Source organism: Urocitellus parryii, chromosome 8 (assembly GCF_045843805.1).
Source record: "Urocitellus parryii isolate mUroPar1 chromosome 8, mUroPar1.hap1, whole genome shotgun sequence".
NCBI classification, from domain to species: Eukaryota; Metazoa; Chordata; class Mammalia; order Rodentia; family Sciuridae; genus Urocitellus; species Urocitellus parryii.
In genome coordinates this window covers 138,269,171-138,341,259 of record NC_135538.1, presented here as the reverse complement: position 1 = coordinate 138,341,259, position 72,089 = coordinate 138,269,171, and the positions used below count along the sequence as shown (strand labels likewise).

Below are 72,089 nucleotides of genomic sequence, written 5' to 3'. Positions count from 1 at the left end.
GTGTCCATCAAAGGATAAATGGATAAAGAAGATGTAGTATATATACACAATGGAGTTTTACTGAGCCATAAAGAAACATAAAATTATGTCATTTGCAGGAAAACAAATAGAACCAGAGACCATTATATTAAACGAAATAAGCCAAACTCAAAAAGTCAAGGGTCATGTGTTTTCTTTCATAGGTGGAAGCCACAGAGGAAAAAGGAAAAGAACACAGGAGAGGGGGATCTCATGAATATCAAAAGGAGACCAGCAGAGTAGAGGAAAGGCAAACAGGAGGAGGGAGGAGGAAAGGGAAACACAGGGAATGATACTGGCCAAATTATGTTGCTGTATTGTGTGCATGCATGGATATGTTACAACAAATGCCACCATTATGTACGACAGTAATACACCAGTAAAAATGAGGTCAGATTATAGGTCTCTGTAAAGAAGAATTCTTTAAATAATTAAGAATAATAAAGAACTTAGGGTTTCATGAGGAAAATATTTGTAGAGTCTGGGCAACGCAATTCATGTACCCAAAATATTCATAAACTCTACTCATTTCATGACATCTGAAAATAAATCTAGATACACACCAGACTGATTCATTAAATTATACCAAGACACTCTAAAACCCATATATTTAATAAAGTATGTAAAAGCACATTAAGATTTGTTTTAAAAAAAAGATAACAGCTAATATTGAGAAATTTGTGTTCTTGTGCATCATCTCAATTCTCATAACCCTGCAAAGTTTGTACTATTACAAAATGAAAGAAAATTGAATCTAAAAAGCTCAAATAACTTGTACAACTCACAAAGTCAATAATAAACAGCAGAATCAAAACTGAAGTCAAGGTCCGTGAAATACCAAAATTCCTTCTCTTATCATGTTATAATACTACTTTCTCAAATGCAGCTACTTTTTGAGATTACACCACCTCTTTATTTGTTTACATATCTATTTATTTACTTAGGTATCCTGAAAAGCCTTTGCCTGGTAAAGGGTGGGTCTGAAATTAACAGGGCAAATACACATTAATCGTGGTCACCCAGAAGATACTTTCTTTCAGAAAACCTCCAAGAAATTGAGGAAATCCATAGAACAGATTTAGAAAACCATTCAAAAGAAGTTTTTCTTCTCAACAAAGCTTTCTATATTATATGAAACTTACCTCAGTATATGATTTCTTGGTTATGTGAACATTCTTAGCTCTATAGGACTGGCGTCTTCTTTTATAATCTCTCACTTCTGCCAGGATTTCAAGGTAAGATTTTGGACTTTTTCGACTATTATCTAATGAAAGCATAAAATAAAATTATTATATCATTAAGCGCTTTTAAATTTGTAAGAATTAGCAGGTAGAAACACCACAATCCCATCCATTCATATGTGTGTGTGTGTGTGTGTGTGTATATATAATATATATATATACACACACATGGATGAATATGTGTATTTTTTTTTTAATTACTGGGATCAAACTCAGGGCCTCATACATGCTTAGGCAAGTGATCTACCACTAGCTACATTTCCACATCTCCACCCCTTTTTTTGTTTGTTTTGAGATACGATCTAAGTTATCCAGGCTGGTCTCAATTCATGGTACTCCTGCCTCAGATTCCCAATTAGCTGAGATGCACCACTGTGCCCATCATTATCTTATATTTCATCATGTTTCAAGGTAGAGCACAAAACCCCTATAAATTCTGCAATGTATAGATACATGGGCTGTTTTATATCATTCCTCTTTTCTAACCTTTAATTGAACATAAGAGTGCTTAGATCCAGAGATTAAAGTAAGAGAACAGTGCTCTTACTTTGCTTAAGTTACTGTGCTTAAGTAACTTACAGAAGGAAGATATGCTTAATATCTTCAGTCACAGGAAAACTTTATCTACTAAGTAAATATATTTATTGACATTTTCCAATACCACATGATAAAAAACCACCTTGCTCCAACTCAAAGTGGCATGATAATAAATCAGATTAATAACAATCATAGGATTTATAGGAGGGGGTGGCAAACTGAAATGTAAAGTATGATATTCATCTCAAACCTTGATTAACTTTGGCAGCCAAGTCTACAAAGAGATCACTATCATTTTCAATGATTTGAGAATCAGAGCGCTTTTTCTTTGTCTCTTCGACGACAAAATCATAAAGGGCAAGACGATCAGCTTGGGTTAGATCACAAACAAATCGTTTATGATTCAGAGGAACTTCAACAGGCAATGAAGAATACATTCCTAAAGTAAAAATAAAACCACAAGAATAAACAATACATGAAGCATTATGGACTTAAAATCTACTACTTTTTAATAGATTAAAAATGTGCTATAACAATGCAATATTAATACAAATTATTTTTATATAGCAATCCCTAATTACACAAAATATCAATTTATATGATAAGTAGTAAACAATGACTATCCTAAATGCTACTCCCACAGAAAATATGTATCACAGATGTTTGCTATTCTCTCCAAGGATGTTAAGATAAATCCCATGAAGGCCTGCAGTAATAATCACATACACACACATACACACACATACAAAATTAGTTCATAAGAAAACCTTCTTCTTTCATGTTTATGTGTATGCCTGTGTGTGTTTGTATGTGTGTGAGGTGGGTCTTGCTATGTTGCTAGGCCTCAAACTCCTAGGCGTAAGGGATGCTCCTGCCTTGGCTTCTCAAGTAGTTGAGCCCACAGGTATACACTACCACACCCAGCTAAAAACATCTTTTGCGTAACCATTTCTGAAAGACCACCCATATTACAAAAGAAGATATTACTTTATGTGTACATGATTTTCCTCAGAGAAGTTGAAAAAAAAATGTTTTCAATGGGTAATACACATTGTAGACCCTCTGAAAATAAACTACAGATATGAAAATATGTAAAAATAAAATGTCTTATTTGTTTAAGACATCAAGCTAGATGTTCAATATTCTAAACCCATCCCACTGTGCAATGACTTAGAGCTAGGGATCAAAAAACAATTAAGCAGTAGAAATCCCAAACTTGCTCAGACCAAAGAAAGATCTATTAAACTAACACTAAACTACTTTTAATTTCCTGAGGAGGAAGCATAATGGCTTAACCAAATTAACTGAAATAAGGTAACAGCAGTGCCCCCTGACAATTACAGATCTCTCTCAAATCTGCTCATTAATGAAAAAAGTAAATACAATACCTGGATGTGATGTATTAAAACACTGAAGAAATTTTTTGTTTTGAGATTCAAATGTTCTCAAAGAAATAAAATTATTGTAACTGTAAATAAAGCAATTTAAAACAATTCTTTCTAGACTTCATTATTCACTAATGCAAACAAAGAACAAGTACTACCAAAGGAATACTTCCCGTTGTTTGCTAGGTTAGCTTACTAGGTTATCTTAAAGTGGTAACTCTGACTCAAAGACAATGTCAAATAAATAGCTCTTCCCAGATATGTTAGATAAAATCTAACTTCATTAACTTCTTAGGTTAACAGGTGAAAGAAGGACTCAAGAGCATACTATGAGCTAATAGGCATTATAACAAAAGAAGAGATGCTTTTCCTTTGTCCACAAATTATGCAGAGCTGCATGGAATCTGAGGCTGGGTTTAACAGCTATGGATGATACAAGGCCATTTTTACTAGCCAAGGGATTCGGGTTAACCAGGAAGGTTAACTTTACAAAGTTAATCAATTTTGTTCTAATGTTGGCAGGCACTAGGAAATGCCCCTTTAGGTAGCCAGTTATTAAGACATTTAATTTTATAATATAAAATTGGCTTTGATAAGCCAAATTTCTTTGAATATGGACCATAAAAATCTAGGAGATCAGAAAACAATGATATATTACAAACAAGCTCCTCATAAACTTTTGCCTGTTATCTTTTTAACCAAAAAAAAGTACATAATTTTCTCCTTAAAACATTTTGGAGTTTTCTTTGATTTATTCATCTTAAATTTCTTTACAGTAAAGACTGAAAACTTCTTGAAATTCAACCAAGATTTCAAATTAAAGACTACAATATTGTGACAGCTATGAAGATAAAGTTGAGAAGTTTGATACTTTTAAAAGGATATCATTTGCAAAAAGGATACTGCATATCTTTAAATAAGGAGTATATTCAGGTTTCTAATTCCTCTTTATACTCACCCCAATTACTGAAAAAGAAAAAGTACAGGAAAAGTTAAGCAACAAACTGCATTCAAATCTTTTAGAACACAGATATTTGTGACAAAAGAAAAAAGAATAAACACTTATATACTCTTGGCATGTACATAAAATGTAAATTTTCAAAATGTTAAGCTTCAATATGATTTGTAATTGTCATAATTCTTTTTTTGTAGTTTTTAAAAAATGTGATAAAATAACATAAAATTCCCCTTTTAACCATTTTCAAGTATACATTTCAGAGACACAAGGTACAATCACACTTTTGTGCAACCATCAACTCTATCTTTTTCATCATCATAAAATGAAACTCTACTTCTTATGTAACTATTCTCATTCTTCCTTGTTAAATACTATTGCCATCACAGGGCATCTTAAATATATGACATTAAATATTAGTAAGAGATATTGCTTCAACATTACAAACTTGGAATTTTACAAAAACAATTCCCTAACAATAAAGACAAAAAAAATTAAGGCCCACAGAAGTCAAATGACTTGCCCAAAGTGTCACAGCTGGAAAAGATCTAGTCTAAAGCCATTCTATCTTATCTCTTTAAGGTTCTTTTATACACTGATCTTTGAATCACGGTCATTCTCGCACTTCGTGAAGTATAGCAATTTCAACATTTAATATTATAGAAAAAAGTGAAGAACTAAATATAGAAATATTATTTATGACAGAAATTGATATCTTGGTTATAAAATTAACCACTATAATTACATCTGAAAGTAAGTATGCAGATCTAAAGCCTGTTCAAGCTTGCACAAAGGTTAACGGATTAAAAATTCTGTATCCTGAGTTCAAGCCTGACATAACCAGAGAAATGAAAGTACAGGTGCAACCTTGCAAAAAACTTAGTTTAGTGTATATTAAAATAAAATAATATTTACATAGGGAAGTGCAAAATGTTTCATGTTAGTCATTCTCTCTTCAAAGTATATAAATCAGTAAGAAGATATTTCAAGACTTTTTTTTTGTCTTGTGGAAAAAGGTTTTAAAATATCTAAGACTTCAGTGGGCCACAAAAATAATGTGTTGAGAAATTATAGAACAAAACACAGGATATTAAAAAAAGGTTTAAAAACAGGGGCTAGGGATGTGGCTCAAGCGGTATCATGCTCGCCTGGCATGCATGGGGCGCTGGGTTCAATCTTCAGCACCACATAAAAATAATAAATATAAAGATATTGTGTCCACTGAAAACTGAAAAATAAATATTTAAAAAAATTCTTTAAAAAAAACAGGGTTACAGATCATATAAAAATAGTTCTTCTAATAAAAAAAATCTTAATTTAACATAGTGTTAACAGGCCAGGTAAGGTGCTTCACCCCTATAATCCCAGTAATTTTGGAGGCTGAGACAGGAGAATTACGAGTTTGCAGTCAGCTTAAGCAACTCAGCAAAACCCTGCCTCAAAACAAAAACATAAAAAGGGCTGGGGGTATATAGCTCAGTGGTAGAGTGCCCCTAGGTTCAAACCCCCAAACCATCAAAAGCAATTACAATAAATAAATAGAAGGAGTTCAAACAACTGAAAGTTCTTAATTATGTAATGAAAAAATTCAAAGTAATTCTTCGCTTTTGTGATTTAACTAAACACAATGTCTACTAAATTTGTCTTACTATTCAGTTATTTAAATTTATAAACATGGGACATTTTATAAATTATTCATCCATTTCATTATACTAATATTGCTTTCTCTACATTAATTTTCACTTAGAAAATAACAGCTACCAATGATTTTAACTAGGGCTAGTTTAGCATTTATCATCTCTGTCCCTCTAAACGAACCTATAATTTTATACTATAGATAAGAAATAAAAAAAATTCAAAAGAAGTTGTCATTTGTATAACACTAAGCAGTTAGCTTAAATTCTTTAAACTGGGCTTTCACAAAATAGAATAAATAGTGAAAAGCACTGTTATGAGTATATTAATTTGAAGTTTGTGATATTCTTCCATAATTGGTATTGAAGACCTTTAGAAAGAGCTTGTTTCCTATCTATAACATGCAAACACTGGGGTAGATGAACACCAAGTGCTCTTTCAACTCTAAAATAAATTCAATAAACCTATTAACCAGTTAAGAGTCATATAAAATCTTTTAAAAGTTAACCCCCCCCCTTAAAAAAAAACAAAAAACCTATGCTTTCTTATAGGTCTATTAACTAAGCAAGGACTACAGGTAGAATCAACAACAGAGGCCAAGAAAGGTTTGATGGTCATAGCTCAGTAGTAAGCTGTCCAAGTAAGATGAGAGTCAAATGTCTCCCTCAAAGGTTTTTTAAAAAAAAAAAAAAAAAAAAAAACACCTGGAATTAAGCTTACAGACATGAAAGTGGGATATTCAAAGCAAGAATTTTTAAAAAATATGTTTCTGGCTGTTGGCAGGAACTAATTTAAGATAAATAGGCTAAGGGCAAGATGGTCTCCCTCCTGAAGCTACAGTGCAACTCAGAGCACAATGTTTGGTAGATACCCTGAACACTTCAACTTCAACCAAGACTATGGCCTGGTAAGAAAGAAGAAAAACACAGAGCAAGTAATCTAGAGGATGTTCAAAGACTATAGCTTAGAAATCCTTATAAGAAAAACCAGTCATCCTTTGGTTAGATGTTCATATACCTCAGTCCAAAAATCTAAATTCTTTGCTAGCTTTACTTCTGATAGATAAAATTTTCTTTGATTTCCTAAAAATGTAGGCTTAAAATTTTAGTCTTGTAATCTATTAAAGTCCTAGGCAGAAACTCTTTAATCCAACTCCAAAGCTGGCATGAAAAGATACACAAAACCTCCAAGATTACATGTAAAACATTGTTGGTGCTTTTTTCTGAGGAGGGGATCCCTAGCACTCACCATTTCAAAGGAGTCCAAGATCTAAAAAGACTATAAAATTATACTTAACAGGGTAATGCTAAGGGCAGCTGTATGTGGAGGCTAATCTCTTTTAGCCTAAGCCTTTCCCTTTATACAACATTTTAACAGTCTCCAATGAGGAACTCTCAGGGGCCACAAAAATAAGGGCAAAACCCAATAGAATTTATTTACTAAATAATGACTTTAAAAAAAAATTATCCATAAGGTAATCTCACCTATTAAGTAAATGGGAAATATGTAATAAATGATGTTGAAACAAGGCAGATTAGCTGAACATTAAATGTAAAACTTAACCTTTTCCATGTAACTATTTCACAAGGCTTTTCATGAAGAAAATTAGTAATGTGCTTGTGAGAGAAAAATAATTTGATCCATTAGTTAGCTCAAACTGTGAGGTCACTTACTTTGATTGTAACAATCACCATCTTTTCCAACTGCATTTCTAGCTTGTTTAATTATCTGGAATTGTGAGTCCTTATCTGTCCAAAAAAAAGAAAATCCACACATTACAAATCATCAGTGTTCACAATTAAGAGATTACCTGGTTTCTAGTCTAAGTACTTTGGGCATACTGACAAACCTTCCAGAATCATAATGGATGAAACATCCATATTACTGCCTCCATAATCTGAATACAGAATTCTTTCAGATCTTTCTAGGGGCCAGGAAGTGACCAGACTTCAAGCAATTTAGAAAACACTATAATCAGGCATACAGGAATAGCAGCTACAAGTTTGAGCACCCAATGATATCTAACATTTTTGAAGCTCAGTTAAGTGCCAGGTACTATTTTTACTATATTCACATATAATTTAATCCTCAAAGTGCTTTTGTCATCATCCCTGATTTATAAAGAAATTTAGAAAACAGACGAGTGAATTACCTTACTAAAAGACACACATAAATTAGTGACAAAACCAAGAGTTGAATCAGAGCATTCTATTTATCTTGAGTCCAAGACTTTACATATGCTAAGAGTACCTGGGAGACATTTCCATTTTCACTCTTTTCAATTTGTGTTGTGTACTTAGATTTTTGTTATAACCAAGAAAGATCTATGCCACTGTATAAAGTTTTTCAGAGTTTTTCACTGCCTATTAACATAAACCTGATCTTTAAATTTTAGATTACATGAATGTTTCACTGTTTAACTAATGTAAATTAGTTACTGGGGATTAAACCCAGGGGCACTCTACCACGAATCCATCTTCAGCCCCTTTATTTTTATTCTGAGAAGGGTATCTCATTAAGTGGCCCAGGTTAGCCTTGAACTTTCAATCCTCCTGCCTCAATCTCCTAAGTAGCTGGTATTATAAGTGTGCAGCACCACCCATGATCAATTCTACATTCTCTTAATGTATTAAATGTCCTTCTCAATCATAAGCATGTTCATAAAATTCATCCTTTTGATAATTCAAAAATGAAAATTTAATAACTAGATTTTTTAAGTTATCATCTAATAATTTAATACTTACTCAAAGTAATTGAAGGAATTTTCAGATTCTCATAGAAAAAATCAGGATTATACATTTCATCCTAAACAGTAAAAAACAAAAAACTTAGTGTTCTTGAGGATCAGATAATTGATTATATTAAGATTTGACAAAAACTTATAGTACCATTTAAATATTTCTCACAATAATTTGTAATCTTCCTATCCACAAATAGGCAAATAAGGGCTGATATTTTATATACCTTCTAAATACTACGAATTTATTAATGCACAATTTACATTATGTGTGTGTGTGTATGAGAAAGAGAGAGAGAAATGACTAAATATATTGGTACCTCTTCTTCCTTGGTATAACCCAGTTTCCTCAATCTACAAGATTCCATGTGCTTTGCTAAAGATGATTTTGGCATGTGATGATTGGAATCATAAGGACATATCACAACTTCATCCTATAAAAGGCAAATGAAGAAAAAGGTACATAATATTTTTAAATATTTATATCATTAAATATTTACTACTTGATTAAGTGGTACTACAACTTCTGAACTTCTATACATGCTGGTCATACTTCCTCTGTGCTTCACCTAAACTAATTCTGCTCGTTTTATTTATCAGCTTAGAATTTGCTTTGTTCAGGAAACCTTTGCTGACCCACTGCAGCCCCAAATAACCTGTACTATAGCAATTACATCATAATGCAATAACTGATTTCTCCGTATTCCTCCTCACCACCACCAAACAAGTGTCAGTGTTGTTCACTGAACCGCAGTGTTAAAACATCACAGAAAAGTAGAGCTTAAGTATCCGGAATGCATCTATTCTAAGAGTTACTCTCTTGAATAAGATATTCGATTTGCAAAAGTTAAATGCACACCCACAGCTTACTGTCAGAATATGGGAATTTTACAAAGAAGTTTTAAAAATACAACATAACAATTAAGAATACACACTTCAGAGTCAAAAAACCTGAGTTCAAATCCTAACTGTTGTTTCATACCAATGTATCCTTGAACAAATTACCACCTCTGTTCCTCATTTATAAAATGTTACCAATGAACACTTATGATTAGTAAACAAGGTAACTATATAATAAATAGCATATACAAAGTGCTATTTAAGTATTAACATAAGGAACTCAATTTTACTGCACTGCTGAGTAAACAATGGTATAGAAAGCTTTGGCAGACCCCACTTGATGGTTTCAAATATCTCCCCACATGAACAATGAAGTTTAAAATACTTCCACTGCGTTTTTAACACAATAAACAGTGACTGGTTTATATATAAATCAAATATACTTTAAATGCTTCTGGGGAATCAGACATGTGACTTACACCGCCCCCCCACAAGAGACATCATTATAACATAGTAAAACCCAGAAATTCCTCCACTATGGACCACAACCCTTCATTCTAATCCACCAAAAACAAAGACAAAACAAAGCTGCCTACATTTAAAAAACCAATTCTACCGTTCAAGTGAGTTTGCTAGTTATCATCTCTTAATGACATCCTTTAATAATCCCAGAACCGATGCTGTCCCAAACAGAAGGGTCCAGTTTTAAGGGAGAAAAAGGTGAACAGGTGAACTTCTAGCTCTTCTTTTGGTGCAACTGCAGAATCCTATGACAGATGACAAAGCAAATCTCCAAACCTCCGCAGGCATCACTGAGGCCCATTGGCTTATTTCCTAAGCTCGAGATTTCCCTCCTTCAACCCACAGTTACGCTGGAGAAGAGCCGCAGCGGGGGGGCGCAATGGAGCGCTCAGGTGGCCCTGGTGCGCCCCAGTCCGGCACCCGGGGGCGTCAGGGCAGCTCCGGGCCTGGGCGCCCCCTACGGCTCTGCAAACCAAGGGGCCTCCTACGCCCTTCCCTTCGCAACACCCAGCGCGTTATCTCCCACGGCCAGAGCGGACCGCGCGGGCGGACAGTCCCCGGAAAGGCCCGGCGACCGCGCCCCTCACCTCCGCCGCCTTCTCTTCCCCGGGGTCCAGCTGATCAAGGCTCCAGCCCAGGGACGCCGTCACCTCCTCCAGCGTCCTGCAGCAGCTCTCCACAAACTCGCTCAGCTCCTCCTGCAGCCTCCGTCTCTCCTCCAGGGGAGGAGGTTCGTCCTCCATGGCGTGGCCCACCCGCAAGGAGGAAGTGACCGAATAGTCCGCCGCGCGCGCGGGCCTCTGGGAACAGTGGGCGGGGCTGTGCGCCACGTGACTCAAATGGCCTATAGAGAAGCGCCCCGGGGAAGGCGGGATCTGTCACTTGGAAAGACTGCTCCTGGATGCATGTGCCTCTGGCTTTCCCAGAATAGCATTGCTCCTCTTAAACTTTTTTAGAAAAAAAAAAATTACTTAAACCGACAGAAAAGTTTAAATAGTACAAGGAGTGTTAATATCATATTCCTCCAGCTCATTAATTGTTATTAGCAGTCTACCACGTTTGATTTCTCTAGGTCTCGTTTCTCCACACTCCAAGCCCCACACACTTATTTTTTGCTCATTTCTTTGAAAGTCAGTTGCAGATTTTTCTTCCCCCACCAAAAAAAAAAAAAAAATGTTAATATGCATGTTCTCAGAACATTTTCCTTGTAATCATAATGCATGACTGAATCTGAGAAAATTAATTTTATAAAGTAGTTCTATGCATAGCTTAAATTTCCCGAGTGGCCCGTCTCCCAAATTCCTTTACAGCAGTTTCATTATTTCAACCCAATGAGCTCCTTTTTAAATTACGACATTGAATTTTGTGATGAGCCTGGGCCGGTTGTCCTACAGGATATCCCTCATTCTGGATTTGTCAAATCTGCCCTCCCTCCACACCCCGCTATGGATTAATTGAAGCATTTTTGCAAGAATACTACATAGGACATGCATACCTTTTGCTACGTCCCATGGGGACATATACTTAGATACTTAGATTTTCTTATTAGTAAAGTTAAATTTTACTACTTGGTAAAGATGGTGGCTAATTTTTTTCTTTTTGGGAGTGTGTGGGTGTGTGTGTGGGTGTGTGTGTGCACGCATGCACACACAGGCCAGAGATTAAACCCAGGGGCACTTTTCCACTGAATATGTCCCCAGCCCTTTATATTTTGAAACAGGGTCTTGCTAAGTTGTTTAGAGCCTTAATAAGTGGCTGAGGCTGGCTTTGAACTTTCAATCCTCTTGCCTCAGCCTCCCTAGTTGCTGGAATTACAGGCTAAATCTTTCCATTTTGATGGTGCTTTTTCCTCTTGGTAATGCAAAGTAGTCTGTGGTCATACCTGGACATATCTTGAGACCATGAAAATATCATGTTCCCCAACTACCTTGTATAATCCTTCATTGAATCTATTGCTACATATTATAAATGATAATTCCCTTACAGTGTCATGTCCTCTACATTTATTAGGTGGCATTATTTATACACTTCCATTTTATGGTTTATTTCACCATGGAATCAAGGGATTTCAAATGTATAAGGTTTTCAAATTTAGTGTAATATACTCTATCACCAGAAAATCCTTGTTGATACTCAAATTGTCCTAAATTTGGCCAGTGGAAACCACATTAAGCCACCCCTTGTGCATCTTTGACATATCCCCTTTAGTCTGGGTGCTTTGCCTTGATCGCCTATGCTTTGTAGTTTTCCTTCTCAAGATCTGGAATCAGCTTTTAGTTTTTCTATGTGGTTTTAACATCCAGAACCTAATATTTTTTACATTTTTTTCAAGCCTGATCTATGCTTCCCTTTGCACTGTTTACCTTCGATAAAGGAACGATGAAGGAGACTTTTGAACAATTATTATTTCCAAAGGCAAATAACATAGTTCTGACATTTTAAAAAGTGGTAATAATATTATTGATAGCACCATAAAATGCAGTAGGCCAGTAGCTATAAGCAGATATGGAATAAGAGTTGAGTTCTAGAAGTAATTTTTTTCATACTCTGCCCACACCATCTTTACTTTTTATTTGCATTTCCATAGTTAGCCAAATGATCTGGGAAATGTGTACACTAATTTTGGGTGTGCCGTGATGATTCTAATTGAAAGTGGATGTACTGTGTATGTGAAACAAGTCAAAACAGTCCAGGTCAGGTATTTCCTCTTTTTAGTACACTACTGGTTTTATCTCAAAGCTTAGTGACAGCAGATTAGAAGGAGTGGGAAAGATTTGTCAGCTCTCTGTATTCCTCTCTAGTTACTGTGTTAACCTGGGGAATCGCTGTACATTGATGCTGTTAAGCCATTTAATCACTTTCCTGGAGAGGTCTCTAGACCTGTTCTGGGATAGGCTTGTTATGGACCCAATTTATTGGGTCCTCCTGGCCAAAATCATCTATTGAAGCCCTAATTCACAATGTGACTATATATGGAGATAGGGACTTTCAGGGGGTAAACAAGGTCAAGATGAGCTCTTAATCTAATAAAGAAGAGATACCAGAGCTCTCCTTCTCCTTCCTCTGCCCCTGCCCAGTCCTCTCTCCACATGTGCATAAAGAAAAATCCATGTGGCCACATGTCAAGAAAGTGACCATGCACAAGCCAGGAGAAGAGGTCTCATGAGAAACCAACCCTGACAACACCTTAACTTGGACTTCCGGCCTCCAGAATTATAAGAAAATATAGTTGGTTAAGCCACTCAATCTGAAGTACCTTGGTATGGCAGCCTGAAGTGACTAAGAGAGACTCCTAGCTCTAGCATAAGGAATTTCCTCTTCCACACCCCACAGCATTTACTCTTTTTCCTGTTTGATGACAAGGGCTGTTTTTGTACCATCTGTTCCTAGCGTGCGACCCATGGCTTCTGGCACCATTCAGGATACACAGAACTCAATATCCAGTGAATAAATTCATTTCAATTCCTCCAAATTAGGAGAAGAGATTAAGGGGAGGAAAAAGAAAAGTAAAATAAAAAGAAATGAAAGATGTGAAGGAAAAACAGTCCATTTGTTGAGAATGGAAATAATTTCACCCTAAGTACCAAAAGCCCCAATAACTTAAGTGGAGCTGACTTTAATGATTTTTATCATTCTCCAATTTTAGAACCTCATTTGCTCCCTATTTTTTATCTGTATTACAAGGTTTGTTTAATTTTACTGATATACATTGCTGACATTTAAAAGTTCTGCCGCCGATTGTTTTGTGTGTCTCCTGTCCCCACCCAGACTGCAAATGCCTTGTAGTCGGAGGACCTGTAAATTCTACTGAATCTTCATAGCACCAGACATAGGTATTAAGTCAAGTCATATTAATTTAATGACAAATGCTGGATCATAGATAGTTTCTTCTTGATCCGAAGGAATATGCCTTTATTTCATGGTACTTCAACCAAAGACTAGAACTCTTCAGGAATCATTTTTATAGATTCAGGGGCAATTCTTTCCTCTTGGGGAACAAAATAAAACACTGTCTTTTGTTTTGTTGTTGTTACTTGGGATTGAACCCAGGAGTGCTCAACCACTTACCCACACCCCCAACCTCCCCCCCCCCCCGTTTTTTTGTTTTGTTTTGTTTTGTTGAGATAGGGACTCACTAAGTTGCTTAGGGCCTCACTAAATTGCTGAGGCTGGCTTTGAACTTGTGATCCTCCTGCCTCAGCCTCCCAAGCTGCTGGGAAACACTATCTGTTTTGAAGTTATCCCCAAAAGTCATCTTAGCCACTTAGTGATTTTTCATTTTTATGACAGTGACTTTTGCCAATGCTTCTTGGTACCCACTGTCCAGAATAAGCCAGGGCAGGTTTTTAACTTTTGAAGTGACCTATTTCCACTGGCTTCCTTCCAAAGATTCCACCTGATACACAGCAGGTAAAACGTGTAGAAAGAACTATCTTCAGAAGACCACTTTCTAACAAGAATTGCAAAGAGACATAGAATTGTAATGTCCTTCTTCTATTAGGTTATTTAGTAAACAATCAATTTAGACCTGTTTTATGATAAATATAACGCTGCTGCTAAATGCCCTTCTGTGTACATACTATTGACCGTACTATGAAATCAACACACAAAACTTCCATAGTCTAAATGTTTATTGCCAGATCAGCAAACTTCATAGAGACACCTTTTAAAAGTACATAGAAAACGACCAGCAAAATAAACAGGAAACTCCAACCAAAGAAAAGCAAAGATGGCTGCTATGATGCCCATAGTCAAAGTAATACCAAACCAAACAGGTGCATTAAAGGGTATATGGATTACAAAATCCACATTCTTAAACTAAAGGAAACTGACTCCAAAATGCTTGGGGTGGGTGGTTGGGTGGGGAACGGTGGGAGTGGGAGTAATTTTCTCCTAATACAGAAAATGGAACTATGTAGAGGAGAAACAGAATGATAATTAGCACATCAGAGATGAATTTAAGTATTGTCTCCAAGAATATAAATCTGCCTTAGAGGCCAAAAAAAAAAAAAAAAAAATTCAAGAACTGATCAAAAAGCTAAACACAGAAGAGAAGGAACAAATGCTAAATTCAATTTGTGCTATCCTTACAAGTGATCACCACTCCATATACACTACCATTGAAGTGTACTACGTTAGTTAAGAAGAACTCAAAAGATAAGAAGCCAGCACAGCCTTTATTCCTTGATTTCAACCATGGCTATCTTAAAGCACAGAAAGTTCTATCGCTATACTGCAAGCACCCGGTCTTCTTCTTTCTATCTTTCTTTTTATTATTATTTTTTTTTGGTTTGTTACTTAATAAAATAGACATTCATTTAAATGGATCCAAGGTAGAGCAACCATTTCCCACTGACCACTAGTGCCCAATAGAGCTACTGCTAAATGTGTAGGAATAAGAGTAGGAAGAATTTCCTGTGGCATCAAAGCTTCCCCTCCGGGAGCCACTGCGGGAGCCAGAGCGGGACCCACTTCGGGACCCACTGCGGGAGCCAGAGCGGGAGCCTGGGGCTGAGGACATGTTATAAGGGCTGGGTAAGCCCTTGGACGACACGGAGGCCGCTTCCAGAAGGCGTAACCCTGTGATATCCTCTACCATCGAGCGATTCATGGCATCCTTATAGGATATTTTTAACTTGGTTTTGGGGCAGGTGAGGATTTTGGTGTAGCTGCTGGTGTCTTGCAGCCTCTGAGCCGCTCGGCCGTCGATGAACCCCTTTCTGATGGCTTCTTCGGTGCTTATCCTTCCATGCACCTCGGGGTCCACGAGGCCGCCAGTGAGGTACTGGAACTCCAGGAAGCGCTGACCTGCCTCATAGGGGAGCCATTTTTCTTTCACTGCTTCTGCGGCCGACATCTTCTTCTTCCCCTTCACACCTTCAAAGCCAATGAAGGCCTTCTGGGCAGGCTTCAGCCGGGTGGCCATATCTTGGTCAATTAGACCCTGGGAGACCGCATCCTGAAGAGACAGCTTCTGGCCGGTGGTCGGGTGGATGATGCCCCCAGTGCAGGCCTGAGCTTCCAGAAGCCTCTGCCCGGTGATGCTATCCACAATGCCTCGCTCTATACCTTCTGTGATGGAGATCTTCTCCAGGTTTTCTGTGTCAAAGATGGCCGCAATGGGGCTGGATTCTTCCAGGGAGTCGGAAAAGGAGCTGCTCCTGATGGTTAAATTCCTGACGCTGGAGATGGTGGAAATCTTACTCACCGACTCGTGTCGGGAGCTGCTGAAAACATCATCGTTGACACTGGTGCCCATGCCGCTGCCGCCGTTGCCGATGCCGTTTTTCAAGGAGATCATATCGGCAAACTGGGTGAGGCTCAGGCTGCCCGATCGGTACTGATCAAAGAACTTCCTGTCGACGAGGCCCTTGTCAATAGCATCCTGAATGTCATACTGACTGCCTGTCTTCCTGTCCACCAGGACCACCCTGGTGGAGCCATCTGATCCCGTGATGGTTATTTCTTCCCACTCACATTCCTGCTCGCACAGTTCTTTGAAGGTTTCATAATCGATCAGGCCCTTCTTGTAGGCCTCCTGGACAGACATCTCCTTATTGGTTTCTGGGTCAACGATGACCACTCTGCGCTTCCTGAGGGTATTCTTTTGTGAGGTCTGCACCTGTTTCTTCTTTTCTTTCAGGGGCAGAAGACAGAGCCCCGTCTCTTCATCCTTAATGCATCTTTCTTTGAGTTGCAGGTAGGTAAGGTTTTCTTCAGTGTTGGGATCAAAGAATCCTTTGGTGTCATCACTGGGATCTGAAAGAATCTCACTGAGCTCCTCATTAAAGTAGCCCCTCTTGTACGCCATGTCAACGGGTAAACGATGGCTCTCCTTCGGGTCAATGATCCCTCCAGTGGCGATCTGGGCTTCCAGTAAGCGGATGCCGTGGCCCTTTTCGATGAGTTCCTTGTTCATGGCTTGGAACAGAGAGATGATGTTTCCAGTTTCAGGGTCGTTATAACCAGTGACGGCCCTTTCTGCAGACAGGAGCTTCTCTTTGAACTCTATGCCCACCAGACCTCTTTTGTAGGCTTCCTCCACAGGTAACCTCAAGTTGCTAACAGGATCCACGATAAAGCCGGTGGCAGCTTGGGCTTCCAGCAACTCCAGAGCAGTACCGGGCCGCACCAAGCCGATTTTCATGGCCTCGTAAATGCCAAGCTTCTGTTTTGTGGTCTCATTGTATATTCCTGCTATGCAGCTGGAACCCTGGAGGAAGTCCTTAATCCTCTCACCAACCTCATCATAAGAAATCTGACCTGATTCCAGTTCATTGACAGTGGACGGTCTCAATATACCAGAATCGACCAATTCGGTGACGGTCACGGGCTGTCTGATTCCCTGGAAGGACATGCTTCTCTTCTGTACCGTCAGCAAGAGCAGACCCGTGTGGGGTTCGATTCTGCACCTTTCCCTCAGTTGCATGTAACTGACCTTCTTTTTGGTGACCGGATCCACGAAATTCTTCTGACTATCTCGGGGATCATTCAGGGACCGATACAAATCTCTGTCAATCAGCCCACGGGCCAAGGCGACATCCTTTGGCAAAAAGACACTATTCACGGGGTCGACTACACCCCCTGAAGCGATCTGGGCTTCCAGCAGACGCATTCCCGTTTCTCGGTCGATCAAATTCTTCTTGATGGCTTCTGAAACAGACACCGTCTTGCCTGAAAATGGGTCATCAAAACCAGTGATGGCTTTTTCGGCCGTATAGATCTGCTGGCGGTCATCGAAATCGATGAGGTCCCGAGCGATGGCATTGTCCACGGTCAGCTTCTCATTCCGATGGGGATCAATGATGCCACCCGTAGCCGCCTGGGCCTCCAGAAGCATGACAGTCGATTCCGGGGTGATTAGCTTCTTTCTCTTGGCCTCTACCAAAGAGTATTTTTCCTTAGGAGAAGCAGACGCTCCGGCGATGGCTCCGGCACCCCGGAGGAAAGGCTGGATTTCAGAAGCGACTTCTTCCACCGACTTCTTGCCCTTCAACAGTTTGTCCAAGGTTGCTTTGTCAATCAGCTGGCACTCGTACAGCTGCATGGCCGTCACCTTCTTCCTGAGGCCGTCAAACACCAGCTTGGAGGAGTCGACGGTCCACTCATACTCGGTCTGGGTCTCCCGGTGGGACCCGTAGGGGCGCTGCCTGAGTTTGTCGATCTCTCTCTGAAGCCTGCTGCGCTCCGTCTCCAGCTGGGACTGCGTCTCCCTGGAGGAATCCTCCAGCTTGCGGCGGCACCTCTCTTCAATCCTCTTGATCTCTGCCTGGAGTCTTTCGATCTCACTCCTAAGGCTGTTCTTCTCCCTCTCGCTCTTTTCTCTTTCCGCCTCTATCTTCCGAATCGCCTCCTCCTTGCGGGAGTACTGGGTTTTCCACTGGTTCAGGTCATTCTGGATCTGCTGTTTCTCACTCTCCAGACGCTGCTTCACCCTGCTCTCGGCCTCTAGGGATGATTTCAGACGGTTCAGCTCGTCCTCCAGCCTCTGCAGCCTCGCCTTGTCTTGCTCCAGGACTTTGATTTTCACCAGAAGGCTCTCTCTTTCCTGCACCACCTGAGTGCACTGACTCTTGGATTCCTGAATCCTGTTAGATGCCTAGAATTAAAAAAAGAAAACGGAGAAAAATAACATTTTGATCATATCATGGGACCATCGTCATTTCACTTCCCTTCCTGTATCTTTTTTAACTTGTTTACTTATTTTTCCTTTCTGTGCTTCCCCTGGATATACCGTTTACTCGTAATCTTATAAATTCATGGAAGAGTTCTGTAAATATATCTTGCCACTCTGATAGATGGCTTCGTACTTACTGTTTATTTTCCTTTTTTTTTCCCATAGAAAGAACTAGAAGTTGTAGACCTTACTCTTCAAAGTAATCATAGTTCAAAAAACCTATGGGGAGTTTTGATCCAGGTTATCATCCCTGCTATATCTACTTCTCACCTGCTACAGCTAGGTTAACGTGTTTAAGAAAGCAATAGCAACATACAGATATACACACACACCCACACCCAATCCCACACAAATATTGTCTGCGGAGGTCAAATGTATTAGAAGTCAAAGAAGTTATCTTTAAATAAGGGGTTAAAAGAAGAAAGGACAAACAGAAAGAAACACTAGGATCATGATCAAAAGAGAACGGAACATCATGCACCAATTAAAAAAAAAAGTGAGGCACAGAAGAGAGCAGAAAAATGCATGCAGAAAAATCATCTAAGCAAGCAAGGAAAGGTGATTTTAAAATCGCACAGAAAAATGCTTTAATGTGGATTTGAAAAAAAGTTCAAATTTAAAATGTACATCCCAGTTCACTATCTTACTTATTTATTCATTTTAAATTCTGGTTATTTATTTATTTTAATTTTTTGGTGCTAGGGATTGAATCCAAGACCTTGTGCATGCTAAGCACACGCTCTGCTGCTGAGCTCCACCCCAGCCAAGAGCTACTTTCTAGAAAGCAAAGGAGTACAGTCAGAGAAAGTGATCTTACATGTCATTCTTATGCTCAAGTTTTCTTTTTCTTTTTGGGTACCAGGGATTGAACTCAGGGGAGCTTAGCCACTGAGCCACCTCCCAAGTCCTTTTGAAATATTTCATTTAGAAATAGGATTTCTCTAAGATGCTTAGGGCCTCGCTAATTTGCTGAGGCTGGCTTTGAACTTGAATCCTCCTGCCTCAGCCGCCCCAGCTGCTGGGATGACAGGCATGCGCCACCATGCCAGGCCATGCTCAAGTTCTTAAGAACTGGGCCAAATATAGGCTCCACACAGACTGACAAGTGACGTAACTCTAGGAGGAAGGATGAAGGGCATTGAAATTATTTTAAAGCAGTTATCTGGACTTTGGACAGGTAGCAGTTAAGCCATCAAAAGAAAAATCAGACATTCTAGAAGCATCCACGTCAGTAGCAAGAGCACAGTTCAGGAGAGAGATGACCGTAGAGTGAATCATTTGAGAAAGAGTGAAGCTGTGATCAAATATTTGTGAATACCTCTAAAGCCTGCTTTTGGAATTTCTCAATTTCCTGTCTCAAATTTTCCCTCTCTCTCTGTAAATCATTAATCAGCCCCTGCAGTTCCAGGGTCCGGTTGTTGCTGATCTGCAGCTGGCTCCTGAGCTCCGAGATGGTGGCGTTTTTATCACTATCCGCCTCGCTGCGGCCCCGGCGCAGCTCATCGTATTCCAGCCTCAGGTTCCGCAGTTCTTCCTCCAGCATCAGGTGCTCCTTGGTCAGGTTCTCGGTGAGTGACTGCAGCCTCTCGATTTCTATCTTGCTTTCGTTTAGGCTTCTGCTCTTATCCTCGATGGCCTTCTGGAAATGCTCGTTCCTCACGTGAGCCTGCTTGACGTTTTCCTGCTCCTGGAGCAACTGCCGCCTCAGGGTCTCCACCTCGGAGGACAGCCTCCTCAGCTCCTCCTGGGTCCTCTGCTTCTCCCTGAGGTGGCCCTCCAACACGTCCCTCTGCTGCCGGAGGTCATCCTCGCTCCTTTTCTTGACAATGGACGCCTGCTCCAGCTGCTGGGTCAGGTTGGTGATTTTGATGACTTGCTCTTTCAAAGACCGCCTCATGCCCTCCAGCTCTTCTTCCAACTTCTTCCTCTTGGAAGAGTCTTCGGAGGCCGTCCTCTTGAGCCGATTCAGCTCCTCCTCCACTTTCTGCTTCTGCAGCTGCAGATCCTTCAGGGAGCTCTGGAACCGCGTGATATCCTGATCCTTCAGGGTCCTCTCCTGGGAGACCCTTTCGTAGTCGATTCTCAGGCGCGTCAGCTCTTGCTCCTGAACCTTCAATCTGCTTATGGTCTCCGACGCGCTACTGTTGGCCTTCTGCAGGTCATACTGGACCCTTTGCAATTTCACATTCTCGTCTTCCAGACATTTCCTTTCATTCGTTTCTTTCTCTATCAGTTGTTTTAGCCTCTCTATCTCCTTGTTTTTATCCTGGATGGTCTTGGCAGCGTCGTCCAGGGACTGCTTGTATCTCATGCTCTCCTCGGTTCGCATCTGAGTGACCTGTCTCAGCTCGATCTCCAGCTGCTGTTTCCTCTGAGACATCTCCGAGCCCGTGGCCTTTTGCTGCTGGATGTTTTCTTCAACCCGCCGGAGATTCTCAGTGGTCTGGGCTAAGGTGTTCTTTAGCCTCTTTATCTCCTCGGATAAGCTCCTGTTTTCTCTGGTGAGATTGTCTATCTGGGCCCGGTAGCCACTGGTGTCCTCTTCCTTCTGCATGGTGAGCTGGTGGATGGTGGTCTTGGTGATGTTGATCTCGGTCTCGAACTGGTTTTTCAAGCTAATGATCTCCTCATCGTAACTGTTCCTTACCTTACCCAGTTCGTTTTCATATTCCCGGCGGCGCTTGGCCTCTTCCTGAAAATCGGCTTTGAGCCTTTCGATCTCCTTATTTTTGTCCTGAATGGTCTTGGCGGCCTCTTCCAGCGATTGCTTGTGCCGGGCGTTGTCCTCCGAGCGCTGCTGGATGACCTGCTTCAGTTCGATCTCCAGTTGCTGCTTCTTCTGCATGATCTCGGAGCCGCAGGCTTTCTGCTGAAGGACATTCTCTTCCGCCCTCCTCCGCTGCTCGGTGGTCTGCAGGATGCTGTCATTGAGCCTGACGATCTCATCCTTCAGATCTCGGTTCTCCCTGGAGAGTCTGTCCAGCTGGTTTCTGAGATTTTTGGAATCATCCTCTTTCTGCATGGATATCTCCTTGATGGTGGTCTTCGTAATGTTAATCTCTGTTTCATACTTGTTCCTTAAATTACTCATCTCCTCATTATAGTGGTTTCTTACCTTTGCCAGCTCATTTTCATATTCTCTCTTCCGGGCGCCCTCCTCCTGCAGAAGAACCCTCAACCTCTCTATCTCGTACTCCTTCTCCTTGATGGCTTTCTCAGACTCTAGTTTCTGCCAGCCCAGGTTCTCCTTTTCGCACTGCCTGGCTTTCTGCAGCTGGTCATAGTCGTTCTTCTGTTGGTCGAATCTGTCCTCCACCGTCTTTCTCCGGCGCTTCTCGTCTTCGATCTCGTAGGTCAGCCGGGTGATCTTCTCGTTGAGCTCTTTGATCTGGGCGTAGCACTTGTCCAGATTTTGCTTGGCCGACTTCCCGTCCAGCTCGGCCTGTCTCTTCAGCTCCTCCAGGCTCACGAGCTTCGCTTTGAACTGGGAACACTCCGCCTGGTATTTCTGCAGGTTCTGATCCAGGAATTTGTTCTTGTTGCAGTTTTCCGAGTTGGCATCTCGGGCCAGTCGGAGCTCCTCTTCCAAAACTTCGATTTTGGTGTTTTTCAGCTGCGGAAGCGAAAGGAGAAAGTGAGGTTGCAAGAAAAGCACCTGGCACCGCGAGACAGAAGTAGTATGTTTCCCCTCCCAGACCGATGTACATTCTTCTTGATCTTTACACACCCACCAACACACTCACAGTGATGAGGCAAAGACTACTTAGACGAAAGCTCAAGAAATCTCGAGCCTCTTCCCAATTTTCCCATCAACCTCTTGCATAAACTCAGAATGACAGGTGTTCTTTGAGCCTCAGCTTCCTCATCTATAAAATAGAATCATTTCTTTCAAGATTAAAAGTGTATGATTTCATACGAGGGGTTTGGGATTTTGGGTTTGTGGGGTTTGGGATTTTGTTTGGTTGGTACCAGGGGTTGAACTCAGAGTGCTTTACCACTGAGTGACATCCTCAGCCTATTTATTTATTTATTTTGGGGTGCTAGGGATTGAACCCAGGGTCCTGTGCATGCGAGGCAAGCATTGTACCAACTGAGCTATATCCCCATCCCTTTATTTCTTATTTTGAGACCAGGGTCTTGCTAAGCTGCTAAACATCTCACAAAAGTTGCTGAAGCTGTCCTTGAATTGTGATCGTCCTGCCTCAGACTCCTGAGTTGCTGGGATTGCAGCCAGATGTTCCTTTTATTTCCCCCATAAACTCAATTCCAGTATTAGAAAGGAGGAGTCAATTGAGTAGTTATTCAACATGAAAGATTCAAATCCAGCTAGTCCAGGATGTACTTACCCAAAATTTTACACAAAGAAATAAAGCAAAATCCTTGACCGAACACCTAGAAATTATTGTTGTTTTTTTTTCCAGCAAAATTAAGTGGCTGCAATATTGCAAATATCTAAATCCATTTAGAGGAGCATCGGACTAATCCCAAACTCACAAACTGTATTACATTGAATTTTTACTGGAAATTCAGTTTTATCTGTTTCTAAATCCACAATAATGACATAGTAATAATACCATTCTATTCTATTTTCTTTTCTTCTATTTTTCCTGGTACTGGGATTGAACCCAGGGTGCTGCATCACTGAGCTACATCTCCAGACCTCTTAATTTTTGAGATAGAATCTCGATAAATTTCAGAGGCTGGTCTCAAATTTGCAATCCTCCTGCCTCGGTCTCCCAAGTAGCTGGGATTACTGGCATGCACCATTGTGCCCGGCTCTATTTTATTTTTTTGATACTCCATGGAAATAAAGTCAATACCTTCAGATCTTCCAAACTCTTCAGCATCTCACTTAAGAATCTATAATAATCTCCAGACCTTGTAAGCAGTTCTATGTACCGAGCATGAATCTCTGCAGCCTTAGAGAAAAGGAAGAAAAGGGAAAAAAAAACATTATATATATCATTTAAAAAAATTATATGCATTCTATGCAGGCTGATGAATTTTGCTTTCTAAGATAATGAAATATTGACATTATAATTTAAAAAGTAAATTCCTTTCTTTCATGTATGCTTGTTCCAAAATCTAGAAGAACAGCAAAACAAAGGGTCTAAAACATTTATACTCCATTCTTGTTGCTCTAGGATTTTTTCCCCCCTAAACCATCTGATGGTTGATATTCTCTAAAATCTTTGGGGAAAAGTTGTCTTTTAGAAACTTACTCCCCCTATATATAATTCCCACTTTTTAGAAGTCTCCTTCACCAAACCCAGAAATTTAAATCCAATTTCTGTAAAGACTAACATATTAAATGATATACTCAGACTCCACTGATCATTTCCTAAAATGTGTCATGTATTGATGACTCACAGTGAAGGGGGCATAACCTGCTATGAAAACATTTTTTTTGGTGGATATCCTATAATAGGGATGACTTCAGGATAAACAGGCAAAAAACAGGGAAATGGGAGACAGAAGGAAGGGTGGACTCTAAGGGATCTGTAACCACATGTACCTCTTGCAGAATCACCCCAGATGGGGACTGAACCATGGTTCTCTTGATGGGTATGTTCAGTAGAGTTTCCAGGCCGGAGGTATACGATGCCAGCTGGAGTTCATAATCCTACAGAAGAAAAGTTTAAGAAAACATTTTTCTGGGGGGGAGGGGGCAATGCTTGTGATGAAGCCCAGGGCCTCAAGCATGCGAGGCAAGGGCTCTATCACCCAAGTATACCCCAACCTTAGAAAAACATTCCTAATGGACTCAAAAGTTTTGAGTTGTCACTAATAGCTACAATTTCACATTTAAATCCTCAAATTATTTCTAATCACCCACCCCAAAGACTGTGTTGCACTGTAGGGTCCAAGCAGCTAATATTATGTTATTAAATGAAGCATGTCTCAAGAATAAAGACTAGCCAGTTCCAGAGACAGCACCAATATGCAATGAATTCAAGTTAGTAGATAACAAACTTTTATGGTTTGTTCAGGAAGAGAAAACAGAGAAGTCATAATCACTACCCTCAAAAGTTTATAATCTTTAAAGCAAATAATGCAGCAATAAGAATCCTGACAAAACACCAACATCCCTTTTTTTAAAAGTATTCTTCTTAGTCGTAGATGGACATAATACCTTTATTTTATTTATTTTTATGTGGTGCTGAGGATCGAACCCAATGCATCACGCGTGCTAGGCAAGCGTTCTACCACTGAGCCACAACCCCAGCCCCTACACCAACATGCTTAATGAAACCAACATACCTTAATGGAATTTGCACAAAGTTCAGCGACCTTATGTACTTCTTCTGATTTGTCTCGTTTTCCAGATATTTCATTGTGCAAGTTCTATACAAAGAATACAATTTTATAAATGTTAAGGCATCCAGAGTTTTTAATATAAATGTTCTTTCACTCTTTTTTCCATGGTTACTGGTTTCTTTTTTTTTTCTTTCTTTCTTTTTTTTTTTTTTTAATTATAACTACACATACCAGCCTCTTGCTTTCAGTTACATTTAGGATCAGGAAAATCATCATCATCATCATCATCATCATCATCATTATCATTATTTATAAGGGGTTACTTAAAGCTACTTTATTAAAACATGCAAAGAACAATATTGCATTATTTCTGCATCCCTAATGACACTAGTTTCTAAATACCTCTGTCACTATTCACTGGGGCATTTTTTAAAAGCAAAATGGATTTATAATGTGAAATACATATCATCTCAAATGAAGGTACTGCTGTGAAAACCAGAGGAAAGTTCAGCCTACACCCAATTAATCTCAAAACAACTATGGAATGACAAATTGTCTTATACCTTCTGCTCGTTCAAAAACCGCATGACGGTGTTGGAGTCGGAAAATTTCATGGACTCCAAGGAATCCTGGCGGCGCTTGGCATCGTGTAGCCACTTGCAGAAACTCTGGTAGTTATCACGATAATTCCTTAGTTGTTTGATTTGTTTCTCAAGGTCCCACAATCTGGGAAAAATAGATGGAACAAAATTATTAAGGTCGCTGCTATTATTCCTAAAATAGGTACAGACTGAGCCACCAGCAATTCCACTGTGAACACGTGCCCGCACGGACATTCACAACAGCACTTCCCACGGTATCCCCAAACTGGGACCATCCCAAGTAGCCGTCAAACGACGAAAGGATAAAGAACACGTGGAGTAGCCAAGCAATGGGATACTATCTGGCTATAAAAAGAAGTGAAAAAAGGAAAGAGAGAGAGAAAATTTAAAGAAAAAAAATAAGAACTGGTACAATGTGAATAAACCTTGGAAGCATTTACACTATGTGAAATAAGCCCAAGGCCATATATTGTATGATTCCATTTATACCAAGTGTCCAGAATGGACAGATGTAGAGTGACAGAAAGCAGCTCAGTGATTGTCTAGAACTGGGGACTGGGAGAGAAGGGGAGTGACTATCCCTGGATACAGGTTTCTCTGGGGAGTAATGAAAATGTTCCACACTCATGTTGTAAGGCTGGGGATGTGGCTCAGTGGTAGAGCACTTGCCTACCACAGGCAAAGCCCTGAGTTCCATTCCCTGCACCACCACCCCCAAAATCAGGTTGTGGTCTTTGCACAACTCTGAATATACTAAAATCTGCTGAATTGTGTTTTTAAATGAGTGAATTGCATATGGGTCACAGCTCCAGGATGATTTTAAAAAGCACTTAAAATAAGCAATAAGCAAGGCAATTTAGTAGACCTTTGTCGGTAGATGTTTTTAGACCCTCATTTGCAGTAAGGTATTTCCTTTGCAAACAATTTAATTTTTGGACAAAAATTCATTCAAAGCCACTCCTCCTTCTAATGGTCATCACATGAGTTGACAGGGCCTAAAAGAACTTGTACAATGACTTCTGCTATTTCTTGAAGTCCTTGGAAGGCTATTGGGATCTACTCTCTGTTTTGAGAAGAGCACCTATTAGGGTTTCATTTGTGCACAAGACCAAAGCATTATTTTTGGTAGCAAAAATAAAATGCTTCAAGTGGCATTATCCACTGGCACCACCAGCAGAGGAGAAACTGGGATGGGGTTGGCACACCTGTAGTCTATCTGTTTATCGATTTTTTGCCAGCGATCTGACAGCTGTGTGACTTTTTCACTGAATTTGCCCAGATCCAGGTCATAAAGCGGATACTGCTGGGAGGTCTGAGAGTGTATTTGTTGGGCTTTCTGCAGTTCCGTCTTCATGGTGGCCAACAACGACTTCTTCAAGTTCAAGTCATTTTTTATTTTCTGCAAGAGATTTTTAAAAGAAAAGAAATGAGCACATACAAATTAATCTCTTCTCCTACTCGATGCTACACCACAAATCACTAAATAAAAACAAACAACAAAAAAGTTTGGGGGTTCAGGATGTAGCTCAGTGGGAGAGTGGGTTGGAATATATAAGACCCTGGGGTCAATTCTCAGTACTGCAAAGAAAAGAGAAAGTTTACTGAAGTCTTTATTCATATGTTTTAGTGATAATCAACCCAGGGAAATACATTTACTGAATTTCTGTTTCTCAGGATTTATTCCAGTGATCTAGTTCCCTGTGCTACCCTGGTTAAAAAAAAAAAGAAAAAAAAGAAGAAGAAGAAGCAGCCAGGGTGTAAATTGGCTTGAGAACTGCTAAACATGACATACTATTCCTGAATAATTATAATGCCTGTGAACATATTAAAGGTTCTGAGGAGCTCCATAGTAAAGACATCAGTTAGACTCACTATACCCGAAACCACCCCTCCACAAATTACTTTCTCATAGAGTTCCTGCTAATACACGCTGGGAAACAGAGTTCCAGAGGTGACAACTGGTATCAACATGTGTGGCCAGTGAAAGCCGGGAATGCTCACAACTCATGAAATGGAGGAAGTCTGAATAAAGTATGGACTTCAGTCCATATTAATATATCAATATTGATTCATCATCGTAACAAATATTTTGTACAATTTTAAGATGCTAGTAACAGGAGAAACTAGGGGCAGGATATACGACTCTCTGTACTATCTTGTCAATTTTTTCCATAAATCTGGAACTGTTCTAAAAGTAAAATGCACTTCAGAAAATTAGAGAAAAACAAGCCAGATTGGTGGTGCATGCCGCTAATCCCTGTGATTTAGGAGACTGAGAGAGGTAGACCGCAAGTTTAAGGCCAGCCTCAGCAACCTAGCAAGAACTTGTCTCAATATTTAAAAAAAAAAAAAAGGTTGGGGGTATAACTCAGTGATAGAGTTCACTGGGTTCAATCCCAATATAAACAACAACAACAAAAAAAATCAAAACAACACTCATGGGAACTAGGCGAGGTGTATATTGGGAGCTGGGTCCCCTGTCACTTCCCATGAACTGGGCGGCTGGTATTACCTTCAGTCCACAGCGGTAGGCCTCCACTTTATCCAGGTCCAGGCAAACCGTTTCCTCTTCGGTGAGCCTGGCTTCATAGACCTTCAACATGTCTTCCGTCTGGAGAATGGCCTGTAGGAGTGCTCTCACTGCACACAAGCTGGAAAGAGCAAGAGAAGCAGAAAAAACTCCCAGTGACATCATCAGAGGGCAAGCAGGGAGCTCCCGCCACCACTCATGAAGGAGAACCACGTCGGGGCCATGCAATACACTTCGCCTATTTTATAGGCCGTGGAAGTGGTGATCTTTTTCTCTCTTGTAATTCTGACCACTGTTTCACATTTCACTGAAGAACTCCAAATTCTGGGCCCTATACCTTAATTCTGAGATATGTGAGGAGAGTTCTAAGACTGCAGAAAAGAAGAATTAACTCCTTAGACTAGAGGATGCCCTCCCCAAACCACAGACCACAGAGAAGAGTTAAGGAAACTTCTAGTGACGAGAGAATCTGTAAGGCCAAAGCCCCCAGGAACCACACACACATAGCAAATGAAGTCTTCAAGATGGTCACTTGGCAAAAGCAAAACATCTTTTGGTGTTGGCTGTGCCTACCTATTTAAGTAGCCATCTGAAACTCCGTTGATATTTTCCAGTTTCTGGAATAGTCCAAACACCTCATTCTGTAAATAGCAGTATTTTTCAGAACCTCTGAAGTTAGCAAGCATGTCCTTAAGCTGGTTGAGAACTTCTGCAATGGCTTGCGAGTCATTCTGTACACTCTGTCAAAAAGGAAGGAAAGCTCTTCTTATTCACTGCGTGATTTTTGAAAATTTATTTTTTATTATACGTAACTTCAGGTGGACAACCTCGAATTCTCATATACATCTGGGAAATGAGTACTCAGGTAAGCAAATTAATATATCCATCGCTTTCCACAGGTTTTGTGTAAGTGTGTGTGTGTGTGTGTGTGTGTGTGTGTGTTAAGAACACCGAAAATCTCTCTTAGCAAATTTCCTTTCTTTCTATGTGTGTGTGTGTGTGGATGTGTTATACTGAGAATTATTGTACTGAGGATTGAACCCAGAGGTGCTTCACCACTGAGCTACATCCCCAACCCTTTTCTATTTTAAGACAGGTCCTCACTAAATTACTGAGGCTTGCCTTGAACTTGTGATCCTCCTGCTTCAGCCTCCCATAATATTATTTCCTGTAGCCCTCCTTCTGGAAAACTCTAGAGCTCTAGACTTCTCCTACACAACTGCAATTCTGTATCCTCTGACCTCCATCTCCCTGTCTCTTCCTGGGACCACTTCCTGGTAATCACTCTTCTACTTTCTATTTTTATGATGCTGACTCTTTTTCTGGTTCCACCCATAAGTGAGGTCATGCACTGCTTATCTGTGTCTGGCTTATTTCACTTAGCACTCTGTCCTCCTCCAGGTTCATTCATAACAGTTGCAATGAGCAAAATTTTTTCTTTTTTTTTAAAAAACTGCATAATATTCCACTGTGAACACGTCACATTTCTGACAATCAATGCTTATTACTCTGCAATACGGCTCCATGATTTTTAGGATCATTTTTGCCCTTAAAAAAAAATCCTCACTGTAGCAAAAGAAAACAGGCTAATGTATTCGCCTACAAACATACTAACCAGGAGGCTTTAACGGATCACAGATAAATGGAAAAATACAGGCAGAATCGGAGTGGATCCCCACCCACCTTGAGCTCATTGATCTTCACGGTGATGTGGTGTGAAGACCCCTGGTCTGTCAGCAGGAGGTTTTTCAGTGACATCCTGCCCTCACAGTGCTCCATCTGCCTGCGGATCTTCTGGAGCTCCATCAGCAGCCAGGTCTCTTGCTTGTCACATTCTCTGTTGGTCTCAATGACTTTATTATGGTTGGCATCTTGGCAGGAACCAACGTGAGTGATTTCAGTTGTGGTCACTGGAAAAATAAAGGGTGGGGGCCACAAAAATCAGAGAATTCCCAGCTGGCAGGGGGCAAGGCCTCAAAAAAACATTGATACTGCACAAAATTAGGCCTACTTCCTTTGATTTGATTCCAGAAATCCAATGTGTAAAGGACTTTGGGTCCTTTGGACAAGGCTTAATCCCCCAAAGATTCATATGTTGGAATATTGATCCTAATCTAACACTACTGAGGTGATGGGACTTCTAGGAGGTGGGGAGGCCTAGTGGGAGGTGATTAGATTATGGGGGCTCCACTCTCAGAAGGGATTAATGCCCTTCTCTTGGCACTGGAGTAAATCTCTGGAAACTAGATTGGTTCTCCAGAGAACATGTTGCTCTAAAGTGAGGCCTCCCCATGCATGTGGCCCGTTCTGCATGTGACCATGTCCCTTTCTGCTTCTCCTGTTGTGATTCAGTCAGAGTTCCTTCACCAGACACTTTCCAGCCACCAGTATTGTGAGCTAAATAAACGTGTTTTTTTTTTAAATAAATCACCCAGTTTGGAGTACTCTGTTATAGCAACATAAAACAGACTAAGACAATATCTTTCAAAGAAATGATCTGATACAAGTTTCATACAAAGGACTTTCTTTTTAAAACCACATACGTATTTGAGACAAAGAGAAAGATGCCCCAGGCTGACCTGTCTGGTGCTGGGGATGGCCAGGGAGTTGGATGACCAGGGTCTGGTAATGCTTCTGTGCATCCGTGAACTGAGACTGCATCTTCCGCTTGTCATCATCGCCAAACATCTCAGAGCCCTGGCTATTTCTGATGAACTCTTGGTAATGTAACTCAAGGTCAGATATGGTCTTCATGTAATCTTCCTGACGCATGGTCTTGAGCTGCAAGTTAAGTCAGGCAAGGTAAATCAGAAAGAAGTGATTTATAGGGGACCGAACCCAGGGTCCTGCACATTCTGAGCAGTCACTCTACCAACTGAGCTACAATACCAGTCCCTCTTTCAAAATTTAAGACAGGGTCTCACTAGGTTGCCGAGGCTGGCCTCAAAATTGTGTTCCTCCTGCCTCAGTCTCCTGAGTAGGCGGGGTTAGAGGTGTGCACCACAGTGCCTAGTCTGATTTTTTTTCTATGGAATTTTTTTCTTTAAATGAAATATTAGAGCACAGCAAAGCTTCTCTTACTATAAAAATGAGCAGGGAGGAACCTCCCCAAAAAAACATTTGCCCATTCTGTGTCCCTTTCCTTACTGAACCCTGACCCTCTAAAAACATCCCAAATAAGATTCTCCAGACAACTTAAAAACCCCTGATATATAGTAACTAGTGTTTTCCGTGTTTGTCTGAGAGTTCCATCCTGCCCTGACTTCTGTGATAGTCAGCCATTCATGACTTCATGGTTCATTCTGTCTAAGGAGAACAGGCTCCAGAATCTTACTTTGCCTTTCCACAGTTCATCAGGTTTCTTCAATCAGTATTTCTGCTGTCTCATAAGTAGCCATGGGCTGACTCCTCCTGGCTGTTTTTGATCTGTTTTTTTTTTTTTTTTTTTTTCCCCACAGTGCCAGGGATGAACCCAAGGCCTTGTGCATGCTAGGTAAGAGCTCCAGCACCGAGCCACCCCGCCAGCCCCTCCTGTTCTACACTGGACAGATCAGAGCCTCTATGGAAGGCTAGGCATCCTCACTTGATGAGATGCAAAAGCGCTAACTACCAGCTCACAGGTTGCCCTGGGGGGCTGGGGGTGGAGCTCGGTGCTCAGTGCTTGCTTAGTATGCACCAAGCCTTGGGTTTGAGTGGTCCTGGGGACGTACCTTGGCGATAGTCATGGCCCTGATTTTCTCGATGTCGATCATGCAGTAGTGCCAGGACACCAGGCTCTTCATGTTGATGTACAGCTGGTTCCACAGAGCCAGGATAGCTTCGTAGTATTGCTCAATCCTGGGAGGCGCAAAGGGAAAACAGGCTAGGTAGGACTTTCACACCTCAACCCACACCGAAATCTGGATGTGCTTACCCACTTGAAACAATCCCCTACAAAGTAACAGGTATGTGCTTAATTTCTAACACTGCCAACATTTTGATGGATTTGGACTCCTGTACTCCCTACAGAGTACCGGCCCAATTTATCTATATTTTAATAGCTCCTTCAAATCATTCTGGATGAAACATGCAGTAGGATTTTGGGTGGTTGTGTTGTTTGTCAGCAACTTTTGATGGACAGAGGTCTAGTGTTGCAGGGCAGGCACATTCGATGCCAATGACAGCCATAGTCTGCTCATGAGGACATGGGGACTCGTCATTGAGCTACTCTCTCTAATCCGTGTACAGTAGCAGATTTCCACACTGAAAGGTTTAAGAGAATCTTCTCTGGGTATAATCTTTAAAATGAATGTTCTGTCTATTAATAAGCAAGTATTGATATTAAAGGAATTTTACACTTGGGACTACATGCAAAATGAACGATTTGCTAACAAGAGGAACTCCAAAGCAAGAGCTTCAAAGTGTGTGACAAGTATTATTCACTGTGCCCCCCCCAGCCCCCTCACAGTCAGGTTTTATTATTTGTACCAGGGATTGAACCCAGGGGCGCTTAACCACAGAGCGACATCCACAGCCCCTTTCATATTTTGAGACAGGGTGTCGCTAAATAACTTTGGGCCTTGCTAAATTGCTGAAATTGGCTTTAAATTCACAATTCTCCTGCCTCCTCAGCCACTGAGATTATAGGTGTGATCCACCTCACTTGGCTGATTTCTTTTTTTAGGGTCTTCAACATAAAATTGCAAGACAAAGTAAAGGTGACCTTCACGTGGTTCCTTTCCTGGGAGGCAAATATGATTTTTTTAAAAAAAGAAAATCTGGTCTAAGCTTGTTGTCTCCGCACATCTCCCCCCGCCCCCACATCCCACATCCCACCCCACCCCCACACACATGCCTGCCAGGGTGACCAGGTGGGACAACTTACTTGGAAGAGAGGTCCACGGCCAGCGGATTCGGGGGAGGAATGATCAGCCCAACAGAAGGGACGAGCATGTCCACGCCTCCCGGGCCCGTCACATACCACTTGCTGCGCTCGTTGTTGTCCTTCAGGATGCACTCGTCCCCTTTGTGCACGATTTTCTGCAAGGAAACAGCCAGCACTCAGCTGTGTTCCCCAGAACACATTTTCATCTTTTTTTTTTTTTTTCCAAAGACAAACAGAGATGAAAACACATCAACGACGGAAGTCGTTCCTTTTTACCCTTCCCATGAAGCCGACCTTTATAAAACCCAACAGTGCTGATGCTTTCCATCATCCATGGGAGCCTGGAAGGTGCATCTATAAAGTGAGCTGCAAACTAAGTGATTTAGGGAAAGTGACTGATAATCTGGGGAAGTCACCAGGAACATATCACTTGGATTTAGTATCTACAACCTTCTTTCTTAAAAAAAAAAAAACACCCTGCAACTAAAAAAAAAAAAAAAAGAAAGAAAAAGAGATCTGTTGGTGAAGCAAAACTTCACCCTACGTGTTTCTATTTTCATGAGTTCATGTTTCCTATATTAGACTTTAATATTATTGAATATTTTAATATTAATAATTAGTATTAATTATTAACTAGGAGGTGGAGGGAGGTATGGATCTCACTCATTTGCTCTGAAAATCTAAAAATAAAAAGCATTCTAGTATTGGTGTCCTGAAAAATAACTTTTAAAATTATCTCCAGCATCTGAACAGCTTCATTTATAAATTAACACCAGCCTCTAAATAGCTACACACATTTATAAATTAGCTCCAGTGTCTATATAGCTTCTCAAAATGGCTACCTAAGGGCTGGGAGTGTAGTCCAATAGCAGAGCACTTGCCCAGCATGCACAAGGCCCTGGGTTCCATCCCCAGCATCACACACACACACACACACACACACACACACACACACACACACACGACTACTTAAAATATGACAACTATCTCACTGTTAAAACAGAAGAAACTTGATCTTTTATGTATTTCATTTGCCACTCAAATTTCCTTCTTAATTTTCTCACCACACAAATTCTTAAAACATAACACATAATAGAACAGACTTCAATGTTTGATAAAGTTTATCTGATGAATTAATCATATGTTTCTAAGATCCTCCATGATTTTATAAGAAAACAGAGCTGTGGGAATCATACAAATTACTATTAAAACCAAACCATCTTTCTATACAAATGCTCATATTGAAACCCACGCCTGCAGAATCAGTGTGCTCAATTACTGCATAAAATTTGCAAAGACATTCACTTTAGAGGCAGCATACTACAGTCATATCTCATTTCTTTTGTCAGAAACATAAAGATGAGAATGATCACAAATAAATACATTTTAGGTACTAAAAAAAAAAAAAAAACCAAAGAAGTATTAACCCTTAAAAAGAATTTTTAAAGTTCTCAAAATTATTGTCTTGAGTGGGGGTGTAGCTCAGTGGTGGATTCCATGTTTAGCATGACATGGGTTCTAGGTCCAATCTCAGCACCCAAAGAAAAAAATAAGAAGAAAGAAAGAACTATTGTCCTAATGATTGAAAATTATCCACTGACTCAGAAAAGAGTCACTGCATTCGTTCAATAGGTTGCTGCTTTATATATAAAAGACATGACTAGGCTACTTATTGAAACTGAGAATAAATTTTGCTCTCAATTGACAAAAGTCTTCATGAAAAGAAAAGAAAACCTTTTGTACATTTTGAAGAACTGTGTACACACCTGGTCCTGTTTGTAGTCACAGAGAGCTCTGAGGATAATGGGTTTATTGCTCCTGTAGTCTGGGTTCCTCGGTTTCAGCTGTACAATCTTCTTGGACTTGTTTACCAAGCTCTGCACCTGACGCTTGTATTCAAGAATTTTCTCTCGTTCTTTCTGCAATTGCAAATAAAATCATCCTTGAACATAGATGCCCTGAAATTTTTAGAGGAGATCTTCAAATGACATTGATGTAGCTACTCTAACATACAAATTAAAAGTCACTGTAATTGCATTAGCTGTGATAAGCCACACATTTGTCGGCAGGGAACAGGAGCACCTTTTATAAGCCTCTCCAGGATCTATGTAACCAAGAATTAAGCAGGCAGGAAAGAATATCCCTGTGTGAAAGGACCACGGTGATCAAATTTGAAGCATGTTTTCCCAAAGGGAAAGTAAAAAAGAAAGAAGAATTTCTGGGAACTTAGGTACTTCGTGAGAAGTAAACAGTGCTCTTTGAACTTTTGTTTTCAGCAAATAGTCTGGATTGGAAGGCAAATGAAACTCTCAACAGTAATTGAGCATGCAAAGTTCATTTTGAGAAAAGCTACTGAAAGACGAAGAAGACACTGGCTCGGGCTCTGGGCATGCACTGGGCAGCAATACCAATCAGCACTGCGGGCTGAGACTGGCGTGCATTGATCTCCCCTGGGTGTAGCTGCTAAGTTTGGTCTAAGACGGTACCTCCAGCTCCTTGATCTGTTCCAGCAGGTGCTGCAGGGGCATGTTCTTGTCACAGGGGTACTTCTTCCTAATGGAGTCTTGCAAGCCCTTCAGGTAGGATTCAGTAGACTGGGCCTCTTCAAAAAACTGTTAGGGATGAAAGTGAGCCTCATAAGTGACTAAATGAAAAGTGACTTCATCAGCAATATTAGAGATCTAGTTTGGCTCTCAAATGGCCCTTAGAGGCCCATATTTTGAAGGCATGGTCCCCAGGGGGTGCCATTGGGTGGTGAGAGAATCTTTAGGAAATGGGGCCTACTGGGAGGTATTTAAGTCATTTGTGAGCATGATCTTGAAGATGACTGTGAGACCCTGAATCTTCCTCTTTCTCCCTTTGCTCCTTGGCTAGTATGTAGGTGGTTTTGCTCCACCACATGCTCCCTACCATGATATCTGCCTCCATCACAGGCCCAAAGTAACAGAACCTATCAATCATGGACTGGAACCTCCAAAAATGTGAGCCCAAATAAACCTTTTCTCTTTATAAATTAATTATCTTGGGTATTTTGTTATAGTGATGGAAATCTGACTAATACAATCATTTAGCAGTTATGTTTCTAGGACTCTCATCCCTAAGCCTCTCTTTGGTAAGTGGTTAAAGAAAACATTAAGTATTTATGTATGTGACAGTAAAAGGCTCAGTGACTGTTTACAAATTATGCTTCTCTAAACTGAAAACCAATAAATAGGATTTAAGCAATATTTTTAAGATTGTTTTCAGGGCTTTAAAAAACATACTCAAAAGATAAGGTAGTAAGACCTAAAAAGACAATGGGATTGTTAATCATAAAAACCTGAAAGTAGGCAGCATTTTCTTTGAGATGAACATCAATGCATTTGGTGATCTGCAGAATCCAGCTCCACTGTGTCTGGAGAGTGTCCATATATGCCTGAAAGGAAAAAGCACCAGCTATCTTTTCCCACTCGCAGCACAGAGGCAGAGGTGCACCTTCCTGCATCGGTGGGTGGGTCTGACAAAAGCTAGGAAATACCTTTTTGTCTCCTCTAAGGCTACCAAACTTTGTCTAATGGCTGAAAACAGAATTTTCCACTAGAGAAAAACTCCTGGTATGCGAGAAATCAAATTTTAAAGTTAGTTTTCATAAAGACCTACCATTGGGACTCTTAGTCAAAATAAGTCTTATCCAAATGGAACAGGTACTGACCAATTAGAACAGACAATGAGGCTAGCACTGGAGTGAGGTCCCTCTGCCACATCAAGCCCTGCGGAGGGACAGGTGCTAGATCATAGGGAGGTGGAGGCATCCAGCAGGAGAGCCTGGGGGGCTTAAGGCAGTGACTCTGACCACCCAATAAGGAAGTTGCAATTCAACAACCAACATGGCCATTTCAGTGCTACCACCTGATATCAGCCTTGAGCACAGCACAGCCCAAGAGCCACATGTGGCCCACTGCTTGGTTTTGTAAATAAAGTTTTATTGGAACACTAAAATTGAACATGCTCGTTCATTACATACTGTCTATGACGGCTTTTGCAATACAATGCAAAACAAGAGTGATTTGTATTTGTATCTAATATTTCCTAAAATGTCACTCTCACAGAGCTGACCTCGATTTTGTCAGAGGCGGGGTGCTGGTTGAGGACGAGTTGGTCGCTTTCTTGTTTAAGCTTATTGAGCTCTTTTTCCTTGACCTCCAGTTGACTCATACGTATCTATGGAAAGATAAAAAGCAAATTCTTTAGAGCAAGTCACCATTAGACATCTATCACGCCCGAACATTTAGAGGAGGAAAAGCACCATACTGCATTTGGGAAATGAACGATGCCAAAGCATCATTGTGGGGAGCCACATTGAGTTACCACGCCTTCCAGTCCTGTTGCACCTTGGGGATCTGAAAGGTCACTATAGTCTGGCAAGGTAGTGCCATGACTCGTGACTTGGTCTTTTCCCCTCACTCGGACAGCAAGCCAGTCTTCTGAGTAGGCATACCCCCGGGGTGAGCTACACTCACCTGTTCTTTTGTAATCCTACCCCTTTTCCCTGTTTGGGATAGAATGTTCCATAGAAACTCCCTCTGTGTGTCCCCTTTTCTTGCTCTGCCTTTGGGTGTGGCCTTCTTAGAGGTCAGTCAATCTGCTGACAGCAGACATCATAAAGCCAGACTCAACGTCCCCAAAACCTGACCCCTGGTCTCATTTGAATGGCTTCTCCCCAATAAAAGGGTTCAGCACGTTCTCTCTCTCTCTCTCTCTCTTTCTCTTTCCTTTTCCATGGACCCCTAGGGTCCGAGGAGCTGTCATGGGACCCAAAGAAAAAGGTATCTCTGTCTCTGAGTGATTATTCTGTGCGGCCCAGTTCACCTGGAGTGACCCTGAGTGTTTTAGTCGTAAGATGCAACACATCATGGTAGGTTTTCCTCAAGAATCACAGCATTTTTAAGGCTGGAAGGATGTTCGTGACAGGATAATATGGGACCAAGGCCTCAGATTGGTGACATTCCCTGTCAAAGATCATGCTGGTAGAGGGACAGAGCTGTAATAAATACCAGTTGGGTATCCTTGACCCAAAAGGCTTGGGACCAAAGTGTTTTAAATTTAATTTTTTTTTCAGATTTTAGAAACTGTCACATAAGTAACGACGTACCCTAAGGATGAGACCCAAAACTAAACACAGTTTCCATTTCTATGCTTCATACACACCTTGATGGACATAGGCTGAAAGTAATTTTATACGATATTTTTTGTGTGCCTATGTTTTGTCTGCAACCTTTCACATGAGGTCAGGTGTGAAATTTTCCACTGAGGGCATCACATGGTCACTGCAAAAGTTTCCCATTTTATAGCATTTTGGATTTCAGAATTTTGAATGAAGACGGCTCAACCTGTTCTAATTCCTAATTCCAGGTTTTAATCTACCTTTAGAACAGTTGCTACCCGACCCTAGGTTACCTGAGGGAATGAATTCTCACCCAACCTAATGAACTACTGTCTTCTGGGATATTAAACAAACTCATTGGGGAAAAAAAGTTATTTATCCAGGTGCAGTAGGGTACACTTGTGGTGCCAGCTACTTGGGAGGCCAAGGAAGGAGGATTGCTTGAGCCCAAGAGTTTGGGACCCACCTGGGCAGCATAAGAAGGCCCTGCCTCTTAAGAAAACAACAACAACAACAAATGTATTGCCTCTCTTACTGCTATGAACAGCTTTCAGAAAAGGAATAGTTTTTCTGAGGCCAAATGACAAGTGGCGATTACATTATTAGAAGGCCACTCTCCCCACCCAGCAGCTCCCAGGGCAACAGCCTGGAGGCCGTACCTACAGCTCCCCGGGGAACTTACGGAGAAGGCCTCCTGTTTCTGGGCGATGTTGGTGTTCTTGTCGCTCCAGTCATACAGCAGCTCCTCCTCCTCGCAGTCATTGATCCACATGATCTCTCGGGAGGTGGCCTGGATGATGCTCTGCAGCTGTCGCAGGTGATCCATCCTCTCAAAGGACGCTTTCTGCAGAGCAAGTTCAGAAGAAGTATTAGCATAACACAAGCAGATGAAGAGTGGCCTCTGTAGATGTCATAGATAAACCTCAGAAGCTCCTTCACCAAAATTATTCCAAGACCAGGTATCGACTATAAACCTGGTGTAGTCACCGACCGCCTCGCATGGGAACAGGACCAGTCCAAACGTGTGATGAATGGGACAGCAACGTTAGACTCCAACAGCCTAATCCCTGAGGATTTTTTCCTTATTCTTTTTTCATGATGCTAGGGGTCAAACTTAGGGCCAGGAAAATACTCTACCACTGAACCCCCATCTCCTAAAGGGTCTTGATTCAGATACCAAAGTTTGCATCTGATAGTTTTAGACAATAAGGAGGGAAACAGGACTCTAGTTTTTCCTACTGTCACCTTCCCCTGCAATATTCAAGATGCATCCCAGCCCCAAGGAAAAAAAAAAGTTCTGTCACCACTAGCCACATTATTTTAAAAATACTGCTGCCAACAAGGAAATGTGGGAAAAGTGAAGATAAAGTGACACAAATAGGTAGAAGAATGGAAATCTCTCTGCTTATCAATCACATGATTGATACAGAATCTGTCATACAATGGGGATCTGATGAGAAACCATCTAAAGAAAATACATCGTATTTTTGCTAATACTTCCAAAAGCTGCAATTCAAAAGAGGCAAGACTTTACTGCTTTAGCTGCAAGTATTTATTAACAAGCATCATTTAGGTAACACAACTTGAAAATGGAATAGTTGTAGGCACCCTCTGCAGAAAGAAGAAAATACTTTCAGAATTTACTTCTAAAGGAAACTTAGCAGCAGCAATGAAATTAGCGTCCATGAGCAAGGAGGTAAGAATACTTCCAGGGTCTTCTGGGTGACACTGAGCAGGTGCCTCACCCCAGGAAGTGAACAGTATTGTATTGAATTAAAAACAAAGACTACAGGCAATTCAGAAATAAGTTGACTTACCAGCAGGTTTTCATACTCCTCTTCCAACTGGTAGATGGCGGACTTCTCACGCTAAAAGATGACGAAAAGCACGTCATTATTTAATTCTCCTCTTGGGTTTGTAGAGAAAGAGCCGCCCTTCGAAACCTCCTTTTTTATCCATTCTGGCCTCAGTAGAAAGAAGTATTTGCTCTATGAAGTCTTGACCCCTGGGGACCTTCTCCCAGGTGTTTGGAAAGCAAACCTTCACTGGGCTGGTAGCAGGGCCACAAAGTAAAGGCCTGACCTTTGTCATTTAAAGACTCACTAGTTGCAACTTAAAAAAAAAAAAAAAAAGTCTGATAATATGATTTAGGTTGTCCTAGATCTTGGAGAAAGGAGGGGAGAAAGTTGATCAGGTCCTCAAGTGGACAAAAATAGGGCCCAAAAGGGGGAGGGAGGTAGAAGCTTTGATGTACGTGGAAAAGTTAGTGATTTAAAAGTGTAGAGATATAGGAGGAAACTGAGCACCTAAGACCAGATTCATATCTTATGGGTCATTCTCGACCCAGCTGCAAGTCCGACTTTCCTCCAGCCCTGGAGGGGTGTCAGGAAACCCACCTAGCAAAGGACTCGCCAAGGTCTCGAACAGTATGATCATCCGTTTTCTCCATGAGGAGTGATGCTCTGCTTTCTGCAGAAACGGACCACCCCCATCCCATCTCCCCGAAAGCACTTGTTTACAAACTGCAAACAAATGAGTGCTCTCATGCTCTTGTCCTTGGGATGGGCTCCTCCTCAAGATCCAGAAGGTCTATCTGGCTTCCCTTCCCCTTTATGAAATGGGATTTTTAAAAATTTCCAGTCTCTTGGGAAAGACAGAATAGCCTGTCTCAGACAAAATTGTCCATGAAAGTCATTACTCAAACCTTCAGTTGTTGTCTTTTTTTTGGGGGGTGGGGGGTGCGGATTCTAAAATAGAAGAATGAAAAGTACCAAGTCGGCTTTGATTTTGTCCAGCTGCCAGCGGTAGTCTCCAATGGCGTTGTGGAGGCTCCTGTGGCTGTTGATGTGCTGCTCCACGGAGGCCAGGTCCACTCCCCAGGCCACCAAGTCCATCTCTGCCTGCAGAGGGAAGGAGAAGAGATGTACCCTTCAGTGTCCTTGTTGGCAACTGACTTGAGTTTTCTATGGTCTCAGGGATAAGGAACCAAGAGACAAACACAGCTCTGCTTCAGATGAAAGTGAAGACGCTCCGCTACTCGGGAGGCTGAGGCAGGAGGGTCACTTAAGCAGAGGCATTCAATACCAGTCAGGGAGGGAGGGAGGGAGGAAGGAAGGAAGGAGAAAAGAAAAGAACAAAGCAAAACTAAAAATGTAAATATCAAGTATGTTCGAAGCGAAAATATTTGGTAAAGTTTCAAGATTTCCTAACAACGGGGATTGCCAAATACATTCCTTGCCTTATTTGGACTGAGGAAGAAATTCAGAAATGGGTTCCTTGAAACCTATATCATGACTTCTGAGAAAAAAAAAATATGTATACATGCAAGTTTGTGTGTGACTAGATATTAATGTGTGTGCATAGATGTATAGGAGATAATGATGCTATAAAATATCCACATGCTTCTTTATTCAGTAAGTTTTAAATATACATCAAAAATCATTAATGAAACATAATTATTTGGTGCTTCCCAAGCTCAAAACAGTGAACCGAAAAGCATTTGTCATTGTTTATTTCTTTAAATTATTATTGTTGTTGTTATTATTATTATTATTTTGCAGTGCTGTGGCCTTGCACATGACTACACGAGCACCCTACCACTGAGTGACACCCCAGCCCTAAATTATTTTGATAAATGTTCAGTGTTGACTCAGAAGCCCAGCATTTATCATTCCCTTTCCAGATGCAAAACTCCCTACGGCCCACTTCAAAAGAAAGTTACTATATAAACTCAAAAGTCTTCATTTCAATTAATGTTGGCAACGTTAAGATTGTGGACTTACGTTAGCTCTTTACAAAATTAAATCTAGCTAGATTTATTATTTGGATCTCAAATCTAAGAAGGCTGCACAGAAGAAAAAAAATCAAACGCATAGTTCCACAAATTTTGTTCTGGGGCAAGTCTATTATTTCATCCTTCTTTTGCATGAGTACATGTAAATTTCCGAATCACCTGTACCATCTCCCGGGCATGCCTGGGGCCAACATTCCAGGCTGGCATGTCAGCAGGAACACAATGCAGATTGTTCTTAAGCCACATCCATGTTCTAGGGCACTTGGCAAAGGGTCAGAAAGGGGAGCCATTTCAGAGCCAGATCACGGAAGGTTCCCTTCCCAGGGGACTCTGACCCTTGTCTCCCATGGCTGTCCTGGCTTGTTCAACAGAAGAAGCAGGTGCGTGTGCTGGGGAGATAGGGAGGTGACCGGGCACCCGCTCACACTGGTCTCTACAGACCAGGTGTATCCTATCTGGCTCATCCATCAGCAGAAACCCAAGTCTCCGGAAGCCACACAAACCTGGCCAGGAGGTGTGCGCTGCTAGGGAAGAGGCTCCCTTATCAGCAGAGCCTGCAGCTAGATCTCCCTGGAGGAATGAGGAATGCAGACTATGCAAGGGGGAAGAAGGAATGGGGGGGCAAAGGGCCAGAGGGAATCCCAGGGTGAACCTGCAGGTGAGAGATCAAACAGCTTTTGGTTTGTAGGGAGCTATGAGAACCACCTGCTGGATCTGAAAGCATCGCTCATCACTGACTCAGACAATGACATAAAACTGAGTCCCTGTGACGATGCCCTTTCTGACATTTAAAGATGTGGAGCCATTGCTACAAAGTATTCTTCCAAAGCAGCACCCAGCCCGAGATCAGAAAAGGGCAGAGTATGAGCTGTCGTTTTATACAGCTGTCATTACCGACTTGGAAGACATTCGGCTGTATGAGGCTTCATAATTAATTTGGTTCAAAGGCTGTTTTGCCTCCCATTAAGGATCCTTACGGTGTGGTTCAAACCCCATCAGCTCTTCCTGTCACTGGGGCTGGAGCACCACCACCCCACCCCCAGCGAAGCAAAAAATTTACTACAGCCCTCACATGGCAACAATTGGGCAATGTGGGTGCACCTTATTTTCTTCAATAATTTTCATCTTCAGGACTATGGCTCAGAAGTTTAGAGACCTCCCTTTCTGGCACAGTGAGTACAGATAAAATCCTCAGGAAATGGACATCCAAAGATTTGATGGGATTTTGAAAACATGCCAAGAGGTTTATATTTAAAGTTTCTGAGGTTATTCCTAGTGTTTTCCTCTCTGTATACCATAGCCTTCTCTAATACTAACAGCCTTTATGAAAAATAGGAGACAAGGTTAACTGAATGAATGAGTGAATGAAGGGAAAGAACAGAACCCCCAAATTCTAAAAGGCCAGGTGCACCAGAGTGTGCTATGGTCCCAGCTACTCATGGCAGAAGAGACACAGTGAGACTTACTGTCCAAAAAAAAAAAGTGGCTGTGAAATTTTTGAATGAGTGCTAAAATGGTCCTACAACCCACCAAGCTCTTAGAACCACAAGGCTGTTGCGTAACAATCTCTCCACAGGGTATCATTCTAGCATATCCACCTTCTCAGGAGAAAGATGGTTCACTGGGAGTAGGTTTTCATTATAAAATTCCCATCTCCCTGATTATGGCGTAGTTCCCCTGCCACCTGTTCATTATAGGGCATAATTAGTACATAAAACAACAAAACAATAATTAGCATTGAAACAGACATTGGAGAAACCCCCGGTTCTAGGGAAAGGATCAACACATACTTCTGCTGCCACTATTTTAATTCACTCCCACACCAATGACGTGAGGGTTGCCCAACCAGACAACTGACACTTCCAAACCACCAGGCAGGCCACCGAGGAGCCCAAACCAGAGCGTCCAGTTTGACAGTTCCCAGCACTTCCAATTTGTGAATATTTTAAATGAACCACCACAATATTCTTCTTTTTTTTCTAAGTACCTATCTGCAACATAGATGAGGTCAGTTACCTTGGTAGAACAATGATGTGATTTAGCAGGCAGACACAAGCGGTCATTGCCACCTGAAGTCCTTGGTGACCAGAACCCTGGGGCTCACCCACTGCTCTCTACACAACTAAGATACCCGGGTTTCGGGGTCTAAGGACCAACACTTGTCCCTCTGGGCGCTGCTCACCCTTTGTTGTCTCATCCATCCCAAACATTCGCCGGTGAGACGCTTGGTGAACTCATCCCACCCGGAGCCACTCTGACAAGTGTATCCTCCTCCGCCCTTGGAGCTGGCCCTTCGCACTCGAGGAACACTGATGGCTTTGTAAAGGGCTCGCATTTGCTCCTGGAGTTGCAGCAGCCTGAAAGGAAAGAATAGAAACGATATCACTACAGGAAAACAGCCTATGAAAACACATTCAGGACAAACCCCCTTCTCCGCATCTCCTTTGGGTCCATGTAGAAGCCACCAATGTTTAATTTGAATATTTTTTTTTTGCTTTATCACATGACATGTAATTTGATCACATACAAAAATATCAAGTCCAGCCAGGTGTGGTGGCACACACCTGTCATCCCAGCAACCTAGGAGACTGGGGCAGGAGGGTAGCAAATTCAAGGCTACCCTCAGCAGTTGGCGAAAACCTATCCCAAAATTAAAAAAAAAAAAAATCAAATATGTTAAGTCCTAGGAAGATGCTTAAAGCCCAAAACATCTTGGAAAGTGTCCCTGCCTTTGCCTAACCCGGTATAACACCTTTTGATTTCTCATGTGTTTTATCCCAGGGATTCTCCTAGTACCCTGGACCCCAGGTGGCTTGGGAGCAAGTTCAGACTACATATCCCAGCTTCATGTCCAAGTCCAAGACTCTCTCTTTCATATTCACTAAACCAGACTTCTTATTAGACTCCTAAAAAGTCCGATGCTGGGCAGAGAGCTTTGCTGCCCTCTAGATAGAGATGCAGTTGACACCTAATGAACTCAGAGCTTCAAAATAAGACCTAGAGTTTTTGAATGGCCGCACGCTCTTAGGCAGGTCTGCTCAGTTCTTCTCATGGCAGCTTTGTGATTGCACAGAAGAGGGCAGTGGTTTGGTCCATGTGTATTGCAGACCGTGAAGGTATGAAAGGCCAAGGAAGGCAAGTTCCCCTCGGCACGGGTCTGCTTCCTCCAGAGGAAGACACGGGTCATGGACCGAGCACAACGGGGTGTGCAGCATTCCTCACGAGCCTCCTGATCCGTGCTCTGGGGACATTACCTTTTCTGATAAGCATCACAGGGCTGGCCCATCTGTCGCATCTCCCGGATCAAGCTGTCAGTGATCTCCATCTGATCATTGGCCTGTGCAAAGCACTCGTCCAGTTCCCTACTTCGAGCCAGCTGTATTCCGTCTCCATATTTCAGTTCCTAAAAGAGAGAATTCACAGGAAGGAAAACACATGTTACTACAAAGAAAGGATTCCTGTGCATTAAGGAGAGCAAAAACTTCTATATTAAATATAAGAAATATAAAGCACCCCACTGGAAATGCAAAAAAAAAAAATTAACTGAAAATGACCTTACAAATTTGAGATAAGGAAGTAAACTGCCCACTAACATTTGTGGGCTGTCTTTTACATTTGCACTTGGATTTTAAAGGCAAATTTACAGAACACTCATCTTCCCCTTGCTTCAGTGTTGAGTGTGGATCTTTCATATTTATATGGAACTCTGATTTACTGGGATTTCACCGTGGTAAGAACACTGTAACTATTTCACCACCTAAGGCCTTTTACACATTAAATGAGCTTTTTTTGCACTTTTATAGGAACAAGACTTTTTCAGATCTTAAAATAAAGCTTCTATCTGGTTAACTGTACTGGGTCAATCTGCGTCCTGGTTTTGATGATGCTTTTCTGTTCTGTAAGATGTCAGAGGCAGGAGGAGCCAGGTGAGGGACAAACAAGGCTGCTTGGTACTATTATTTATTTGTTCTTGTTGTTACAATGCTGGGGATTGAACCCTGGGCACATCCTAGGTACACGCTCTGCCACTGAACTACACCCCCAGCCCTGCTCTGCAATGTTCTTGCAAGTGAGTCTATAACGTCTTGTTCTTCTTGTGAGTCTACAGCTATCTCAAAATAAAAGTTGTTTGTTTTTTAAGAGAGAAAATTTCCCATTGCTTTAGGACCACATGGGAGCTTTCTCTATAGAATTTTACTTTTGCTGCTTTCATTTGGCTTCAGCCAAATGAACCTCATTTCTCTAAAGCAGCAATGTTAGCAAATACGATACCGTTTCCTGGTTGTGTTTTTATTGCACTTCAAAGCACATAAGTAGAAATAAAGTGGGACGTGATCCATGTAAATTTCTAGAACTACATGGGAAATGTAACCACGGTCACTACTGAGTCCAGGGCTGGGGTGGGTATGTTCCTTGTTGTCACTGACCCCTCTCCTGTTTAGCTTTGTGTGAAGGAATCCGGGCACTGGGAACATTGAGAGAAGTCTGTTTCAAATCAGAGGCCTGAAACAACCAGAACCAGAACCAAGCTGGCTTGCTGACCCTCAAATATATTTTTGCATGGACTAAGCAATGATTATTTTCTTTTTTTTTTTTTGTACTGGGATTGAACTCAGGGGCACTTGACCACTGAGTCACATTCCCAGCCCCTATTTTGTATTTTATGTAGAGACAGGGTCTCACTGAGTTGCTTAGCGTCTCACTGCTGCTGAAACTGGCTTTGAATTCATGATCCTCCTATCTCAGCTGCCCGAGCTGCTGGGATTACAGGCATGTGCCACTGTGCCCCGGTAATCACTGGCTCTTTTAAATTTTGAGATAGGGTCTCACTAAGTTACTTAGGGCCTGGTTAAATTGCTGAGGCTGTCCTCAAACGTGTGATCCTCCCGCCTCAGCCTCCTGAGTTGCTGGGATTACAGGCATGTGCCACTGTGTTCAGTTGTAAAGATATTTTCTTAATGGGATAAAATAAACCAGAACAAGAATCCACAAAATATCTAAACTAGGAAATCAGAACAGTGAGATACTCTTCAAACAGAAGAAGCCATACATTTGCTTGTTTTAAATCGGTTCAAATATAGACTATTTAACAGAGGTAACCCTGTGATTAGGTCGACTTCAGATATAACCCCCACATTAATGTCGGCTTGGGGGAGACTGGAACCTGATTATTTTGTTGCAAAGAATCTTTCAGAAAAAGGAAGAAATGGTGGTTATTTCCCCATCCTTCTCTAGTTGTTTCTACAGAAACCTGGAGCAAATATGAGTGCTAAGATATTTTAAAATGAAATCTGTATATATCACAGAACTCTTGATTTTTAACCCCAATTGGAAGAGAGTTAAGAGATCTCATTCATCATAGGAGCTCCAGATTCTCACAAATGCCACCCTTTTCCCTCAAATTTCAATTGTTTATTTTTATATATATATATTTTTTATGCTTCTCAAACAGAATTATCCTCCTAGTATGGTCACTTTCCCTCACAAAAGCCATTTTATTAATTTGATGGTGCCCAGGACAATCCATCCCAATCCAGTGATAGAAACACCACAGGTTCCATTGCTAGAAAGAGAAAAGATCACAAAGTCACATAAATAGCAATAAGGATGCTGCGGTTCCAAAAAGGTGGCCACGGGTCATGTCAACATCTGCCGAGGTTCAGTCCCTAGGATGAAATATTAAGAGGTGGAACTTTAAGAGGTCATTAATCTATTCATGTGATTCATGGATTAATAGTTTGATGGATTATCTTCAGAGTGGGTCTGTTCTAAAAGCCAGTTTGCAGGCTCTCTGTCTCTTCCATGTGATGCCCCACACTATCCCGGGGATCAACACTACAAGTGACCCTTGACCTTGGACCAGAACTAGGAGTCAAAATAAACCTCTTTTTTTTTTTTTTTAAATAATGTACCCCAGTCTGGGGCATGGTGTTATTAGCAACAGAAAACAGACCAAGATGATGGCCCTCTCTGGATGGCCCGTTCTGGAAAAGACCACTTCTAACTGTGCAGCAGGGAAAACAGGTCAGAGAATGGGGATGTGCCGGAGAGGACCTGGAGAGCCACAGCCCACGGGGCCCAGCTGCAGGTGGGTGAGGCAAGCGGGGGAACGGGGAGGCTTACCGGCTGCACAATCAGCTCGGCCCGCATCAGACAGTCGGAGCAGTTCTGCAGGAGCTCCTGGATGGTGTTCTGGTTCTGGTGCCTGGACATGGTGCCGGTTTGACTGAGGAGGCAAACACAAAGAAATCGGACGTGAAATAGCTTCTTTGCCATTTTGAAATAATTCGAAATGTTCAGAGAAGTTGCCAACGCAAGACAAAAACACTCCGTGAGAGTCTTCACCCAGACGCCCCGATTACTGACATTTTGCTGTACTTCCTTCTCCCCTGTCTGCACATGTGGATTCACTTATTTATGGATATATATGTGTGTATATATATATTTTTTTTCATGAATCACTTGAGAATAATCATGTCTTTTTACCCTCAAATATTTCTGCATGTGTTTCCTAAGAATAAGGAAATTCACTTATCAAATCACAAAATAATTGTTAAAATCAGGGAAATTTGAATGGATATAATACTAGTGTTTAATCTAGAAAACTTTTCGACTTTCACAACTTAGCCAATAATGTCCTTCATGGCACTTTTTCTCCCAGGTCTATGGTTCCATCCAGAGAATTCCTTTGAAATGTAAAAACACATCTCTTTTGTCATGACAGAGAGCTATTTCCATCTATTTATCACCCTTCCCAATTCGGCCCACAGCAGTTGATAATGCCATGTCCCCAATACCATGAGTCCCTCTGCAGGAAGACCTCACAGCATCGGATACTAAGCATGAAGATGTCACCAGCAAGTCTGGCCAAAGGAAAAAGTAGGAAATGAGAGAAAAGCTAATTTTACAAAAGTACCTTCGGCCACCACAGTAAAAGACAATAATGGTAAAGAAATCATGGTTTAAGGAAATGGTGGAAATTTTAAATATTTTTAATGACCCTTCTCCTTGCAAGATGGATCAATACTTTTCTCAACAATGAGGTTCCTTCAATGTACATGCAAATGAGGTACAGTTCTGGAAGACAAGTAGCAGAAACCTTCGAACAATGGAGATGTTGGCAAGAGAAAAAAAAAGTTATACATTGCCCATACTTTAAAGAAATAGACCAGAGGAATTTAATTTGCTCCACAACGTAAATGAATCCATTAGAGAGCAAGGTGTAACAAAAGAGGCTTACTTTTTATTTTAAAAGCAGGTTGTGCTTGGAAAAAAAAGTCTATTTAATTTGTTTATTTTTATGTGGTACTGAGGATCAAACCCAGAGACTCACATGTGCTAAGCAAATGCTCTGCCACTGAGCTACAACCCCAGACCAAGAGTGTCACTTTTTAATTTGCCAAGATCCATCATGCCGTACCACTGCTTACTACTGTTTAGTGTCAAGATATTTAGCATGTGTGAGCCCCTGGGTTGGACCCCCAGCACTGCAAAATAGAACAAGAATGAGAGATTTAAAGCCTGTCAAATTATTGTTTGATGTTCATGAAAAGGGTTCACAAATGTGCTACGAGACAAGTTGTGTTCCTCAGAGGGCTTTGGCCATCAGGGCCAGTTTGCACCTGCTTTTGTTTGACGTCTTTCTGACAAATTGGACTTTCCCCTGTGTGTGTGTGTGTCTGTGTCCCTGCATGTTTTAAAGAAAGTATTTCACTGTTTAAAAAAAAAAAAATAGTTTGGGCTGTAGGGTGTAGCTTAGTGTTAGAGCACTTGCCTCATAGGCATGAAGCCCTGGGTTCCACCCAGCACCACCAAAAAAAAAAAAAAAAAAAAAAATTGGAAAACAATGGCTGTGTTATTCACAGATAGGATCACAAAAGTTCGAGAACTCTCCCAGGATTCCTCACTCTGCATCACCCACCACAGGGAAGCACTTTCTTTCTTTTCCTGCCACTGATTTGGGGTCCCTCCCTGCAAGCAAGGCTCTCCAACAAGTCAGCACTGGCTGAATGTGGGTGCGGAGCCCAGGCCTCCCTGGGAACCGCTCCCAAATGATGATCCCGGCTCTTCCAGGCAGGCCCAGACAACGTGCTGCTGAGATGTCCAACCTATCAAAACCAGACGGCCTCCCCACTCCTCCTCCATGAATGCAACCCGTCTTTCTTCCACTCAGAGCTCGCACAGGAAACCTGGCATATTTTTTGGTAATGTTAAGACACAAGACAAAACCGTATCTGTTGTCTTAACTTGCAAGAAATTCCAGCGGCGTTAGGACACCTTCCCAAATGTACCTGTTAGAAAATAGAGGAAAGAAACTCAAGAGACCCAGGAAAGAACTTAAAAAGATACAGAAAACTCACGCAGAACCCCAGTAAGGAATTAGAATGCTCCTGTGTAATTACATCTGCTCCCAAGCAGGGATCAGTGCACGCTTCTTTTGAAACATTTGGAAATTCTGTTCAGCAACTTGGTTCTGAGGGTGATTCCCATTCAAGCCTATAAAATGAAAGCCAGAGTTTCTGCGACATATAATAAGGTGTGCCACTGTAAAAACTCATGGACTAAGCTGTCAGAAGATGATTAAGGAAGCTGGGTAAGGCGTATACAAGAACTTTGTACTATCTTGGCAACTTTTCTGTAAATATAAAACTACTCCAAAATAAAAATGCTTAAAAAAAAAAAAAAAAGGCTTGGGGTATAGCCTAGTGGTAAATGCATCCCCTCCCACTCCACTCCCCATCCCAGCACCAAAACACACACACACACACACACACACACACACACACACATACACACACAAGCAGAGGTCAAACTACATTGTGAATAAATTTATCCAGAGTGTCCGTATAAGTTTTAAAGGAATCTATGAGACTAAACTTATTTGACAACAAAACATAAACTCACCCACTTGTTTTTCCCCAGGTACTAGGGGACTTCATTTCAAGACACTGAGACGTGAGTTGCTTCCAACAAAAGGGGAGCAAAAGCCATTAAAAGCTGGGTTAAAACAGGAAGGCTTCCTCTATTATGTATTTGTTTTTTAATTCCCTCCTCCAAGTTTTACAAGACATTTCCTATTTCTAAAGGAGGGTAGGCATGTATGTATATTATGCCAAAATAGACTCTCCTGTCATGTGTATCTTAAAAGAACAAACAAACAAAAACGGTGGGCAACTCCTTAAAGACAAGACTCCTATCCTCACTTCATAGGCTGTGGATGCTACTCAAAAATCCATGCTTCACCCAAAGACTTGCATATGTTCACTACATAATGCCCTTGACACTAAAACCTTTAGGTGTTTCACTTTGCATTTCAGTAAACACATTATTGCTTACTGAACATTATGTTCCATTATATGGAAAAAGAGGAATGCACAGAAATCAGATTTCTTTTTTTAGTTTTAATATTTTATTTAGACATTGATGGACCTTTATTTTATTCATTTATTTATATGTGGTGCTAAGGATGGAACCCAGTGCCTCACACAGGCTAGGTAAGCAAGCGCTCTGCCACAACCCCAGCATGAAATCAGATTTCTTTAGTGGGTCAATAAAATGAAAAGCTAATGTGTTGGGATGATGAAAGTAAAAGTCTTTGACACTGTTATTTGTTTATAGGAAAGTATAATCTCATTAATCAAATTTCACCTTTTATAGTAGTCCCCCTTGTGCAAACAGATATGTTCTAAGATCCCCAGAGGATGCCTGAAATCTTGCCTAGTAATGAACCTTAAATATACTATGTTTTTTCCTATTCACAGGTACCTATGATAAAGTTTGATTTAAATATTAGGTGTGGTAAGAGAATGAACAATAATAGAACAATTACAACAATATGTATACTAAGTGGAATTTAAGATTTGTTTTTTTCCTAGAGTTGCCTATTTAATATTTTTGGACTGTAGTTGGCCATGGGTACCAAAACCACAGAAAATAAATCCATGGTTGGGGTGGGGGGGTTGTGAAATGCAATTTCTCCAGACTGCCTCTGATCCTAAAGGAAGGTTTGCTTACTCTTGTCTTTCTTTGGTCAGTATCCCATTTCTACCTGAGGTGTAGCCAAGAAACCCTTCAAAAACAGAGGAAGGAGAGAAAGGGAACCAGGTGTGTGCTTGGTTGATTGGCTCCGTCCATCACCAAAGAGACTCAGGCCAAACAAAATTTAGTGACTGGGGAAAAGAGAATTCTCCTTGACCTTCAGTTTACTTGTCTTCCTTCAATGAAGAATCCACACCAAACTGGCTGTGCTTAAATCAAGAAGGAACTGTAGGCAGAAAGGGATTTTGATCCATCGGGTCAGTCCAATGTCAGATATTCACCCACCATGTGTACAGCCACGGACTCTTGTACTGGACAGCCAGGAGCTTGCTTCAGAAAAAGTGTGTAATTATTTATGTTTCTTTTTAAGTTGTGTGTGATTTAAAACTTTGCTCCTGGGTATGGTGGAGCACACCTGTAACCCCAGAGAGGTTGAGGCAGTTCAAAGCCAGTCTCAACAATTTGGCAAGACCCTGCCTCAAAACAAAAAAAAAGATTGGGGGTGAAGCTCAGTGGTGAAGACCCTGGGCTCAATCCCTAGTGCCCCAAAATAAAACAAAACAAACCTCTGTAAATCAGATCATGTTTTTATTGAACATACAATTTTTGATTTCTTTTTAACCTCAGAAAAAAATTGGGGGGTAGTGCTGGAGATTGAACCTAGGTGCATTTTGCCACTGAGTCACACCCCCAGCCTTTTTTAAATTTTTCTGTTTTGATACAGGGTCTCACTAAATTGCTTAGGGCCTCACTAAATTTCTGAGGCTGGCCTCAAACTTGTCATCCTCCTGCCTCGGCTTCCTGAGCTGCTGGGATTACAGGTGTGTGCCACCGTAGCTGGCTTAATCTGGAAATTTTCTAGGCTGTGGTTTTCTCATCTCTTGGGCTACATGATATCTAAGGTTTCTTTGGCTCACTCACTCTTTAAGTCCATTTTAGGCAACCATCCAACTCATTCTTAATGAAAGTAATATTAAAAAGTCTGTGTTATGATCAGTAGTAACTGAGTTCTCTTCTTCAACTCATGTAAAGTACTTTGGGAAAATGCAAAATTTTATCATGTATGAAGAAATAGTTTTTAAATAACTATTTAACAACAGTTTTATTTAACAAGCAAATAAGGATTTTTAAAATCCCTAGCCTCAAAAAAGTTTAAACATTGGCATACAGGGGAGGGGGGGACAGAAAAGGGGATGGTATTATAAACCATGTTAGGAATCGGATTAAGAAACCTCTAGCTTTCATTTTTAAATCCCATTTCAGATGGAAGACATCATATGTTTCTTTTGAAAAAAATAAGTAAACGGATTTGAGTCAAATCAATTAAAAGACTGTTGACAGCTGTCCTTGAAAGAAGCAAATTCGTCCTTCAAACTTTTGACTCTTTGGAAATTGCTTTAATCTTTAAACTCACAAAGACAAATGATTCACACTACAAAGCAGCAGCCTGCACACACTTTTTTTTTTTGGCACTCGGAGTTGAATGCAGTATTAAAACAGAGTGGTGGGGAGTCTTACCACTGAGCTACATCCCGGCTCTTTTTCAGTTTTTATTTTGAGACAGGATCTTGCTAAATTGCTTAATTCCTCACTAAATTGCTAAGACTGGCTTCTAACTTTCGATCCTCCACCTCAGTCACTGGGATTACAGGTGGGCAAACACCCCATAAGGCTACAGACTTTTCTTTTTTAAAGATCATTCTAAAACTTGTTTAAACAAGTAATGGTTCCAAACGTTTTTATAAGGATCCCTTTGTCAGTGGATTAAAGGAAAACACAGTCTGGAGTGTAATCCCGAAACAGTCCATACAAAGACGTTAGAAATAACATAGAGCTATGTTTTGCCTTACCATGGTCAAATGACATTCTTTCTTTTCCTTAAAAAGTAAGAATGCAAAATTAGCTGTCTTGGAGCATTAGTCTAACACTTATTGCCAGAATATTCTAGAAAGAAAATATAAAACAAATATTTTGAAAAGGTGCAAGTAATATTACAAAGTTAAAATATTTTTAAATGATTGCTCCCTGTTTTACGAAAACGATTCTATAGTCATTTTAACTGCTCATTAGACATTCATGCATTTGACTAAACTTCTTTTTGTGTATATATTTTCTCTCCCATTGAATTACATTTTTTCTTTCTTCCTCTTTCCATCTCTCTCCTCCTCTCCTCGTTCATTTCATTCAACACACAATTATATATATATATATATATATATATATATATATATATATATATATTCCTGAAATAAAAGTCATGTCTTTCTGTATTCAGGTTCATGGAATAATGGATTAGTAAATGTGTATTGAAAATTAGAATTATATATTGCATTAATATCTTAAGACTTAATTTGGGGCTGGGATTGTGGCTCAGTGTCAGAGCACTTGCCTCTCATGTATGAGGCACTGGGTTTGATCCTCAGCACCATATAAAACATAAATAAATAAAGTATTGTGTCCACCTACAACTAAAAAAAAATTTTTTTAAAAAAGACCTATTTGTTTAGCTCTTTATCATTCATTATCAAAGCATTTTTCCACATTCTATACTGTTTGAGTTTCTCTTAAGGATCTTAAGTAAAAGGAAAAGATAGATAATTTTACTTTTTCATTTGAGGCTGATACCTTATGCCCCCAAGACTTACTAAACACGGAGGCATCCCCTGAAATGTCCCTAATCCATCCCTCTGGAGTTACAGATCAAATGCTGCCTGCTGGGTGGAACTCACCCCCTGGCACCTCTGCTCCCACTTGGGCTTTACCTGTTTACACACCTGGCTGTCCCACTCCGGGAGAGCAAAGTCCCATACCTTAGTCATCTTCCACTCCCACGTGCACCTAACAACACAGGGTTTGCACACAGAAGGCCTCAATGCATGTTTGTTTGGCTAAGTAGAGCAGAGCACAAGCAAACCATCTATCCCAAGGAGCCCATTCCCAACTCAGCCAGCGAGCGAAAAAGGAGGTTTCCTTCCTCCAGACTTTAGAAAGAGGGCCTGCTCTGGTCCTTTATGCTGTCCCCAGCCCGGAGGCAGTTCTCCAACACAAGTTCCACTTCTTTTCTGAGTGGCTCTCTCTTTATTTTTACACTGTGCATCAAATGGATTGTACTGAGATGGAGAGTGGGGGGAGCGCAAGTCAATCACATCACCTTCATAAAGACACTCAGGTCCATCCCAGTTGGAGCCCAGTCCCAGCTCAGCGCCTCTCAGCTGCTGTCCCATACAGTCACATACAGCCTGTGACTCAGAGCAAGTCAGAGTGACATGCACCCAGGGTGCTGGCTGGAGTTTCTGCAGCTGTGCAGGTAGGAACACCCCCCTCCTGGTGTAGAAGTAAGGCTTAAGAGGGGTCAGGATGTCCCCAAGGTGTTGCAGAAGCTAATTCTTCTCTTCATAACCGGTTGTTGACATGGTCATGAAAAATCCTTTTTGTATTTTTGTCTTCGTCTATAAATTTAAGAACATTATGCAGAAAATTGGGTATAGGGCAAAAGGAAGTGTGTGTACATGCAGAGAAACATGGCTCCCCAGAAATAGGCACAAGTTTTTATGTTTTTATGTAGCAGCTAAAATAAATGGGCACGAGGAGAAAGAAGAAATAAATTAGGTATTATGTGTGAAACATTTCCAGTTCTTAGGTGACCTACAAGACTCACAGGTAACAGAAAACTCAACAAGATTAATCCATTTTAACAGCCTGAAAGAGACTTAGTAAAGGGACAAAAAAATTCGGAGAAAGATGCCCTTATTTAATTTACTAAGAAGATTTTGGTTCTTACAAATTCAATGTCAAAATAGAGATTTCTATTTTGAATTACTTCCCTATGCAAAAATTTACATTTATTTGACAGAATCCTGAAAAACTCTTTACAAATTGTCGGTAATCCCTGAAGAAGCCAACTCCTTTTTCCTCCCAGGGGCCAGATAAAACAAGGAATGTTATGTTTGTGTGTCAACATTTTTAATTCCGAGAAAAACCTTATTAAATATGTTTGCTGTGGCTTTTCACTAAAGAATCCCCATTTTCAAGACATATAGATTCCACATTCATGAGATTTGGAAGGACAATAGACTCTTCCTGTCTCAAGTGTTTGTGGTGAGGTGTAACTTACTGGATGCATTTGTATTTTAAAGAACACTACTTAGAATGAATTGCAAATGGTGTGGGTCTTTAGGATGTGGGGCTTCGGCTTCAACATCTGACTGTTTTTTCAAGAGCCAGGACCAGCCCAGGAGGAGGCAGAAGGAGAAAAGCCAATGGAGGAGCAGAATTGTGAACAGCAAGGCTTCCAGACTGAAGCTCTCTTTCTAAAACTTTCTAGAACCTCCCCATCTGGAAAGACTGGTTAGCTGAGAGTCAAGTTAGACTCCCCCAGTCACACCCAAGCCCTCCTTTGCTCCACCCTAAGAAGTCAGCATTGAGGTATCAGAGACATCAGCAGATTCTTTTCTTCCCAAGGCAATTCAGTCTCCTGAACAATGAAATCATGCCCATATTTAGAGAAAAAAAATTAACTAGTGTTGAAAGCTTTTTTTTTGTTCCATTAAATAACAATTAGATGGCTTAATACAGAATAAACAATTAGTCTGCTTAATGCAGAATCATCTTGAGTGTTTTTTCTAAGCAGATGGAACTCTACAAGAGTATTAATAGGAAAAAATGGTTATGAAATAAATATTTCACAGGATTGCAACCAATTAAAAAGAAGCAAAAACTCCAATTAGCTAGAAAAGAGTTTATAAGTAGAAAAAGTGGATTCTAACAACAAAGGCTGGATTGTTTCTTGGGGCCTGTGGTATCCTGGATTCAAACCCAGCTCATCACTTACTAACAGTGTGATCTTTAACTGTTTTAGCCTCAGTTTCCCATCTGTAGACTGAGATTTGTTGTGAGGCTTGAGATTGTGTACATAATGCACTGATCTGATTTTTATAAAATACACAACTTACCCACATTTAACCACCGTGTGAATGTTACCTGTTAAATTAACCTGAATCTTCCTTTACCATCATTTCCCAAAATAAAGACCAAGGATACTCCTTCTATGAGTCACCCAGGCTCTGAGCCTGTTTTCTCAGACTCCTACCTGCAGCTCTTAGCTGAAGCTGGCGGTCACTCCACCTGGCCAGCACCTGCTCTCCACAGCCACAGCCCACACTCAGACTTTCATTGCCTCCCTCCTTCACTGGGGCAATGGCTTCCTCACAGGGACTCCTCCTGGCATCTCGCTCCACTTCATGCCACCTACGCGGTGCTGCTGCAGAGCAGTCTGAAAGCACCGCTGGGGACATTTCCTTGCCCCCTCCATGGAGATTTCCACTGGCCTCAGTGGAACCCTCGTGGCTGCCCCCTGCCTAGCCAAATCCCTCTCATGGCATCCAGGAGACCCCTCCTCCTGTCTTCTTCCTGCTTCCTCACTTTAAACTGGAGGCTCAAAAAGGAGATCATTTTATCAGCTTCTCAGACTTTTCCCATGCTCTTCTCTGCCTGCCCATCTTTACCAAAAGACCAATTCAATACCATTTCCTTCATAATGTGCCCCCTCACAGACTTTGTCTCTGTTATCCTGTCTTCTTGCGACGATTCTGAAATCATTTACATCCCTCCAGCCCTTTGCCTTTGTTGGGTTTTATTTTTATTTTATTTTGCAGTGCTGGGGATGGAATCCAGGGCCTCCCCCATGCTAAGCAAGTACTCTATCACTGAGCTACACGCCCAGCCCTATCCTTCTGTATTATTGTACTTATAATATGTCTCGAAGTACACTTCTTTCAGAGTTCAAGTCTTTGACACCTAACACTTGTGTGCAGCAGATGTTCAGTAAATACTTGAATAAATGCAAAATACATTCAACGTTGAAATCAATGTGAGATGCAGTCATTTAATTACTGGTCTGTCCAGTCTAAAAGTTGAGCTGCAAAGGCTGGGGAGGACCAAGGTGAGGAGCCCTGGGTTCTTGTATCAACCCTGCCCACCCAGCCAGGAAAGAACTCTAGGACTTGAGGCAAGTGTTTAGCTTGTATCCCTACCACAGAAAAGTGGGATTTCTGCCCACTAGGTAACCACTAGTGGTCCTTCCTTTTCTGCAATTCAGTGTAAATGGTGTTTATCTCATGCAAAGAAAAAGGCTTCTTATAACAGGTAATGTAAAAATAAACTTTAAAAAACATATCAAATAGTGATCACATGTGTTTTGGTTTTGTTGTTGTTTTTTTTTTTTGTGAGAAGTTTTGGTGCTGGATATTGAACCCAGGGTGTCCCATGCTAGGTGAGTGTTTTACCATTGAACTACACCCCCAACTCCTATTTCGTTTTGAAATTGTGAGATCTGGATAAAAGTAAGCATTAACATAACCACATACTTCTGAAGCTTAATAACTATGTTCTGCTTTTAATCCTCCTACAAAATCCATACTTTGATAAAAGATCTAACTCTGAGATTGGCTTACGGTGGTGACAAATTTCACCACAGATTAGTGCTTTGTTTTAACTATAAGAAAAAGATCAGAGATATTCTGCTGTAATTGAAAACAGTATTAATATAATATTTTATACAAGAAAATCCAAAGTTTACATTTTCAAAGCTCTGCTTTTTATATTGTCAAGTATATAACATTCGCTAAACCTTAATGAAATAATAATTAGAAAACAAGAAGTTAAATAATATAGTTGCAGATTCCACTCCAATCTAAAATAACACAGTACAGGTGCATGATGGGGGAAGGAGAAAATTACAATGTAAAAGAGATATAATACTGTCATTAAAATGGACAAGTGTTAGCAGTAGAAAGAACAGACAAAGGGGAGATGTTTTAAAATGGGTTTGAAGAGAAAAATAAGATTGGGCCTCTTCACATACTCAAATCAGTTTATATAAGAAAGGGCTAAACACACTTATTTGGAAAATCATGGATCTAAACTCAGCATGAGGAGGGAGGCATGCCTATAGTCCCAACAACTCAGGCAGCCAATGCTGGAGAATCACAAGTTCAAGTCCAGCCTGAGCAATTTAAGAAGAAGTTCTATCTCAAAATAAAATTTTAAAAATCTGGGGGTGGAGCTCAGCAGTAGAGCACTTGCCAAGTATATATGGGAGGCCCTGGGTTCAATCCCCAGTGAAAGGGAGAAAGGAAGAAAGGAAGGGAGGAAGGGAGGGAGGGAGAAAGAAAAGAAAAAGAAAGAATAAAAAAAGAAAAATCAGCAATCTAATTCAATCAATAAACCATCAGTTTTTAAATAAATGAGTTTAAATGCAATCAGTAGTTCTCATAGGTTTTATGCTAAAAGAATGAAAAAAGAAAACACCTTATACAGGGGGAAAAATCTTTGGTAGAAAACTACTTATTAAATTCTTCATCGTCATTCACTGAGCAGAGAGCAGCGGCCCTCTAGGGCGGACGGGGCCTCGAGGCTGCTTCAAAGCCCAAGCCATGGGCGAACCGATTCCTCCACACAGAACTGGATCGCCACCAGAAAAACAGGTACCGGTGCTCAGCCTGACTCTCCCCAGCCAGTCGCCATTATTTGAAAATGCAGAAGTCAGCATTTACGGGCTATTTGGTCTTCAGCTGCACCACTCCAGGCCGCGCGACAGGCTTGGGGGAAACTCCATTACCTGGGTCCCCAGAAAGAATGACGGACAGCTGGAGCCCCGGGTCGGACGCCCCGCGGCGCCGTGACTCACACCCACCCGCAGGGGGGGAAAAAAAATACCCTTCCTCCGAGTCAGGTCATTTTTTCACTTGGATCTGTTTTTCCTTCCCAGCGGGATGTAACACTTGACAGGTTTATAAACAAGCTTTTAGTTGTAAAAACAGAATGCAGAAACACTATCCAATGAAAAAACACTGAACCTCCCCAAATAAAACGGGGAGGAATCCTAATAAAACATGATCACCGTCGTGTTCTTCATTAACCAATGAATGAATTAACTAAAATTTTACTTCTCTAAAATGTGTAATAGAGGTCAAGAGAGGAAAATAGTCGATTAATGGGTACCGATCATTGTCAATTTGAAAGACAAGAGGGCTGAGGGTGTAACAGGACACAGCACGTTCCTGGGCGCGTGTGGGCCCATGGGTTAGATCACAGAACCACACACACACACACACACACACACACACACACACACACAAAGGAAGGAAATGAAAGGAAAGAAAAGAAATCCAGGTTAGTAAAAGAATATTAGTAGGGGCCAAATAAACATTTGATTCATAAACTATCTAAAAGGAGCTCATCAGAATCCTTTCATATTCTGACTTGGATTTAAACTGTGTGTAATACACACATTTAAAAGACCGTGCCTTCCAAATCCTGGAAGATCGAAACAGAAAAATAAAATTTCTGGCGAATTTTTTTAACGAACTTAAAAGCCCAAGCTTTTATTCCTCCTATCGCTTGGCACATTTTCAATGGAAATCCCCAAAAACATTTTATTCAGAAAAAAAAAAAAAAGAACTCCAAAACTGAGACAACAAAAAGAGAAAAAAAGAAAAAAAAAACCCAATATACATATATCGGGATGCTGGGGGGGCGGAATCCAAGCAGAAAACAGGTTGCAACTTGTATAGTGCCTGCTTTCAAATCTGCTTGCAAAATAGAGGTTGCTCCTCCTCTCCCTAAGGCCTCAACGCGGGGTAAATAATCTGGCACTGATCTAAGCACTCAGGCCTCTTTCCCGAAGAGGGAAAAGCTGGCAGGGGGCGGGGAGGGTGCGGGCCGCAAAACTCTCACGGCTCACGTGGGCATCCAGAGTCCAACTCCCAGAACTGGGTAAAAAAAAAAAAAAAAAAAAAAAAATCCTGTTCATTACCTTTCCTATCATAAAACAAAGACCTCCTGGGTCTACTTCCGTGACGATCAAGCCAAGTAGGCACAGCCTTCTTGCCAGTGGGCCTCTCCAGGGCGCTTCAGGCGAAGCACCACCCCCGCCAGGGCCGCCCCCAGCTCCCAGACCACACAGTGCAGATCAAAGGGCAGAACCTGAGCCCGTGCTTTGCGACCAAGGCGCTGGGGAAGTTCTTCTAAAACTACTTTTTTTCCCCCAGGGGGAAACAAAGGGCCCAGACGCGGAGCCACGGGTGCTACACCGTGGCCACCCAGAGGGATCCAGCGCGTCCCAGGAAAGCTCCTATCTGGAGCGCAGCAGTGTTGCCAGCCTAGCTGTCGCCCCTGAAGAAAAGCTTCATTTGCGGGGACAGGGGAATCCCAGGCCTGGCCTCCTTGGGACCCGACCCTGCTCCACCAAGACGCTCAGCCAGCACAGACGCCAGCGGGTGGCGGAGCAGCCCCGGGACCCCCACTGTCGTGGTTCTGAGGTGACCAGGAATTTGGGGTAAGCCAGTACAGATGGTGGTGGAACGATCGCGGCCACCGGATAGCGCCCGGAGGCCCCCACTTCTCTACAGTTTTACTTTTGATTATAATTAAAGTTGGGTGTCGTAGTCGCAGCCCCGCCTCCCCTGACCTCCCACCAGCTGGAGGGAACAAAGGCAACTGCAGCCTGGCCGGGCTACGTAGGTGGCAACCCGGGGACCGCAGAGAGAGGGCCGCACACTGCGCCCCTACTGGTCCGCTCGCCTCGCCTGTGAGGGCGGGGTAGGGGATGACGCCCCCTCTGGCCTCCAGCCCCGGCTTGCGGGGAGTAAAAGATGGGACCAGTCCCATCCGGTAGGAAGGGAGCCACCCCTGTCCGGGCGCTCACACACACCTGGATCAGAGAGGCAGCGCTGGGTGTCAGGACGCTCGGGTCCAGCTCCCAGAGTGGCCAGCAAGTGCTTATGTGACCTCGGGCAAACATTTTTCTCCTTCCAAACCTGGGTTTCCTGATCGGCCACTAGAGAACGTGTCCCTCCCCGTCCCAAAGTCCTAGGGTTTTGCTACAAGGTGGACGCCCCGGAGCCGGACCCCGAGCCCCGCGCTCTGGCTCGGGGCGGGTACCCACCAGTAGCCGTCCGAGTTCTGGTCGTTGACCGTGTAGCGCCGCGAGTAGTACATCCTGCTGGTGCTGGTGCCCCCGCCGCCGCCGCCGCCCCCGCCGCCGCCGCCGCCGCCGGTCATCTCGTAGCGCAGGTCCGGGCCGGACTCGGCTCGGGTCATGCGGCCCAGGGTGTTGATCCGCGGGTGGGAGCCCCCGTTGCAACTCATGTCGGCGGTCACTCAGGAGAGTGGCTCAGCGCCGAGGCATAGGCGAGGCGGGCCGGCTCGGAGAAGGTGGAGGGGCCCGAGCGAAGGCGCACAACCGGGGAACGGGTGGGGGAGCGCAGGAGGGTCGCGGGGACGCTCCTCTCCACCAGGACCGTCCCGACGGCCGCAGCGAGAGCAGGGACGGCGACCGGCCCGAAGCGAGAGCGGGAGGAAGAGCTGTGGCTCCGAGGGCGGCGAAGGCGCAGAGGAGCTGGGTCGGGGCTGGGTGTTGGTGTTGGTCGGCGGCGGAGCGAGTCTCCTCCCCGCTGGCACCCGGCGCCGAAGCCACACCTGGCCGGTTTCTTCCCAGGGCGGGGTGTGGCCGCCGCGCCTCCCCCGCCCCCCCCCCCCAAGGGTGTCACGGACGCGCTCGGGCCGCCCCTCCCCACCTGCGGCGGCCGACCTGCGGCTCCGCCCTGCGCCACCAAGACCTGAGTAACGCCAGGCCGGGCGGGTCCGGGCGACCTGACCGCCCCAGGCGTGGCGACCCCGGGAAGGAGGGGCGCTCACAGGCTGTTGTGGCCGGAGCTCTGGTCACACTGGCCCAGAAAACAGGCCCTAGCTTTTGAGGATTTCCTGTCTCCAACTCGAAAATAAACTGGAATGAAAGGGCCACTCAATTGGACAATTAGTTATTAAGCATTTACTTTTGCTCGTCCCTGGAATGATGCCAAACAAGCTTCCAATAGAAACACAATTCAAAAGAGAATGCATAGGTGATGGGATTTTTTTAAAGTTTTCTTTTACTCCGGTAATCCAGGAAATTGCCTCTGATTTCCAACATGTAAAAACTACTTTTAAAAACTAATCCCCCTTTATGGAAAAGTCTTCACCAAAAAATAATAATTTATTTGGCATGAAGAGGAAAATACTACAACTATTTTTCGTTGGATAATATGAAAATGTAAATTGCCATTTCTTTATTCCCCCTTTTAAATGATCACTTTCAACAAGAAGTTGTGAATGCTTCAACCTCAATACTCTGTTTCCAATTTTTGTAAAAGAACCTTGGATATGCTTGTATCACACGCTCCCCTGCGCACCTCCTCATCTCCCCTCCCCGTTCCTTTGAAGCTCAAAGCTTTGAGAACTTGTGAGTGGCAGAGGCCCTCCTAGGACTTGAGCCTGAGGGCGACGGAGAACCCTGGACAGATACCAATCCACTTGGTACAGATGAGTAACTCTGAACCAGAACATTCCAACGACTTGTTCCAGGGCCACTCCCAGTTGGTAGCTGAGTGTTAACTACACTGTGGTCTCCACCAACCCGGTTTAGATATAGACCCAGTCACACCATCAATAAAAAGCTGTTTGTGCAATTTGGAAAACTGTTCTACTCTTGAATAAACATCGTTTAAAGATCCTTACAATAAACATTTCTTATCTTCACAAACGGTGCTTATTGATTTGTCTTACCAAACAATATATTTCTGAAACGTTTATGAACTGAAAAAAGAAACCAAAAAATATGTACCCACGACATACATACCTAAGTATATGTATATCTACATAACTACATTTGCATATTCTAAAGGAAGTGGAAGATAATTTTCTAACTTTTCTGTATTTGTGCCTCTAGACACTTAAACCTTTTAGGCACAACTTTCAACTAAACATCTTGCTCTTTTCCTTCACAGTTGACCAGAGCTGACCAGTTTCAACCCAAGGAATCAAACATACAAAGAGCCCCTCACAGTGGTGCAGGCCTGTAATCCCATCAACTGGGGAGGTTAAGGCAAGAGGATGATAAATTTCAGTCCAGCCTCACCAACTTAACCAAGACCCTGTCTCAAAATAAATTTTTAAAAGGAACTAGGGATGTAGCACTGGATAGCACTCCCCTTACAATGAGATAAAGTTCAGCACTGTTAACAGCTTCTCAATTTACTGTCACTTTTAATAAAGGTAAATGCAATCCAGTGTTCAAATGATTATGCTAACACTAATGGACAGAGTTTCTCCTGAAACAGAATGAGTGGCTATAAGTCAGCCTTAGCATAACCAGCCCATAATGTCCATTGGCTAGAGAGGACAAAGGACATTTCTGGTGTGTTAGTGAATAATACACAAATTTTGATGTAGGATGATTTCCTTCTATGCTCCTCATTTGTTCAGCAAATAATAATAACCTGTTGTATGCAAGGGTCAGTATCAGACTCTGCAAAAAACACAAATGAGTAAGGTACAGCCTCTGCCCTTAAAAAATGTCATAGTAAAACTTTAAACATTTCAGGGATTCCCCTTTTCCAACAATGTGCAATAAAAAGGACATGCAATTGCAGGGCAGCATTCTCCTTTAAAACAAGATCCACGGTTGTGAATCACTTCCCAGGAAGACAAAAGCTTCTCAGCCAAGCGGCACCTCTGAGAGCTCATGTTGGATATTCAGGAACCAGGCTCTTCATGGTCCCAGGCACCACCCAGACTCAGAGCTGTTTAGTCTGCTTAGAAATGGTTAGAGGTGAAAAGCACGGTTCACCAATTACCTCTGTCTATCCCTCTTTCCTAATATGCCCTTTTGTGTCCTACCCTCCTTGCACACAAAGGGCTTCCAACTAACCAAACATGCCAAGTCTGAGAAAACCAGGAATTTTAACTCTCTCTCTCTAAGGGTAATACAGGCGAATGAAAGGATGGAGTAACTAGACTGACATGCTAAGAAGATGGAATCCAGATTCGCACACAGTATTAGTTGTCTAGGTTGGCTCATCTCATGACGAAGGTTGAACACCAAGAGACCATATTTCTGATCTTTTTTTTTTTTTTGGGGGGGGCATACTGGGGATTGAACTCCAGGGCACTGGACCACTGAGCCACATCCCCAGCCCTATTTTATATTTTATTTAGAGACAGGGTCTCATTGAGTTGCTTAGAGCTCACTTTGGCTGAGGTTGACTTTGAACTCCGGATCCTCCTGCCTCAGCCTCCTGAGATACTGGCATTACAGGTGTGCACCACTGAGCCGGGCCATATTTCTGATCTTTGAGCTACAATTTACTTGGGGAAGAGCTCAGCTTCTTCATATGCAAAATGGAAATAATAGTACTCATTTTCCAACCTTCCAGATCAACAATGAGGATCAGAGGAGATCAAATATGTGATCATTCTTTAAAACTGTGAAATATTACATAAAACTTAAGGTTTCAACCATTAACTCAAAAATTCTTGGCTAAATGTGAAAATTTAAATGTTAATGTCTCCATCTGTATCCCATTTATAAACCAATAAACCTACCGCTTAGAGATGCTTGATATTAATTCATTTAAAAATCCATATTAATATTTATTATGTGCCACACAATAGACTCAATGCTGGACATGGAAAGGCTGAGCTCCTCCCCATAGGGTGTCAAAATCTGCATTAGGAAAGCAATTGCATTAGACATGCTATAATAAAAGTATATTTATACAATCGTGGGAACACAATAAAAGAATCTAAAAGCAGATTATTTCTTGCAACCAGATTTTTAAAAGTTCAGAATCCAAAGTCTGGCAAAGTCTTCACCAGCTGACCTGAATAAGGTCAGCTATTTTTTCCCTGCCACTTATACATACCTCCCCCTTACTGATAGAGAGGGATCACTGACAGGCAACCTTCTCTCTGGCTGACCTTAGAAATGACCTTGCAGTTTGGAAAGAGCCATCTGCCATATCCTAAGCAGATTTTAAAAAAAAAAAATTGAACAGAACACCTTGATTTCAATGAAAGTAAGAAGAATCATTTACTTGCTCAAAAATCCCATGGGAACTCCTTATCTCTTTGTTGGTAAATGATATCCCTTTGTCAGAGAACAATTTACAGCTTGTCAGTTAAAATAGGCAGTCGGCCTGCCAGAGGAGTAGTGTCTTAGTAAATCAGAACCACAGATAGAAACTAGAAATGAAATATAATGTGGGTAAATAAAATGCCTATTAAAATGGCAGGCATTTTTTAAATAAAATATTTAGCAGCTAAGAGTGTAGCTCAGTGGTAGAAAGAAATAAAGAAGGAAGGAAGGAAGGAAGGAAGGAAGGAAGGAAGGAAGGAAGGAAGGAAGGAAGGAAGGAAGGAAGGAGGGAAGGAGGGAGGGAAGGAAGGAGAGAAAGAGACTATATATACATATTTGTTTGTGTATGTCTACCCTTTGTTACTTTCACTTGTGTGAGCAAATTAGAAAATAATTTTCCACCCACCAAATTACAAAAATAAAATTGATCTCTCCTAAAATTGTTGAAACTATTCAAAGTTTTTTATTGAAGAAAGCAGTTTTTTAATATATATATGTCAAGGGAATTTCAGAAATAGGAAAATGTTTAAAAGGTATACACGTGAGTCCAAAACTGTCTATCTTTGCCTTTGTTTAAGCATCCTTAGTGACAGGAAAATATTTGTTTGTTGTGGGTTTTTGGTTTTGCCAGGGGAGGGTGGTTTACTTTTTAGAAATTAAGTAACTGAGAAGAATATCTCAAATACATTTTCTGTCACTGAAGATTTTTCTGTAAATGTTGATACTTGTTTTGATTTTTGCATAGGTAATATGTAACACATTGTGCTGACCTTTATGTTTTTAGAGTGCTGTATTTTTTGGAAAGCTTATCATTGGGTAACAAGGATATTGGATATATTCATACTTTCTAGTCTTAATCCCTTTTTAATTAAGAGTCCAAGTTTGTGAGATGGTCAAGGGTGCCGAGACGGCAGCATAGCTATGGACCACACAGGGCCACCCACACCCTTGGCTGAGTGATGTCTAACCCACCAAGCTAAATAATATTTTAGTGAGCAAGCCACATAGACCATAAGTATGATTCAAGAGCCAAATAATTGACCTTTTTTAATATACTCTCAAAGCAATTTCCTGAGCTCATCATGATTGTGAGGATCTGTCAGTCTAACTAACCCAGTGGAATTGGGACAGTTACCCAAACTTCTATAAATATCATGTCAAGATGCAGATTACTGCTGGTAAACCCAGATATCAGTAAACACCACACAGACACAGCATGTGCTAATAGTTACATAAAGGATCATAATTAGCTTTTCAGCCTTTACTGAAGGAATTCAAAGTTTATACTCTAGGTATGGAATTTCAGAAATGAAAACCGCTTTCAAAAGCTTTTATGCCAGTTATTTGGGCTTGGGTTTTTTTCTTTTTCTTTTTCTCTCTTGGTTCTTGGGATTGACCCCAGGACCTTACACATGCTCTCTGCCACTGAGGTTGCCCCTAGTCCCTACGCCACATGTTTTCAAAACTTTTAAAGCCTCAGACCTGTTTCCACAAATGGAACCCTCAGAGGACAGCCAGCAACAGAAGCAGATCATAGTGGTGGGATTTGTCCTCCTGCCCACTACACCCAGACCCTGTCCTCTGCCGCTCCGCCACAGAAGCGTTTCCCCAGAAGAAGTTCCATAATAAATCAAATCCACACTTTGGCAAAAGAAAACAGTGAGTCCTAAAAATTAGGTTGGCCACTTCCCTGAGTTACACAATATTTTAAATATCAGAATTCTGTTTCTAATTTCAGCCCTTTCCATTATGCCAAAATTCCAATCTAATCAGGCATGAAAGAACACATTTCTAAGCAATGATTTGGGATCAACCTGGAACCAAGAAACTATCCTATTAATTGTTATTTTCCTACACAATGTGCATAGGATATCTGGCTATGCAGCTACTATAAAGTAATAAACCTGCTTTGCAGAAGTCAAACCAAAGATAATTTCTCTTATTATTTTTAGTCATATTCCTAAAGGTTAGGGGATCATCTCTCTTGATGTCCCCAAGTATCAGTGCAGGCACTGTTAGCGCTCATTCTGTAACCCCCCACTCCCACCCCGGGGTTCTGCATATGCCGATTCAACCAAGCACATATTGGGGAGAAAAAAAAATGTGTGTACATTGAACATGTAGAGACATTTTTTTTTGTCATTACCGCTTAAAAATACAGTGTAATAACTACTTACAGAGCACTTATATTGCATTAGGTATTATATGTAAACTGGATGACTTAAAGTAAGGAGAAGGTATAGCGAGGACACGCAGGGGCTACATGAAGACACTTTGCCACTTTATGTAAGGATTTGAACACCCATGGATTTTGCTATCCAAGGTAAGTCCTGGAACTAATGCCCCATCCTTACAGAGAGATTGCATTTGTTTTGTTTGGGTCTGTTTTTAAAAATAAATAAATAAATAAATCCATTGTTTAGGGAAAAAAATGAAATTGGCGATTGATATACTGAACCACATAAAATTGGAATGGAAGCTAAGCCATAAATAATCTGTCGTCTAATTAAGGCAAGTGAAATGGAACCCAGTTTCTTAAGTGATCATCTTTCAAAATTCTAGAAATTCGTAGGTAATGACAAGTTCTCACAGCCTTTATCGTGAAGTATTTATTGCACGTACGTGGCTTCCCTGCTGCAGAGAGAAATGTCAGCACGAGGAGATTAAAACCTAAAGAAAATGCCCAACTTCCTAACTCCAGTGATTTTAACAACGAAAGCAAGAGATAAAATAAGAACCAACCAATGGGTAGGATTAATAAAACACAAAGAGTGAGAATCTAAGTAGAGCAGCCGCTGAAGATGAAAACCATCCTCAGTTTCAACTGACGACTAATCTAGGGTCCCCCAAAACTTTTCTTGTCAGAGATTTGGTAAAATCACAGATTACAGGAAAGAAGCCCTATGCAAACTCTCTGTCTCATCCTACACAAAGAAAACTGAGACCCTGAGAAAGGATTTGCATTACTGGCCAAGGTCCCAGCCTATGAGGAGCAAAACCCAGATTAGAGTTAAGAGTTCACTTTGTGAGCTTTGCTTAGAAGGATGAACTAAAAAGCTGGAGACTTTATTCCTCCTGAAAATAAACACTCTCTCTCTCTCTCTCTCTCTCTCTCTCTCTCTCTTCTGTGTGTGTGTGTGTGTGTGTGTGTGTGTGAGAGAGAGAGAGAGAGAGAGAGAGAGAGAGAGAGAGAGAAATATCTAGAAAAAGCAAAAAGAAATGTAGAGAAGCTATGAAACGTTCAACTATAATTATATCAACCAGCCAAGGTAATCATACTAGGCATTTTTGTTAGATTTCCCTCCAGGTTTGTTTGTTTGTTTGTTTGTTTGTTTCTCCCCCAATGAATATTTTACCTAAATGATTTCAGATTACATATACCATTTCATATTCGGCCTCTTAACTTAGCATTATATCATGAACGGTTTCCAACCTCATTTAAAACGCTTTGTCCACATTGCTTTAAAAAGTGCATAATATTTTCTGGTGGCATTTCTTGTTTGTTTTGCTTAAGGCTCTTTGAAAGTGGCAATGCACAGATCTTGGAGCTTTCCATGGGAATGATCCACGTTGTTCAAGAATTTTTCACATCAATGGCAAATAGCATTCACCATGGATGGGAAACCGGGAGGGGTGAGGTGAGGCTGTGAGCAATTGCTTAGTGGAAAGCTGCTACAATGCCCAGCGACCTTGTTTAGGAAAACAGTCCTGCCTGAGGAATGCTGGGCGTTTCTTTGTAGGGTCTCCCCATCAATCCTTCTGTTGCTCTCAGCCATAGGGCCACTAAAGACGGGAGAGAGTTTCTTCCTGAAACTTTCAGAGAACTGGGCTACTTCTGGTTTCTTCAACCAGTGAATAGGTTGCTAACCTCGAAAGAAAAAAGCTTCCCTTTAGCAAGAATTCAAGTCCAGAAAAAGTGGTACAAATCAAGAGGAGAGACCAAAGGACTGTCCTCGACAGTCATATCCAAATGCATTCGATCTGTGATTGTCACCTGAAACATTTAAGCCTCACCATCACAAGACAGAAATATTTCAAATATAGGAAGAAGTTATGGCTCTGTTCCTCGGCAGTTTCAACAAACCCATGAAGCAGTCTTGTCTTGCAGAGGTGGGTGTGGAGAGGTACCGTCATTCCCGTTAAACCTGTCTGGCGGCTCCTTGAGTTTTAACTGCTTAGCAGTTCGGCTTCAGATGGACTTGAACAAAGCATCTCCAAGTCCTTTCCCACCAAGGCACGCAGAGGAGACGTCATCTGTCACCTCTCAACAGCCTCTTCTTGTGCTTTACTAAGTAGGGAGACGACAATCTCATGATTTAAAATAGGCATTGCTATCTCTTTAAAACAAAAATTGATATTGGCATCTAACATATCCCTAGTATAGAAAAGGAGGCTTTTTCAATCTTCCTTTTTAACTACCGAGGAGCTTGTCTAACTATAGAAGAACATAAGAGGACTTAAATTTAACATGAAATATTTCTTGATTTCAGAATTATTGCAAACAAATGTTAATAAAATGTGTGTTTATATGAAAAGAAGGTAAAATATAAAGTGTTTTTAGAAGGAAAGTTTTAAGCCATGTATACAACGTGGTTAGATTTTTTAATATTAAAAATATTTTAGGAAAGACTTATGAAGTGATCTTCAGGCATAAAAATTATTCACTTGAAGATTGATATACAGAATATTTATTTGTTCAAGTGCACATTTATAATAGATTTTAAAAATTAAAGTATGTGAAAATTTTTTTAAGAGTGAAGCACAAAATTTCCAAATGTAAAAAATAAAATAAAAATGTTCAGTCTTGTAAGAAAATGGTAGTTTTCATAGCTAGTTTCGAAAATAAAGGTGAGATTCCCCAACATCTGAGTTATTAATCTGGTGTTTATTACTATGATAAAAATAATTATGATTTCATTCATTTGTAGAGCACATTACAGATTTTTTTTGGTGTTTTTTTAGATGTTTTTATTGTGGCAAAGTACACATAACATAAAACAAATTATTTTTAATCATTTTTTCACATTTTTAATTGGTGCATTATAATCATACATAATGATGGGATTTATTGTTACATATTTGTGAATGCACACAATATAAAAATATATAATTTTGGTCCATATCACTCCCAACACTTTTCCCCTCTCTCCCCACCTCCCAAACCCTGATCTCCCTCTACTGATTTTCAGGAGATACACTCAAAATCTTTCTTTTCCCTTTCTTCTTTAGCTTTCACCTATGAGAGAAAACACACAGCCCTTGACCTTCTGATTTTGACCTATTTCATTTAATGTAATGGTGCCTAGTTTCATCCATTTTCCTGCAAATGACATAATTTCATTTTCCTTTATGGATGAATAAAACTCCACTGTGCATATATACCACATTTTCTTTATCCATTCATTTGTTAATTGACACCTAGGCTGGTTCCATAGTTGGCTATTGTGAATTGTGCTGCTGTAGACGTGGGTGTGCATGGATCACTGTAGTAAGATGATTTTATTCTTTAGGATAAACACTGAGGAGTGGTATAGCTGGGTCATATGGCAGTTCCATTCCGTCTTTTGAGGAACCTCCATACTGATTCCCATGGTGGTTGTACTAATTACAATCCCACAAACAGTGGGATTTCCTACATACCCTCGCCAACATTTATTTGTGTTTGTATTCTTGATGACTGCCGTTCAGTCTGATGTGAGATGAAATCTTGATCTAATTTTGATTTGCATTTCCCTAATTGCTAATGGTGTTGAACATTTTTCGATACATTTGTTGGCCCTTTGTATTTCTTCTTTTGAGAAGTGTCTGTTTAATTCATTTGCCCATTTATTACTTGGGTTATATGATTTTGGGTGTGAAGTTTTTTGAGTTCTTTGCATATTCTGGATTTTAATCCTCTCTCAGAAGAGTAGCTAGCAGATTTTCTCCCATTCTGTAGCTTCTCTGTTTACATTCCTAGTTGTCTCCTTTGCTGTGCAGAAGCGTTTTAATCTGATGCTGTCCCATTTGTTAAGTCCTAGTTATAGCATATGTCGGACTTTCCTTCCTTCTTAAGGCTGAATAATACTCCACTGTCTGTACACACAATAAACATTTTGTTCATTCATTCATCCTTTGATAGACATCTGGATTGCTTCCACCTTTTGACTATGTTAAACAACACTTCTAGTTTGTTTAAGTAGCAAATTTATCATAAGCTTTTCCTTTCCTTTACAACTTGCCCATCCCCCAGAGTTATAACTGCCCCCCCACACTTTTTTTTTGCTTAGTTTCTGTTTTTATCACTAATTTATCTTCAGACTCTCCCCTAGTTGAGTAATTCTCTTCTCAATACAAACATTCATATCAATTATTATATTA

At 41.3% G+C, this 72,089-nt stretch overlaps 2 protein-coding genes across 4 annotated transcripts in view; both read right to left on the bottom strand.

Annotated features, from left to right (window-relative positions):
• Positions 1-10,649, bottom strand: part of Snrnp48 (small nuclear ribonucleoprotein U11/U12 subunit 48) — a 17,579-nt gene extending 6,930 nt beyond the window's left edge. Inside the window, exons 1-6 of the mRNA XM_026384603.2 lie at positions 10,458-10,649; positions 8,829-8,942; positions 8,516-8,576; positions 7,445-7,519; positions 2,047-2,235; positions 1,161-1,282 (exon numbers count right to left, since the gene is read on the bottom strand). Of these exons, the coding sequence (XP_026240388.1) occupies positions 1,161-1,282; positions 2,047-2,235; positions 7,445-7,519; positions 8,516-8,576; positions 8,829-8,942; positions 10,458-10,613 (717 nt within the window). The 5' untranslated portion in view covers positions 10,614-10,649. The remainder of the gene's footprint in view (positions 1-1,160; positions 1,283-2,046; positions 2,236-7,444; positions 7,520-8,515; positions 8,577-8,828; positions 8,943-10,457) is intronic.
• A 4,580-nt stretch (positions 10,650-15,229) lies between these two features.
• Dsp (desmoplakin) lies at positions 15,230-61,939 on the bottom strand. 3 transcript variants are annotated; one of them, XM_026384627.2, is made up of 24 exons: positions 61,722-61,939; positions 47,861-47,963; positions 44,992-45,140; positions 43,920-44,094; positions 40,716-40,844; positions 39,762-39,812; positions 38,627-38,788; positions 36,897-37,001; positions 36,121-36,216; positions 35,288-35,413; positions 34,568-34,720; positions 32,802-32,956; positions 31,648-31,774; positions 30,517-30,718; positions 29,621-29,847; positions 28,511-28,677; positions 27,920-28,058; positions 26,613-26,806; positions 25,369-25,531; positions 24,809-24,892; positions 24,063-24,170; positions 23,368-23,466; positions 21,663-22,160; positions 15,230-18,469 (listed from the first exon to the last, which is right to left on the bottom strand). In XM_026384627.2, the coding sequence occupies exons 1-24, from the start codon at positions 61,922-61,924 to the stop codon at positions 15,230-15,232; spliced, it is 6,855 nt and encodes a 2,284-aa protein (XP_026240412.2). In that variant the 5' UTR covers positions 61,925-61,939. The 3 variants fall into 3 exon arrangements, with proteins under 3 accessions (XP_026240412.2, XP_026240410.2, XP_026240411.2); XM_026384625.2 differs by having other exon boundaries at positions 19,866-22,160; positions 61,722-61,924; XM_026384626.2 differs by having other exon boundaries at positions 21,195-22,160; positions 61,722-61,924.
• Between the last annotated feature and the right edge of the window lie 10,150 nt (positions 61,940-72,089).

Bases quoted from the DNA above. Each gene is read 5' to 3' on its own strand.
- Dsp (XM_026384625.2), bottom strand. From the start codon at position 61,924: ATGAGTTGCAACGGGGGCTCCCACCCGCGGATCAACACCCTGGGCCGC. The intron at 31,775-32,801 runs GTAAGTTGTCCC...TGCGCCTCCCAG, and splicing joins GCCGTGGACCTCTCTTCCAA to GATTGAGCAATACTACGAAG. The intron at 24,893-25,368 runs GTATAAGACAAT...TTCTTTGTATAG, and splicing joins GGTTTTTGAACGAGCAGAAG to AACTTGCACAATGAAATATC.